Source organism: Aphelocoma coerulescens, unplaced genomic scaffold (assembly GCF_041296385.1).
Source record: "Aphelocoma coerulescens isolate FSJ_1873_10779 unplaced genomic scaffold, UR_Acoe_1.0 HiC_scaffold_244, whole genome shotgun sequence".
Taxonomy (NCBI): Eukaryota; Metazoa; Chordata; class Aves; order Passeriformes; family Corvidae; genus Aphelocoma; species Aphelocoma coerulescens.
In genome coordinates this window covers 1-60493 of record NW_027183589.1, presented here as the reverse complement: position 1 = coordinate 60493, position 60493 = coordinate 1, and the positions used below count along the sequence as shown (strand labels likewise).

At 59.3% G+C, this 60493-nt stretch overlaps 2 protein-coding genes across 2 annotated transcripts; one reads left to right on the top strand and one right to left on the bottom strand.

The window, feature by feature from the left end:
• The first annotated feature begins 12637 nt into the window (after nucleotides 1-12637).
• LOC138101346 (epithelial discoidin domain-containing receptor 1-like) lies at nucleotides 12638-46743 on the top strand. Its single transcript, XM_068999142.1, has 17 exons — nucleotides 12638-12734; nucleotides 12875-12977; nucleotides 17304-17532; nucleotides 20404-20551; nucleotides 21921-22023; nucleotides 23530-23716; nucleotides 23913-24159; nucleotides 25814-25927; nucleotides 26026-26183; nucleotides 31773-31986; nucleotides 33253-33378; nucleotides 33462-33631; nucleotides 33994-34133; nucleotides 35061-35228; nucleotides 38655-38889; nucleotides 44821-44970; nucleotides 46606-46743. Exons 1-17 carry the CDS (start codon nucleotides 12638-12640, stop codon nucleotides 46741-46743), a joined length of 2727 nt encoding a protein of 908 aa, XP_068855243.1.
• A 4053-nt stretch (nucleotides 46744-50796) lies between these two features.
• On the bottom strand, nucleotides 50797-60352 carry PPP1R18 (protein phosphatase 1 regulatory subunit 18). Its single transcript, XM_068999141.1, has 4 exons — nucleotides 58825-60352; nucleotides 57798-58654; nucleotides 52491-52725; nucleotides 50797-51070 (listed from the first exon to the last, which is right to left on the bottom strand). Exons 1-4 carry the CDS (start codon nucleotides 60350-60352, stop codon nucleotides 51051-51053), a joined length of 2640 nt encoding a protein of 879 aa, XP_068855242.1. The 3' UTR covers nucleotides 50797-51050.
• Between the last annotated feature and the right edge of the window lie 141 nt (nucleotides 60353-60493).

Genomic DNA, 60493 nt, shown 5'->3' with positions numbered 1-60493 from the left:
AATTCCTCCAAAACTCCCCCAAAAAATCCCCAAAAAATCCCTAAAAATCCCCAAAATTCCTCCAAAACTCCCCCAAAAAATCCCCAAAAATTCCCTAAAAATCCCCAAAAATCCCCCAAAATTCCCCAAAATCCCCCAAAAATTCCCAAAAAATCCCCAAAATCCCCAAATCCCCCCCAACCCCCCGAAATTCCCGGCTCCCCCCGGATCTGTCGGGAGCCCTTCCCGGCCCTTCGGGGCCCTTCCGCCTTTGGCAATTCCGGCAGCGGCTCCCGGGATTTGCTCCCGAATTTTTCTGCCTCCGGTTCTTCCGTGGGGCGGCCACGGGAGACCCCCACGCCTTTGGGGGAGGGGGAAAAAAACCCCGGAATTCCGGGAATTTGGGGCCTCCAGGGGTTTCCCTGCCCCGATCCCAGGGGGTTGCCCCAAAATTCCGGAGGTTTCCACCAAAATTCCTGAGATTTTCCCCCACAATTCCTGGATTTTCCACCCGAAATTCCAGGATTTTCCTCCCAAAATTCCAAAGATTTTTCCCCCCAAAATTCCAGGACTTACCCCTAAAATTCCAGAGATTTTCCTCCCCAAATTCCAGGATTTTTCCCCAAAATTCCAGAGATTTTCCTCCCCAAATTCCTGAGATTTTTCCCCAAAATTTCCAGGATTTTCCTCCCCAAATTCCAGAGTTTTTTCCCCTTTAAATTCCACCATTTTTCTCCCCAAATTCCAAGATTTTTTCCCCCCAAATTTCCAGGATTTTCCCCCCAAAATTCCAGGATTTCCTCCCAAAATTCCTGAGATTTTTCCCCTCTAAATTCCACCATTTTTCCCCAAAATTCCAGGGTTTTCCCCCAAAATTCCAGGATTTCCTCCCAAAATTCCTGAGATTTTTCCCCCCAAATTCCAGAGATTTTTCCCCAAAATTTCCAGGATTTTTCCCCCCAAAATTCCAGGATTTTTTCCCCCAAAATTTCCAGGATTTTTCCCCCCAAAATTCCAGAGATTTTCCTCCCCAATTTCCAGGATTTTCTCCCCAAAATCCCAGGATTTCCCTCCCAAATCCCCCAAAAATCCCTGGAATTCTTCCCAAAAAATCCCCTGGAAAATCCCCAAAATTCCCCCAAAAAATCCCCCAAAAATTCCCTAAAAATCCCTAAAATTCCCCCAAAACTCCACCAAAAAATCCCCAAAAATTCCCAAAAAATTCCCAAAAATTCCCAAAAAATCCCCAAAATCCCCAAATCCCCCCCAACCCCCCGAAATTCCCGGCTCCCCCCGGATCTGTCGGGAGCCCTTCCCGGCCCTTCGGGGCCCTTCCGCCTTTGGCAATTCCGGCAGCGGCTCCCGGGATTTGCTCCCGAATTTTTCTGCCTCCGGTTCTTCCGTGGGGCGGCCACGGGAGACCCCCACGCCTTTGGGGGAGGGGAAAAAAACCCCGGAATTCCGGGAATTTGGGGCCTCCAGGGGTTTCCCTGCCCCGATCCCAGGGGGTTGCCCCCGAATTCCGGAGATTTCCACCAAAATTCCTGAGATTTTCCCCCACAATTCCTGGATTTTCCACCCCAAATTCCATAATTTCCTCCCAAAATTCCAAAGATTTTCCTCCCCAGAATTCCAGAGATTTCCTCCCTAAAATTCCAGAGATTTTCCTCCCCAATTTCCAGGATTTTTCCCCAAAATTTCCAGGATTTTCCTCCCCAAATTCCAGAGTTTTTTCCCCTTTAAATTCCACCATTTTTCTCCCCAAATTCCAAGATTTTTTCCCCCCAAATTTCCAGGATTTTCCCCCCAAAATTCCAGGATTTCCACCCAAAATTCCAGGATTTTCCCCTCTAAAATCTGCCATTTTCCTGCCCAAATTCCAGGGTTTTCCCCCAAAATTCCAGAGTTTTTTTCCACCCACAATTCCAGAGATTTTCCTCCCCAATTTCCAGGATTTTTCTCCCAAAATTCCAGGGTTTTCCCCTAAAATTCCAGGATTTTCCCCCCAAATTCCAGAGATTTTCCTCCCCAATTTCCAGGATTTTCTCCCCAAAATCCCAGGATTTCCCTCCCAAATCCCCCAAAAATCCCTGGAATTCTTCCCAAAAAATCCCCTGGAAAATCCCCAAAATTCCCCCAAAAATTCCCAAAAAATCCCCCAAAAATTCCCTAAAAATCCCTAAAATTCCTCCAAAACTCCCCCAAAAAATCCCCAAAAATTCCCTAAAAATCCCTAAAATTCCCCCAAAACTCCCCCAAAAAATCCCCAAAAATTCCCTAAAAATCCCCCAAAAATCCCCAAAAATCCCCAAAAAATCCCCAAAATCCCCACATCCCCCCCAACCCCCCGAAATTCCCGGCTCCCCCCGGATCTGTCGGGAGCCCTTCCCGGCCCTTCGGGGCCCTTCCGCCTTTGGCAATTCCGGCAGCGGCTCCCGGGATTTGCTCCCGAATTTTTCTGCCTCCGGTTCTTCCGTGGGGCGGCCACGGGAGACCCCCACGCCTTTGGGGGAGGGGAAAAAAACCCCGGAATTCCGGGAATTTGGGGCCTCCAGGGGTTTCCCTGCCCCGATCCCAGGGGGTTGCCCCCAAATTCCGGAGATTTCCACCAAAATTCCTGAGATTTTCCCCCACAATTCCTGGATTTTCCTCCCAAATTCCATAATTTCCTCCCAAAATTCCAAAGATTTTTCTCCCCAAAATTCCAGGATTTACCCCTAAAATTCCTGAGATTTTCCTCCCCAAATTCCAGGATTTTTCCCCAAAATTTCCAGGATTTTCCTCCCCAAATTCCAGAGTTTTTTCCCCTTTAAATTCCACCATTTTTCTCCCAAAATTCCAAGATTTTTTCCCCCCAAATTTCCAGGATTTTCCCCCCAAAATTCCAGGATTTTCCTCCCAAAATTCCAGAGATTTTCCTCCCCAAATTCCACCATTTTTTCCCCCAAATTCCAGGGTTTTCCCCCAAAATTCCAGAGTTTTTTTTCCCCCCACAATTCCAGAGATTTTCCTCCCCAATTTCCAGGATTTTTCTCCCAAAATTCCTGAGGTTTCCCCCCAAATTCCAGAGATTTTTCCCCAAAATTTCCAGGATTTTTCCCCCCAAAATTCCAGAGATTTTCCTCCCAAATTTCCAGGATTTTCCTCCCAAAAATCCCAGAATTTTCCCCCAAAATCCCTGGAATTCCCCCCAAAATCCGAGGATTTCCCTCCCAAATCCCCCAAAAAATCCCTGGAATTCTTCCCCAAAAAATCCCCTGGAAAATCCCCAAAATTCCCCCAAAAAAATCCCCCAAAATTCCTGGAATTCCCCCCAAAATCCCCCCAAAAAATCCCTAAAAATTCCAAAAAAAACCCTGGAATTCCCCCAAAATCCCCCAAAAATTCCCTAAAATTCCCCCAAAAAATCCCCAAAAAATCCCCCAAAATTCCCAAAAATCCCCAAAACCCCCAAATCCCCCCCAACCCCCCGAAATTCCCGGCTCCCCCCGGATCTGTCGGGAGCCCTTCCCGGCCCTTCGGGGCCCTTCCGCCTTTGGCAATTCCGGCAGCGGCTCCCGGGATTTGCTCCCGAATTTTTCTGCCTCCGGTTCTTACGTGGGGCGGCCACGGGAGACCCCCACGCCTTTGGGGGAGGGGAAAAAAACCCCGGAATTCCGGGAATTTGGGGCCTCCAGGGGTTTCCCTGCCCCGATCCCAGGGGGTTGCCCCCAAATTCCGGAGATTTCCACCAAAATTCCTGAGATTTTCCCCCACAATTCCTGGATTTTCCACCCCAAATTCCATAATTTCCTCCCAAAATTCCAAAGATTTTCCTCCCCAGAATTCCAGAGATTTCCCCCTAAAATTCCAGAGGTTTCCTCCCCAAAATTCCAGAGATTTTCCTCCCCAATTTCCAGGATTTTCCCCCCACATTTCCAGGATTTTTCCCCCCAAAATTCCAGGATTTTTCTCCCCAAAATTCCAGGATTTTTCTCCCCAATTCCAGACATTTTCCTCCCCAATATCCAGGGGTTTTCTCCCCAAAATTCCAAAGATTTCCCCCTAAAATTCCAGAGATTTTCCTCCCCAAATTCCAGGGTTTTTCTCCCCAAAATTCCCGGATTTTTCCCCCAAAATCCCAGGGATTTCCCCCCCCTTACCTGGGCTCCGATCCAGGGCCTTCATCCATAGGGGGCTCGGGATCCCCTATAGGGGATTTGGGATCCTCCACAGGGAATTTCGGATCCTCTATAAGGGCTCAGACCCCCCTATAGGGGATTTAGGGCCCTCCATAGGAGCCCAGACCCCCCTATAGGAGCCCAGACCCCCCTATGGGAGCCCAGACCCCCCTATAGGAGCCCAGACCCCCCTATAAGAGCCCAGACCCCTCTATAGGGGATTCAGACTCCTCTATAGAAGCCCAGACCCCTCTATAGGAGCCCAGACCCCCCTATAGAAGCCCAGACTCCTCTATGGAAGCCCAGACCCCTCTATAGAAGCCCAGACCCCTCTATAGGAGCCCAGACCCCCCTATAGAAGCCCAGACTCCTCTATGGAAGCCCAGACCCCTCTATAGAAGCCCAGACCCCTCTATAAGAGCCCAGACCCCCCTATAGGAGCCCAGACCCCCCTATAAGAGCCCAGACCCCTCTCTAAGAGCCCAGACCCCTCCATAGGGGCCCAGACCCCCCTATAAGAGCCCAGACCCCTCTATAGGAGCCCAAACCCCTCTATAGGAGCCCAGACCCCCCTATAGAAGCCCAAACCTCTCTATAAGAGCCCAGACCCCCCTATAAGAGCCCAGACCCCTCTATAGGGGATTCAGACCTCTCTATAAGAGCCCAGACCCCCCTATAGGAGCCCAGACCCCTCTATAGAAGCCCAGACCCCCCTATAACAGCCCAGACCTCTCTATAGAAGCCCAGACCCCTCTATAAGAGCCCAGACCCCCCTATAGGAGCCCAGACCCCCCTATAAGAGCCCAGACCCCTCTATAAGAGCCCACACCCCCCTATAAGAGCCCAGACCCCCCTATAAGAGCCCAGACCCCTCTATAAGAGCCCACACCCCCCTATAGGAGCCCCGACCCCCCTATAAGAGCCCAGACCCCTCTATAAGAGCCCAGACCCCTCCATAGGAGCCCAGACCCACCTATAGAAACCCAGACCCCTCTATAGGAGCCCAGACCCCCCTATAGAAGCCCAAACCCCTCCATAGGAGCCCAAACCTCTCTATAAGAGCCCAGACCCCCCTATAAGAGCCCAGACCCCTCTACAGGGCCTCAGGCCCCCCTGCAGTCGCCTATAGGATGTGTAGGGGCCGGCGTATGCCGGGGGGGGTCCCGCGGGGGGCGCTGCCCCTCCCCCCCCCCCCGGCCGTAGGGGACCCCGGCGTTGCTGTGGCCTCGGCCCCGGGGGCGGCGCACGGCCAGCGCCCCCCGCTGGGGGGAGAGGGCCCTATGGAGCCCCTATGGAGCACCTATAGAATCCCATATGGACCCCCTATAGAATCCCATATGGACCCCCCCTGTGGAGCCCCCATAGAACCCTCTATGGACCCCCTATAGAATCCCACATGGACCCCCTATAGCACCCTCTATGGGCCCCTATAGAATCCCATATGGAGCCCCTATAGACCCCCCCTATGGGCCCCCATAGAACCCTCTATGGGCCCCCTATAGACCTCTATGGAGCCCCTATAGACCCTTCTATGGGCCCCCTATAGAACCCCCTATGGGCCCCCATAGAACCCTCTATGGACCCCCTATAGAATCCCACATGGACCCCCCATAGCACCCTCTATGGGCCCCTATAGAATCCCATATGGAGCCCCTATAGACCCCCCCTATGGGCCCCCATAGAACCCTCTATGGGCCCCCTATAGACCTCTATGGAGCCCCTATAGACCCTTCTATGGGCCCCCACAGAACCCTCTATGGGCCCCTATAGAACCCCCTATGGGCCCCCTATAGCCCCCCCTATGGGCCCCCATAGAACCCTCTACAGAGCCCCTATAGACCCCCCTATGGAGCCCCCCATGGGTATCCCATAGAACCCCTTATAGAACCCCCATAGAGCCCCTATAGACCCCCCTATGGAGTCCCCCATGGGCCCCCATAGAACCCCTTATAGAACCCCCATGGAGCCCCTATAGAATCCCATATGGACCTCCCCTATAGAACCCCCAACGGGTCCCCATAGAGCCCCTATAGACCCCCCTACAGAGCCCCCCTATGGGCCCCCATCGACCCCCTATGGATCCCCTACAGAACCCCCCATGGGCCCCCATAGAGCCGCCAATGGATCCCCTACAGACCCCCCCTATGGGCCCCTTATAGAGCCCCCCATAGAGCCCCTATGGGCCCCCTACAGACCCCCCCTATGGACCCCCCTATAGAACCCCCCATGGGCCCCCACAGAGCCCCTATAGACCCCCCAATGGAGCCCCCTATAGAGCCCCCCATGGGCCCCCATAGAGCCCCCTATGGACCCCTTATAGAACCCCCAACGGGTCCCCATAGAGCCCCTATAGAACCCCCTTTGGGCCCCCTATAGAACCCCCTTTGGGTCCCCATAGACCCCCCCCATGGGCCCCCATAGAGCCCCTACACAACCCCCTATAGGCTCCCTATAATCCCCTACATACCCCCTATAGATCCTGTATAGAATCCCATATGCCCCCTATAGAACCCCCCATAGACCCCCTATAGAACCCCCCACAGACCCCCTATAGAACCCCCCACAGACCCCCTATAGAACCCCCTATAGAGTCCCCCAGACCCTCCCCCCAGAGCAGCCCAGGGAAGAGCCCGGACGTCACCCAAACCCCCCCCCCCAAATGTCCCCTATAGGGCCCCTAAACCCCCCCTATAGGTGACAGGGACCCTCCCACCCCCCCACATCCCCTATAGGGCCCCAACCCCCCCATAAACCCCTCCAAACCCCCCCTAGAGGGCCCAACCCCCCCCCAAAAGTCCCCTATAGCCCCCATAGGTCCCCCCCAAAACCCTCCCAGACCTCCCCCCCCCACCCTAAAGAGCCCCTATAGGATCAATATAGGGTCCTATACCCCCCCCCAAGGTCCCTTAAAGCCCCTCAGACCCCTCCCCAAAATCCCCTATAGCCCCCATAGGTTTCGGTTATCCCCAGAAACCACTCCGGATTGTTCCCAAAACGCCCCCCTATAGACCCCCTATAGGCGCCCTATAGGTGCCATAAACCCCTTCAGACCCTCCCCCCCCCGCCCCCACCCCTATAGGTGCCATAAACCCTTCCATAGGTTCCGGATATCCCCAGAAACCACTCCGGATATTCCCAAAATCCCCCTAAACCCCGCCCTCCCCCCCCATAGATCCCCTATAGATCCCCTATAGATCCCATACCCCCCCCCCCCCAGGTCCCGTACAGGACCGAAACACCCCCTCAGACCCCCCCCCCCCCCAAACCCCTCCATATGTTCCATAAAACCCCTCCCAAACCCCTCCGGACCCCCCCAAACGGCCCCTATAGGCCCCATATAGGCCCCCTTATACCCCCCAGACCCCTCCCATAGGTCCCATATAGGCCCCACACATCCCCCAAAGAGCCATCAAGCCGCCCCCAGACCCCTTAAACCCGCCCCTACAGCCTCCATATGTGCCGGAAACCCCCTGAGACCCCCCCCAAATACCCCCTATACCCTCCCTATACCGCCCTATACCCTCCCTATACCGCCCTATACCCCCCCACCCCCACGCACGCCATTACCCCGCCATTTTATACCCCCCTCAAACCCCCCTAAACCCCCTCTAGACCCCTTCTAGAAGCCCCCAGCCCCATTTAAAGCCCTCCAGCCCCCCCAAATCGCCCCTATAGAGCCCCTATGGCCTCCATGCGTCCCCCGCCCGCTCGCCCTCAGGCGCCTCTAACATGGCGGCCGCCACCTCCCCCTCACGGCAGCGAGGCCACGCCCCCCTCGCGTTGCGGCCGCTGATTGGTTGCCGCTCCCCCAGAGCCAGCGCTGATTGGCTGAGAGAGGCGGTGGGCGGGGTTTAAGCCCTGAAGCGGGGGAGCGGGCGTGGTTTTGGCGGGAAGGAGCGCCGTCATGGCGGATGATTGACGTGCGTATTATAATTAGGGGGTTGGGTTATGCAAATGAGGTGGGCCACGGAGATAATTGCTAATAACGGGTAAATAATTGCTAATAACGGGGAATTAATTGCTAATAATGGGGGATTAATTGCTAATAGCGGGGAAATAATTGCTAATAACGGGGAATAACAGCAAATAATGGGGAAATAATCGTTAATAACGGGTAAATAATCGCTAATAATGGGGAAATGATCGCTAATAACGGGGAAATAATCGCTAATAATGGAGAAATGATCGTTAATGATTGGGAAATCATTGCTAGTAATGGGGAAATGATCATTAATAACGGGGTAATAACCGCTAATAATGGAAAAATGATCGTTAATAATGGGGCAATAGTCGCTATTAATGGGGAAATGATCGCTAATAATGGGGAATAATCGCTAATAATGGGGAAATAACCACTAATAACGGGGAAATAATCGCTAATAACGGGGAAATAATCGCTAAAAATGGGGAATAACTGCAAAAAATGGGGAATAACCGCTAATAACGGGGAAATAATTGCTAATAACGGGGAAATAATGGCTAATAATGGGTAATAATCGCTAATAAGGGGGAAATAATCGCTAATAACGGGGAAATAGCGGCCAAAAATCGGGGAAAAAAACCCCAAAATCGCCGGAATTCACTCCCTTATCCCCCCCTTTTTTTTTTCCAGCTGTTCTCCCAAAAAACAGCTGGGGTGGGGGAGGGGCGGGGGGGGCAGCAGCTGTCGGGGTCACGTGACTTTCCCAGGGGATCCCAACCCCCCCTTTTCCCAAATATTTTTAGGATCCGGAGCCTTCGGTCACTGCCCAGCCCCGTGGGGGGAGGGGCGGGAGCCCCAAAAAGGGGGGGACCCCCCCCCCAAAAAAATGGGAATTTTGGGAATAAAAGAGTCCCAAAAATTGGGGAAATTGGGAATAAAAGAGTCCCAAAAATGGGGAATTTTGGGAGGAAAAGGGGCCCAAAAATGGGGGAAATGGGGAATAAAAGTGACCCCAAAATTGGGAATTTTGGGAGTAAAAGGGTCCCAAAAATTGGGAAATTTAGAAGGAAAAGAGTCCCAAAAATGGGGATTTTTGGGAGGAAAAGGGTCCCAAAAATGGGAATAAAAGGGTCCCAAAAATGGGGAAAATTGGGAATAAAAGTGACCCAAAAATGGGAAAATTTGGGAAATTTTTAAAGAGTCCCAAAACCTGGGATTTTTGGGAATAAAAGGGTCCCAAAAATGGGGAATTTGGGGGAATAAAAGGGTCCCAAAAATGGGGAAAAAATGGGAGTAAAAGGGTCCCAAAAATTGGGAAATTTAGAAAGAAAAGAGTCCCAAAAATGGGAATTTTGGGAATAAAAGTGACCCCAAAATGGGGAATTTTTGGGAATAAAAGGGTCCCAAAAATGGGAATTTTGGGAATAAAAGGGTCCCAAAAATGGGAATCTTTGGAGCAAAAGCATCCCAAAAATGTGGATTTTGGGGAGGAAAAGGGTCCCAAAAATGGGAATAAAAGAGTCCCAAAAATGGGGATTTTTGGGGAATAAAAGGGTCCCTAAAATGGGGGGAAATGGGAATAAAAGGGTCCCAAAACCGGGAAATTTTTGGGAATAAAGGGTCCCAAAAATGGGGAAAATTGGGAATAAAAGAGTCCCAAAAAAATTGGGAATTTTGGGAATAAAAGGGTCCCCAAAAAATGGGAATTTTGGGAATGAAAAGGTCCCCAAAATTGGGAAATTTAGAAGGAAAAGAGTCCCAAAAATGGGAATTTTGGGAATAAAAATGACCCAAAACCGGGGAATTTTTGGGAATAAAAGGGTCCCAAAAAATGGGGAATTTTGGGAGGAAAAGGGTCCCAAAAATGGGAAAATTGGGAATAAAAGAGTCCCAAAAATGGGAAAAAATGGGAATAAAAAGGTCCCAAAAATGGGAATTTTTGGAGCAAAAGCGTCCCAAAATTGTGGATTTTGGGGAGGAAAAGGGTCCCAAAAATGGGAATAAAAGAGTCCCAAAAATGGGGATTTTTGGGGAATAAAAGGGTCCCTAAAATGGGGGGAAATGGGAATAAAAGGGTCCCAAAACCGGGAAATTTTTGGGAATAAAGGGTCCCAAAAATGGGGAAAATTGGGAATAAAAGAGTCCCAAAAAAATTGGGAATTTTGGGAATAAAAGGGTCCCCAAAAAATGGGAATTTTGGGAATGAAAAGGTCCCCAAAATTGGGAAATTTAGAAGGAAAAGAGTCCCAAAAAAGGGAATTTTGGGAATGAAAGTGACCCCAAAATGGGGAATTTTTGGGAATAAAAGGGTCCCAAAAAATGGGGAATTTTGGGAGGAAAAGGGTCCCAAAAATGGGAAAATTGGGAATTAAAGGGTCCCAAAAATGGGGAAAAATGGGAATAAAAAGGTCCCAAAAATGGGAATTTTTGGAGCAAAAGCGTCCCAAAAATGTGGATTTTGGGGAGGAAAAGGGTCCCAAAAATGGGAATAAAAGAGTCCCAAAAATGGGGATTTTTGGGGAATAAAAGGGTCCCTAAAATGGGGGGAAATGGGAATAAAAGGGTCCGAAAAACGGGAAATTTTTGGGAATAAAGGGTCCCCAAAAAATGGGAATTTTGGGAATGAAAAGGTCCCCAAAATTGGGAAATTTAGAAGGAAAAGAGTCCCAAAAATGGGAATTTTGGGAATAAAAATGACCCAAAAATGGGGAATTTTTGGGAATAAAAGGGTCCCAAAAAAATGGGGAATTTTGGGAACAAAAGAGTCCCAAAATGGGAATTTTGGAGGATTTGGGGCCCTAAAAAATGAGTCGAATGTCCCAAAAATGCGGAATTTGGGGGGGTTCCGCTCCTTTTAAAAAAAAAGTGGAATTTCGGGGCTTTTTCCCACCTCGTTTTTGGGGCGTTTTGGGGGGAATTTGGGTCGGGAATTCCCGCGGGGATCCGGAGGCCGGAGCCCCCCTGGAGCCCCCCTGGAGCCCCCCGAGGGGGGGTGGGGGCAGCTCCCGGGAATTTTGGGATTTGGGAGCGAGGAGAAGGAGCCGAGGAGCCCGGTGGGCACCGGGGGGGCGGAATTTGGGGGGATTTGGGGGAATTTGGGGGATTTTTGGGGAATTTGGGGGATTTTTGGGGAATTTGGGGGGGTCCTGAGGGGATTTCGGGGGCAATTTCGGGGGGAATTTGGGGGATTTGGGGGGCAATTGGGGGGTCCTGAGGGGATTTGAGGCGGTGTTGGGGAAATTTTGGGGCATTTTGGGGGGTTTTGGGGAATTTGGGGGGAATTTGGGGGATTTTGGGGGAATTTTGGGGGGTCCTGAGGGGATTTCGGGGGCAATTTCGGGGGGAATTTGGGGGATTTGGGGGGGAATTGGGGGGTCCTGAGGGGATTTGAGGAGGTGTTGGGGAAATTTTGGGGCATTTTGGGGGGTTTTGGGGAATTTGGGGGGAATTTGGGGGATTTTGGGGGAATTTTGGGGGGTCCTGAGGGGATTTCGGGGGCAATTTCGGGGGGAATTTGGGGGATTTGGGGGGGAATTGGGGGGTCCTGAGGGGATTTGAGGAGGTGTTGGGGAAATTTTGGGGCATTTGGGGGGAATTTGGGGAATTTGGGGGGAATTTGGGGGGATTTGGGGGGAATTTGGGGGATATTTGGGGAATTCGGGGGGGTCCTGAGGGGATTTCGGGGGCAATTTCGGGGGGAATTTGGGGGATTTGGGGGGGAATTGGGGGGTCCTGAGGGGATTTGAGGAGGTGTTGGGGAAATTTTGGGGCATTTTGGGGGGTTTTGGGGAATTTGGGGGGGTCCTGATGGGATTTTTGGGGAATTTGGGGGATTTGGGGGGGAATTGGGGGGTCCTGAGGGGATTTGAGGAGGTGTTGGGGAAAATTTGGGGGAATTTAGGGGGGTTTGGGGAATTTTGGGGAATTTGGGGGGGTTTGGGGGAATTTGGGGGAATTTGGGGGATTTTTGGGGAATTTGGGGGGGTCCTGAGGGGATTTCGGGGGAAATTTTGAGGGGGATTTGGGGGAATATTGGGGATTTTGGGGGGGTCCTGGGGGGATCTCAGGGGGTTTTGGGGAATTTTGGGGGGTCCTGAGGGGATTTCAGGGGGGGTTGGGGGGGATTTGGGGGATTTTAGGGGGGTTTGGGGAATTTGGGGAGAATTTTGGGGATTTTGGGGGGGTCCTGAGAGGATTTCAGGAGGATTTTAGGAAATTTGGGGGAATTTGGGGAATTTGGGGGGTTTGGGGAATTTGGGGGGTCCTGATGGGATTTCGGCGGGAATTTTGGGGGCAATCTGGGGAATTTTGGGGGGATTTGGGTCAGATTTTGGGGGGGGGAGAAAAGGATGTGCCCTAATGAATATTCATCTCTATGCAAATGAGAGGGGCGTGCTCACAACGCGACCCCGCCCCCTCCGCAGCTGTCGGGGGGGAGGGGGAGGGAATTCCAGCAAAGGATTCTGGGAGCAGCTGCTGGAGTGGGGGGTGGGGCTGGGGTGGGGGGGTTTCCCAGCGCTCCCAGTTCATTCCCAGTTCCCTCCCAGTGCTCCCAGTGACCCCCCTGGCCGTGGCCATGGGGGCGCTGCCGCTGCCCCTCCCCCTCCTGCTGCTGGCCGGGGTGGCCGAGGGGACCCCGCGGGCGACAGAGGAGGGGACGCTGCTGGACCTGGGTGAGCGCTCCTGGCCCCAGGTGGCCCCAGGTAGCCCCAGGTAGCCCCAGGTGGCCCCAGGTGGCCCCAGGTAGCCCCAGGCGGCCCCAGGTGGCCCCAGGTGGCCCCAGGTGGCCCCAATGCCCCCTCGCCGTCCCCAGGCCGCTGTCGCTTCGCGCTGGGAATGGAGGACGGGACCATCCCCGACTTTCGCCTCTCGGCCTCCAGCGCTTGGTCCGACTCCACCGCTGCTCGCCACGGCCGGTAGGGACCAGTATAAACCAGTACAGACCAGTACGGAGCGGTATGGGCCAGTATAGAGCGGTATAAACCAGTACAGACCAGTATGGAGCGGTATGGGCCAGTATACAGTGGTATAAACCAGTACAGACCGGTACGGAGCGGTATGGGCCAGTATAGAGCGGTATAAACCAGTACAGGCCAGTACGGAGCGGTATGGGCCAGTATAGAGCGGTATAAACCAGTACAGACCAGTACGGACCAGTATAAACCAGTACAGACCAGTACGGAGCGGTATGGGCCAGTATAGAGCGGTATAAACCAGTACAGACCAGTATGGAGCGGTATGGGCCAGTATAGAGCAGTATAAACCAGTACAGACCAGTAAGGAGCGGTATGGGCCAGTATAGAGCAGTATAAACCAGTATAAACCAGTACGGAGTGGTATGGGCCAGTATAGAGCAGTATAAACCAGTATAAACCAGTATGGAGCGGTATGGGCCAGTATAGAGCAGTATGGAGCACTAAAAACCAGTATAGAGCAGTATAAGCCAGTATAAACCAGTACAGACCACTATGGAGTGGTGTAAACCAGTATAGAGCAGTATAGAGCAGTATGGGCCAGTATACAGTGGTATAAACCAGTACAGACCAGTACAGAGTGGTATAAACCAGTACAGACCAGTATGGAGCAGTATGGGCCAGTATAGAGTGGTATAAACCAGTACAGACCAGTATGGAGCAATATAAGCCAGTACAGACCAGTATGGAGCAGTATGGGCCAGTATAGAGCGGTATAAACCAGTACAGACCAGTACAGAGCGGTATGGGCCAGTATACAGCGGTATAAACCAGTACAGACCAGTATGGAGCAGTATGGGCCAGTATAGAGCGGTATAAACCAGTACAGACCAGTATGGAGCGGTATGGGCCAGTATAGAGCGGTATAAACCAGTATAGACCAGTACGGACTGGTATAAACCAGTACAGACCAATACAGAGCGGTATAAACCAGTACAGACCAGTATAGAGCGGTATAAACCAGTACAGACCAGTACGGAGCGGTATAAACCAGTACAGACCAGTATGGAGCAGTACGGGCCAGTATACAGTGGTATAAACCAGTACAGACCAGTACAGAGCACTATAAGCCAGTATAAACCAGTATGGAGCAGTATAAACCAGTATGGACCAGTATAGAGCAGTACACACCAGTACAGACCAGTACACACCAATACACACCAGTACACACCAATACAAAACCTGTACACACCAGTACACACCAGTATAAACCAGTACACACCACTACAGACCAGTACACACCAGTACACACCACTACAGACCAGTGCAGACCAGTACAGACCAGTATAAACCAGTACACACCACTACAGACCAGTATAAACCACTACACACCAGTATAAACCAGTACACACCAGTCCTCCCCTTCAGGGTCCCTCCCGGTGTCCCCAAGGTGTCCCCAGCCCAGAGCCACCTCTGCCAGCTGGGGCTGAGGAGTCCCAGTATGGCCCAGTATGGCCCAGTATGGCCCAGGGCTCTTCAGGTTCCCCTGGCTGTCCCTGGGTGTCCCCTGATCCCCTGGGTGTCCCCAAATGTCCCCTGGGTGTCCCTGGGTGTCCCTGGGTGTCCCCGGGTGTCCCCTGGGTGTCGCTGGGTGTCCCCTGGGTGTCCCTGAGTGTCCCCTGGGTGTCCCCCGGGTGTCCCCTGGATGTCCCCTGGATGTCCCCTGGCTGTCCCTGGGTGTCCTTTGGGTGTCCCCGAGTGTCCCCAAATGTCCCCTGGGTGTCCCCTGGGTGTCCCCAAATGTCCCCTGGGTGTCCCTGGGTGTCCTTTGGGTGTCCCCGAGTGTCCCCTGATCCCCTGGCTGTCCCCAAATGTCCCCTGGGTGTCCCCCGGGTGTCCCTGGGTGTCCCCTGATCCCCTGGGTGTCCCCTCATCCCCTGGGTGTCCCCTGGGTGTCCCCTCATCCCCTGGGTGCCCCCACATCCCTGAGTGTCCCCAAATGTCCCCTGGGTGTCCCCTGGATGTCCCCTGGGTGTCCCCTGGGTGTCCCCAAATGTCCCCTGGGTGTCCCCTGGGTGTCCCCAAGTGTCCCCTGATCCCCTGGATGTCCCCTGGATGTCCCCTGGGTGTCCCCTCATCTCCTGGGTGCCCCCACATCCCTGAGTGTCCCCAAATGTCCCTGGGTGTCCCCTGGGTGTCCCCGAGTGTCCCCTGGGTGTCCCCTGGGTGTCCCCTGGGTGTCCTTTGGGTGTCCCCGAGTGTCCCCAAATGTCCCCTGGGTGTCCATGGGTGTCCCTGGGTGTCCCCTGGATGTCCCCTGGGTGTTCCTGGGTGTCCTTTGGGTGTCCCCGAGTGTCCCCAAATGTCCCCTGGGTGTCCCCGGGTGTCCCCTGGGTGTCCCCTGGGTGTTCCTGGGTGTCCCCTGGGTGTCCCCAAATGTCCCCTGGGTGTCCCCTGGGTGTCCCCTGGATGTCCCTGGGTGTCCCTGGGTGTCCTTTGGGTGTCCCCGAGTGTCCCCTGATCCCCTGGCTGTCCCCAAATGTCCCCTGGGTGTCCCCGGGTGTCCCTGGGTGTCCCTGGGTGTCCCTGGGTGTCCCCTGATCCCCTGGGTGTCCCCTCATCCCCTGGGTGTCCCCTGGGTGTCCCCTGGATGTCCCTGGGTGTCCCTGGGTGTCCTTTGGGTGTCCCCGAGTGTCCCCTGATCCCCTGGCTGTCCCCAAATGTCCCCTGGGTGTCCCCGGGTGTCCCTGGGTGTCCCTGGGTGTCCCTGGGTGTCCCCTGATCCCCTGGGTGTCCCCTCATCCCCTGGGTGTCCCCTGGGTGTCCCCTCATCCCCTGGGTGCCCCCACATCCCTGAGTGTCCCCAAATGTCCCCTGGGTGTCCCCTGGATGTCCCCGAGTGTCCCCTGGGTGTCCCCAAATGTCCCCTGGGTGTCCCTGGGTGTCCCCGGGTGTCCCCTGATCCCCTGGGTGTCCCCAAATGTCCCCTGGGTGTCCCCTGGATGTCCCCTGGGTGTCCCCTGGGTGTTCCTGGGTGTCCCCTGGGTGTCCCCAAATGTCCCCTGGGTGTTCCTGGGTGTCCTTTGGGTGTCCCCGAGTGTCCCCAAATGTCCCCTGGGTGTCCCCAAATGTCCCCTGGGTGTCCCTGGGTGTCCCCTGGGTGTCCCCTGGGTGTCCCTGGGTGTCCCCTGGCTGTCCCCAAATGTCCCCTGGGTGTCCCCTGGATGTCCCCGAGTGTCCCCTGGGTGTCCCCAAATGTCCCCTGGGTGTCCCTGGGTGTCCCCGGGTGTCCCCTGATCCCCTGGGTGTCCCCAAATGTCCCCTGGGTGTCCCCTGGATGTCCCCTGGGTGTCCCCTGGGTGTTCCTGGGTGTCCCCTGGGTGTCCCCAAATGTCCCCTGGGTGTTCCTGGGTGTCCTTTGGGTGTCCCCGAGTGTCCCCAAATGTCCCCTGGGTGTCCCCAAATGTCCCCTGGGTGTCCCTGGGTGTCCCCTGGGTGTCCCCTGGGTGTCCCTGGGTGTCCCCTGGCTGTCCCCAAATGTCCCCTGGGTGTCCCCTGGGTGTCCCTGGGTGTCCCCTGGGTGTCCCCTCATCCCCTGGGTGCCCCCACATCCCTGAGTGTCCCCAAATGTCCCCTGGGTGTCCCCTGGATGTCCCCTGGGTGTCCCCTGGGTGTCCCCTGGGTGTCCCTGGGTGTCCCCTGATCCCCTGGGTGTCCCCTGGGTGTCCCCTGGGTGTCCCCGAGTGTCCCCTGATCCCCAAGTGTCCCCAAATGTCCCCTGGGTGTCCCCGAGTGTCCCCTGGGTGTCCTCGAGTGTCCCCTGATCCCCTGGGTGTCCCCAAATGTCCCCTGGGTGTCCCCCGGGTGTCCCTGGGTGTCCCCTGATCCCCTGGGTGTCCCCTGATCCCCTGGGTGTCCCCAAATGTCCCCTGGGTGTCCCCTGGGTGTCCCCTGGATGTCCCCTGGGTGTCCCCTGGCTGTCCCTGGGTGTCCTTTGGGTGTCTCCGAGTGTCCCCAAATGTCCCCTGGGTGTCCCCAAGTGTCCCCTGATCCCCTGGATGTCCCCTGGGTGTCCCCCGGGTGTCCCCTGGGTGTCCCCTGGGTGTCCTTTGGGTGTCCCCGAGTGTCCCCAAATGTCCCCTGGGTGTCCCCTGGATGTCCCCTGGATGTCCCCTCATCCCCTGAATGTCCCCAAATGTCCCCCAAGCACCCCCAAGCACCCCCAAGCACCCCCAAGCACCACCGACCACCAGAAAGAAATCGAAGCCACATCCCCGGACCCCCGAGCCCACCCGGCCGTGTGTCCGTTCCCCCCCCCTCCCCCCCAAGGCTGGGCCGCAGCGACGGCGACGGCGCCTGGTGTCCGGCGGGGCCGGTGTTCCCGGCCGAGGAGGAGTTCCTCGAGGTGGACCTGGGCCGGCTGCACGTGGTGACGCTGGTGGGCACCCAGGGCCGCCACGCCGGGGGACACGGCCGCGAGTTCGCCCACCAGTACCGCCTGCGCTACAGCCGCGACCGGCGCCGCTGGCTGCGCTGGAGGGACCGCTGGGGAGCCGAGGTGGCCGGGCCGGGGACGTCGCGGGGATTTGGGGGTGTTGAGGGGGGTTTGGGGACCTTGAGGGTGTTGGGGATGCTGAGGGGGGTTGGGGATGTTGAGAGGGGTTGGGGGTGTTGGGGACACTGAGGGGATTTGGGGGTGTTGAGGGGGGTTTGGGGACGTTGGGAGGGTTTGGGGATGTTGAGGGGATTTTGGGGACGTTGGGAGGGTTTGGGGACGTTGAGGGGATTTGGGGGATGTTGAGAGGGGTTGGGGGTGTTTGGGGGGTTTGGGGACGTTGAGGGGGTTGGGGGTGTTTGGGGGGGTTGAGGGGGTTTGGGGGGATGTTGAGGGGGTTGGGGATGTTGGGGACACTGAGGGGATTTGGGGACGTTGGGGACGTTGAGGGGATTTGGGGACGTTGGGAGGGTTTGGGGATGTTGAGGGGATTTGGGGGATGTTGAGAGGGGTTGGGGGTGTTTGGGGGGTTTGGGGACGTTGAGGGGACTGGGGGTGTTGGGGACACTGAGGGGATTTGGGGACGTTGGGAGGGTTTGGGGACGTCGCGGGGATTTGGGGGACGTTGAAGGGGTTGGGGGTGTTGAGGGGGTTTGGGGATGTTGAGGGGATTTGGGGACGTTGAGGGGGGTTGGGGATGTTGAGGGGGTTGGGGGTGTTGGAGATGCTGAGGGGTTTGGGGACATTGAGGGGATTGGGGGACGTTGAGGGGGATTGGGGGTGTTGGGGACGTTGAGGGGGTTTGGGGACGTTGGGAGGGGTTGGGGGTGTTGGGAACATTGGGAACGTTGGAGGGATTTGGGGACATTGGGGGCATTGAGGGGACGTTGAGGGGATTTGGGGACGTTGAGGAGATTTGGGGACTTTGGGGACGTTGAGGGGGTTTGGGGACGTCGCGGGGATTCGGGGGATGTTGAGGGGGTTGGGGGTGTTGGGGATGTTGAGGGGATTTGGGGTGTTGGGGACACTGAGGGGATTTGGGGACGTTGGGGACGTTGAGGGGATTTGGGGACGTTGGGAGGGTTTGGGGACGTTGAGGGGATTTGGGGGATGTTGAGGGGTTGGAGACGTTGGGGACATTGAGGGGATGTTGAGGGGATTTGGGGACATTGAGGGGGTTGGGGGTGTTGGGGACGTTGAGGGGATTTGGGGGATGTTGAGGGGTTTGGGGGTGTTGGAGGGGTTGGGGATGTTGGGGGTGTTGGGGACACTGGGGACATTGAGGGGACGTCGCAGGGATTTGGGGGATGTTGAGGGGGTTTGGGGGATGTTGAGGGGATTGGGGGTGTTGGGGATGCTGAGGGGGTTTGGGGATGTTGAGGGGGTTGGGGGCGTTGGGGATGGGATGGTTTGGAGACATTGAGGGGGGTGTTGGGGACGTCGCTGGGATTTGGGGGATGTTGAGGGGATTTGGGGACATTGGGAGGGTTTGGGGACGTTGAGGGGATTTGGGGGATGTTGAGAGGGGTTGGGGGTGTTTGGGGGGTTTGGGGACGTTGAGGGGGGTTGGGGGTGTTGGGGATGCTGAGGGGGTTTGGGGATGTTGAGAGGGGTTGGGGGTGTTAGGAACACTGAGGGGATTTGGGGACGTTGGGGACGTTGAGGGGATTTGGGGACGTTGGGAGGGTTTGGGGACGTTGAGGGGGTTGGGGGATGTTGAGGGGGTTGGGGGTGTTGGGGATGTTGAGGGGTTTGGGGACTTTGAGGGGGTTGGAGACGTTGGGGACATTGAGGGGACGTCACGGGGATTTGGGGATTGTTGATAGGGGTTGGGGGTGTTCGGGGGGATGTTGAGGGGATTTGGGGACGTTGAGGGGGTTGGGGGTGTTGGGGATGCTGAGGGGGTCTGGGGACTTTGAGGGGGTTGGAGATGTTGGGGACATTGAGGGGACGTTGAGGGGATTTGGGGACATTGAGGGGGCTTGGGGGATGTTGGGGGGGTTGGGGACATTGAGGGGGATGGGATGGTTTGGAGACATTGAGGGGGTTTGGGGATGTTGAGAGGGGTTGGGGGTGTTGGGGACACTGAGGGGATTTGGGGACTTTGGGAGGGTTTGGGGATGTTGAGGGGGTTTGGGGACGTTGAGGGGGTTGGAGACGTGGGGGACATTGAGGGGATGTTGAGGGGATTTGGGGACGTTGAGGGGATTTGGGGGATGCTGAGGGGGTTTGGGGATGTTGAGGGGGTTGGGGACGTAGAGGGGGGTTGGGGACGTTGAGGGCGTTTGGGGATGTTGAGGGGATTTGGGGATATTGAGGGGGGTTGGGGGTGTTGGGGATGCTGAGGGGGTTTGGGGACATTGAGGGGGGTTGGGGATGTTGAGGGAATTGGGGGCGTTGGGGGGATTTGGGACGTTGGGGGACTGGGGACATTGGGGACATTGAGGGGACATTGAGGGGATTTGGGGTCATGGAGGGGATTTGGGGACGTTGGGGACATTGAGGGGACATTGAAGGGACATTGAGGGGATTTGGGGACATTGAGGGGACATTGAGGGGATCTGGGGACATTGAGGGGACATTGAGGGGACATTGAGGGGATTTGGGGTCATTGGGGGGACATTGAGGGGATCTGGGGTCGTTGGGGGCGTTGAGGGGATGTTGAGGGGATTTGGGGGCGTTGGAGCGGTGGTGAGATCCGGGACCTCGGGGACATCGGGGCCGATGAGGTGATGGGGGACCTTGGGGACATCCTGGGAACATCCTGGGGACCTCAGGGACCTCGGGGTCTTGAGGTGACCTTTGGGGGGCACTGGGGTCTTGAGATGGTTGGGGACGTCTTGGGGACGTTGGGGTGCTGAGGTGACCGAGGACCTCGGGGACGCCGCGGGGAGCTCGGGCTGTGACGAGGATTCCTGGGTGCCACCTCCGCAGGTGATCGGTGGCAACGAGGACCCCGAGGGGGTGGTGCTGAAGGACCTGGCCCCGCCCCCGGTGGCCCGGGCGCTCCGGGTGTACCCCCGGGCCCCGCGGGCCATGAGCGTCTGCCTGCGCCTCGAGCTCTACGGCTGCCCCTGGGAGGGTGAGTGGCACCTCCCTGGCACCCCTGGGTCACCCCCGGGTCACCCCCGAAATCGCCTCTGTCCCAAACCGTCACCCTCCGGTGCCACCGCGCTGTGGATGCCATTGGTGGCCCCAATGGGGGTGGTGGTGGCCCACGGCCACGTCCTTCACTCAACCGTTGGCGGTGGCCTGACGGCACCGGGGTTGGGGGTCTTGTGGCTGTGGGGTCACCGGTTGGGTCATGGGGTCATTCATTGAGTGTTGGGGTCACTGGTTGGGTCATGGGGTCAATGGTTGGGTGTTGGGGTCAATGGTTGGGTGTTGGGGTCAACGGTTGGGTCATGGGGTCACTGGTTGGGTCATGGGGTCAATGGTTGGGTGTTGGGGTCAATGGTTGGGTCATGGGGTCAATGGTTGGGTGTTGGGGTCAATGGTTGGGTGTTGGGGTCAATGGTTGGGTCATGGGGTCAATGGTTGGGTGTTGGTGTCACTGGTTGGGTGTTGGGGTCAGTGGTTGGGTGTTGGGGTCAATGGTTGGGTCATGGGGTCAATGGTTGGGTGTTGGTGTCACTGGTTGGGTGTTGGGGTCAGTGGTTGGGTCGTGGGGTCAACGGTTGGGTTGTGGGGTCACTGGTTGGGTCGTGGGTTCAACGGTTGGGTGTTGGGGTCATTGGTTGGGTTGTGGGGTCAATGGTTGGGTCGTGGGGTCAACGGTTGGGTCGTGGGGTCATTCATTGGGTGTTGGGGTCAGTGGTCAGGTCATGGGGTCAACGGTTGGGTTGTGGGGTCAACGCTTGGGACTTGGGGTCACTGGTTGGGTCATGGGGTCACTGGTTGGGTGTTGGGGTCACTGGTTGGGTCATGGGGTCAACGGTTGGGTTTTGGGGTCACTGGTTGGGTGTTGGGGTCAGGGGTTGGGTCGTGGGGTCAGGGGTTGGGTCATGGGGTCACTGGTTGGGTCATGGGGTCACTGGTTGGGTGTTGGGGTCACTGGTTGGGTGTTGGGGTCAGGGGTTGGGTGTTGGGGTCACTGGTTGGGTGTTGGGGTCACTGGTTGGGTCATGGGGTCACTGGTTGGGTGTTGGGGTCACTGGTTGGGTGTTGGGGTCAGGGGTTGGGTGTTGGGGTCACTGGTTGGGTCATGGGGTCACTGGTTGGGTGTTGGGGTCAACGGTTGGGTCGTGGGGTCAGGGGTTGGGTGTTGGGGTCGCTGGTTGGGTGTTGGGGTCAATGGTTGGGTGTTGAGGTCAACAGTTGGGTCATGGGGTCAACGGTTGGGTGTTGGGGTATCCCCAAAGGGGTGGTGGCCCCCATGGCCACATCCCTTCCCCCAGCAACGCCGGTGGTGGCCCCACGGTGGCCCCTCGGTGACGCGTCCCCGTCCCCAGCCGGGCTCTTGTCCTACACGGCCCCGCGGGGACACATCATGGCCCTGGACCCCGTCCCCATCGTCCTCAACGACTCCACCTACGACGGGTTCAGCGCTGGCCCGTGAGTAGCCGACGGTGTCCCCAAGTGTCCCCAAGTGTCCCCAAGGGCCACCTGCCCCAGCTGTCCCCAAGAATTCCCAAATTTCCTGGCACCAAACCCCCGCCAAATGTCCCCAAACCATCCCCGAGTGGCTCCAAACTGTCCCATGAGCTTCCCAGATGTCCCCAGTGGTCCTCAAACTGTCCCGGAGTGTCCCCAGCCAGCCTTGGCCGGCCCCAGGTGTCCCCAAACTGTCCCAGGTTGTCCCATAAGGGGTTCCCAGGTGGGTGGGATGGGACGATCCTGACACCCAGGATGTTGGGGTCAATGGTTGGGTGTCGGGGTCATTCGTTGGGTGTTGGGGTCATTCATTGGGTGTTGGGGTCAACGGTTGGGTCATGGGGTCATTGGTTGGGTGTTGGGGTCAATGGTTGGGTCATGAGGTCACTGATTGGGTGTTGGGGTCACTGATTGGGTGTTGGGGTCAACGGTTGGGTGTTGGGGTCCCTGGTTGGGTGTTGGGGTCCCTGGTTGGGTGTTGGGGTCATTCATTGGGTGTTGGGGTCACTGGTTGGGTCATGGGGTCACTGGTTGGGTCATGGGGTCAATGATTGGGTGTTGGGGTCATTGGTTGGGTGTTGGGGTCATTCATTGGGTGTTGGGGTCAGTGATTGGGTGTTGGGGTCACTGGTTGGGTCATAGGGTCACTGATTGGGTGTTGGGGTCATTGGTTGGGTCATGAGGTCACTGATTGGGTGATGGGGTCAACAGTTGGGTGTTGGGGACATTTATTGGGTTTTGGGGTCAACGGTTGGGTCATGGGGTCATTTGTTGGGTGTTGGGATCAGTGGTTGGGTGTTGGGGTCAACAGTTGGGTGTTGGGGTCACTGATTGGGTTTTGGGGTCATTCATTGGGTGTTGGGGTCACTGGTTGGGTGTTGGGGTCATTCATTGGGTGTTGGGGTCACTGATTGGGTTTTGGGGTCATTCATTGGGTGTTGGGGTCACTGGTTGGGTGTTGGGGTCACTGATTGGGTTTTGGGGTCATTCATTGGGTGTTGGGGTCACTGATTGGGTTTTGGGGTCATTCATTGGGTGTTGGGGTCACTGGTTGGGTGTTGGGGTCATTCATTGGGTGTTGGGGTCATCCATTGGGTGTTGGGGTCAACGGTTGGGTTTTGGGGTCATTCATTGGGTGTTGGGGTCACTGGTTGGGTGTTGGAGTCATTCATTGGGTGTTGGGGTCATTCATTGGGTGTTGGGGTCAACGGTTGGGTTTTGGGGTCATTCATTGGGTGCTGGGGTCATTGGTTGGGTGTTGGGGTCCCAGGTTGGGTGTTGGGGTCCCAGGTTGGGTGTTGGGGTCCCTGGTTGGGTGTTGTGGTCATTCATTGGGTGTTGGGGTCATTGGTTGGGTGTTGGGGTCATTGGTTGGGTGTTGGGGTCCCTGGTTGGGTGTTGGGCTCTCATTGGGGTCTCCAGGTGGGTGGGGTGGGACCATCCTGGTGTGTCCCACCCCCTACCCAGGCTGCACTTCGGGGGGCTGGGCCAGCTCTCCGACGGGGTCCTGGGCCTCGACGACTTCATGAGGACCCGCGAGCGCCACCTGTGGCCGGGCTACGACTACGTGGGGTGGCCCCGGCCCCCCGGGCCCCGGCCCCACGTGGAGCTGGAGTTCGAGTTCCAGGAGCTCCGGGCCTTCCACGCCATGCAGGTGCCCCATGGAATGCTGGGAGGCCGTGGAATTGTGGGATGGATGGGATGCGTTGGCCACGGATGGACGGAGGAGTGGCCACCACTTCAACCTCAACCTGGGCGCTGGGGGTGTCCCTCTGGAGACCCTTTGGATTGGTCACCCCGCCCCAGGGCATCATGGGACGCGTTGTCACCCCCTCCCTTCCCCCCCCCAGGTCCACTGCAACAACCTCCACACGCGCGGGGTCGGAATTTTCCGGGCGGTCGAGTGTCGCTTCAAGAGGAGCTTGGCCACGGCCTGGGAGCCCACGGCGGCCACCCACAGCCTGGCCGGGGCCATCAAGGACCCCAGCGCCCGCTCGGTCACCGTCCCCTTGGGCGGGCGCCACGCCCGCTTCATCCAGTGCCGGTTCTTCTTCGGCGCCGAGTGGATGCTCTTCAGCGAGGTCTCCTTTGCCTCAGGTTGGGTGTTGGGGTCATTGGTTGGGTGTTGGGGTCAATGGTTGGGTCATGGGGCCATTGGTCGGCTCGTGGGGTTATTCATTGGGTTGTGGGGTCATTGGTTAGGTCTTGGGGTCAATGGTTGGGTCATGGGGTCATTGGTTGGGTCATGGGGTCATTGGTTGGGTCTTGGGGTCATTCATTGGGTGTTGGGGTCACTGGTTGGGTCATGGGGTCATTGGTCGGCTCGTGGGGTTATTCATTGGGTTGTGGGGTCATTGGTTGGGTCTTGGGGTCATTGGTTGGGTGTTGGGGTCAACGGTTGGGTGTTGGGGTCACTGGTTGGGTGCCGGGGTCACTGGTTGGGTGTCGTGGTCACTGGTTGGGTGCTGGGGTCACTGGTTGGGTGCCGGGGTCACTGGTTGGGTGCTGTGGTCACGGTTGGGTGCCGTGGTCACTGGTTGGGTGCTGGGGTCACTGGTTGGGTGTCGTGGTCACTGGTTGGGTGCCGTGGTCACTGGTTGGGTGTCGTGGTCACTGGTTGGGTGCTGGGGTCACTGGTTGGGCATCGTGGTCACTGGTTGGGTGTTGGGGTCATTCATTGGGTGTTGGGGTCACCGGTTGGGTGCCGTGGTCACCGGTTGGGTGCCGTGGTCACTGGTCGGGTGTTGGGGTCACTGGTTGGGTGCCGGGGTCACTGGTTGGGTGCCGTGGTCACTGGTTGGGTGCCGTGGTCACTGGTTGGGTGCCGTGGTCACTGGTTGGGTGCTGTGGTCACTGGTTGGGTGTTGTGGTCACTGGTTGGGTGCTGTGGTCACTGGTTGGGTGCCGGGGTCACTGGTTGGGTGCCGTGGTCACTGGTTGGGTGCCGGGGTCACTGGTTGGGTCATGGGGTCACTGGTTGGGTGCTGTGGTCACTGGTTGGGTGCTGTGGTCACTGGTTGGGTGTTGGGGTCACTGGTTGGGTGCCGTGGCCACTGGTTGGGTGCTGTGGTCACTGGTTGGGTGCCGTGGTCACTGGTTGGGTGTTGGGGTCACTGGTTGGGTGCCGGGGTCACTGGTTGGGTGCCGGGGTCACTGGTTGGGTGCTGGGGTCACTGGTTGGGTGCCGGGGTCACTGGTTGGGTGCCGGGGTCACTGGTTGGGTGCTGGGGTCACCGGTTGGGTGCCGTGGCCACTGGTTGGGTGCCGGGGTCACCGGTTGGGTGCTGTGGTCACTGGTGGGGTGCCGTGGTCACCGGTTGGGTGTTGGGGTCACTGGTTGGGTGCCGTGGTCACTGGTTGGGTGTTGGGGTCACTGGTTGGGTGCCGGGGTCACTGGTTGGGTGCTGGGGTCACTGGTTGGGTGCCGTGGCCACTGGTTGGGTGCTGTGGTCACTGGTTGGGTGCCGTGGTCACTGGTTGGGTGTCGGGGTCATTGGTTGGGTGCCGTGGTCACTGGTCGGGTGTTGTGGTCACTGGTTGGGTGCCGTGGTCACCGGTTGGGTGCCGTGGTCACCGGTTGGGTGCCGTGGCCACTGGTTGGGTGCCGGGGTCACCGGTTGGGTGCCGTGGCCACTGGTTGGGTGCTGGGGTCACTGGTTGGGTGCCGGGCTCGCCGGCTCTTGACCACATCCTCGCTCGGGTGCCGTCCCCGGCCGTTGCCGACGTCACCGGGCGCCGTCCCCGTCCCCAGACGTGGTGGGCGACCCCGCGGGTGCCAGCGGGTGGCCCCCGACCCCCGGCCCCTCGGGAGCCATCTTGGAAACCGCCCACGCCGGGGGCGGAGCCACCAACGCCACCCCCCCAGGTAGGCGGGGCTTAACCCGGGGCGGGGGCTTCTCCAAGCCGGGCCTGGCCGTGACGCCCCCTCCCCCCCCCACACACCCCTCCTCCTGTCCCTCCCAGTAGCCCCCGGCGAGCCCGAACTGGTGCCGCCGGTGGCCAAAGGCGAGGCGGGGCAGTCGCCGGCCCTGCTGGGCTGCCTGGGCGCCATCATCGTCCTGCTGCTGGCCCTCGTCGTCCTCACCCTGCGGCGCCGGCTCTGCGCGGGGGCGCCGGGCAAGGTCGCTGGGGGGCCACTGGGAGGGACTGGGAGGGACTGGGAGGGACTGGGAGGGACTGGGAGGGTGCTGGGGGTGAACTGGGAGGTACTGGGAGGGTGCTGGGGGTGACTGGCAGGGACTGGGAGGGACTGGGAGGGTTCTGGGGGTGACTGGGAGGGACTGGGAGGGACTGGGAGGGTGCTGGGGGTGAACTGGGAGGGACTGGGAGGGTGCTGGGGGTGACTGGGAGGGACTGGGAGGGTGCTCGGGGACACTGGGAGGGACTGGGAGGGTGCTGGGGGTGACTGGGAGGGACTGGGAGGGTGCTGGGGGACACTGGGAGGGACTGGGAGGGTGCTGGGGGTGAACTGAGAGGGACTGGGAGGGTGCTGGGGGTGACTGGGAGGGACTGGGAGGGTGCTCGGGGTGACTGGGAGGGACTGGGAGGGACTGGGAGGGTGCTGGGAGGGACTGGGAGGGACTGGGAGGGTGCTGGGGGTGACTGGGAGGGACTGGGAGGGTGCTCAGGGACACTGGGAGGGACTGCGAGGGTGCTGGGGGTGACTGGGAGGGACTGGGAGGGTGCTGGGGGTGAACTGAGAGGGACTGGGAGGGACTGGGAGGGTTCTGGGGGTGACTGGGAGGGACTGGGAGGGTGCTCGGGGACACTGGGAGGGACTGGGAGGGTGCTGGGGGTGAACTGAGAGGGACTGGGGGTGACTGGGAGGGACTGGGAGGGACTGGGAGGGTGCTGGGGGTGAACTGGGAGGGACTGGGAGGGTGCTGGGGGTGACTGGGAGGGACTGGGAGGGTGCTGGGGGTGAACTGGGAGGGACTGGGAGGGTGCTGGGGGTGACTGGGAGGGACTGGGAGGGACTGGGAGGGTGCTGGGGGTGAACTGGGAGGGACTGGGAGGGACTGGGAGGGTTCTGGGGGTGACTGGGAGGGACTGGGAGGGTGCTGGGGGTGACTGGGAGGGACTGGGAGGGACTGGGAGGGTTCTGGGGGTGAACTGGGAGGGACTGGGAGGGTGCTGGGGGTGACTGGGAGGGACTGGGAGGGTGCTGGGGGTGAACTGGGAGGGACTGGGAGGGTGCTGGGGGTGACTGGGAGGGACTGGGAGGGTGCTGGGGGTGAACTGGGAGGGACTGGGAGGGTGCTGGGGGTGACTGGGAGGGACTGGGAGGGACTGGGAGGGTGCTGGGGGTGAACTGGGAGGGACTGGGAGGGACTGGGAGGGTTCTGGGGGTGACTGGGAGGGACTGGGAGGGTGCTGGGGGTGACTGGGAGGGACTGGGAGGGACTGGGAGGGTTCTGGGGGTGACTGGGAGGGACTGGGAGGGTGCTGGGGGTGAACTGGGAGGGACTGGGAGGGTGCTGGGGGTGACTGGGAGGGACTGGGAGGGTGCTCGGGGACACTGGGAGGGACTGGGAGGGTGCTGGGGGTGACTGGGAGGGACTGGGAGGGTGCTGGGGGACACTGGGAGGGACTGGGAGGGTGCTAGGGGTGAACTGAGAGGGACTGGGAGGGTGCTGGGGGTGACTGGGAGGGACTGGGAGGGTGCTCGGGGTGACTGGGAGGGACTGGGAGGGACTGGGAGGGTGCTGGGTGTGAACTGGGAGGGACTGGGAGGGTGCTGGGGGTGACTGGGAGGGACTGGGAGGGTGCTCAGGGACACTGGGAGGGACTGCGAGGGTGCTGGGGGTGACTGGGAGGGACTGGGAGGGTGCTGGGGGTGAACTGAGAGGGACTGGGCGTGACTGGGAGGGACTGGGAGGGACTGGGAGGGTGCTGGGGGTGAACTGGGAGGGACTGGGAGGGTGCTGGGGGTGACTGGGAGGGACTGGGAGGGTGCTGGGGGTGAACTGAGAGGGACTGGGAGGGTGCTGGGGGTGACTGGGAGGGACTGGGAGGGACTGGGAGGGTGCTGGGGGTGAACTGGGAGGGACTGGGAGGGACTGGGAGGGTTCTGGGGGTGACTGGGAGGGACTGGGAGGGTGCTCGGGGACACTGGGAGGGACTGGGAGGGTGCTGGGGGTGACTGGGAGGGACTGGGAGGGACTGGGAGGGTGCTGGGGGTGAACTGGGAGGGACTGGGAGGGACTGGGAGGGTTCTGGGGGTGACTGGGAGGGACTGGGAGGGTGCTCGGGGACACTGGGAGGGACTGGGAGGGTGCTGGGGGTGACTGGGAGGGACTGGGAGGGACTGGGAGGGTGCTGGGGGTGACTGGGAGGGACTGGGAGGGACTGGGAGGGTTCTGGGGGTGACTGGGAGGGACTGGGAGGGTGCTCGGGGACACTGGGAGGGACTGGGAGGGTGCTGGGGGTGACTGGGAGGGACTGGGAGGGTGCTGGGGGTGACTGGGAGGGACTGGGAGGGACTGGGAGGGTGCTGGGGGTGAACTGAGAGGGACTGGGAGGGACTGGGAGGGACTGGGAGGGTGCTGGGGGTGAACTGGGAGGGACTGGGAGGGACTGGGAGGGTTCTGGGGGTGAACTGGGAGGGACTGGGAGGGGACTGGGGTTGACTGGGAGGGACTGGGAGGGTGCTGGGGGTGACTGGGAGGGACTGGGAGGGACTGGGAGGGTGCTGGGGGTGACTGGGAGGGACTGGGAGGGACTGGGAGGGTGCTGGGGGTGAACTGGGAGGGACTGGGAGGGTGCTGGGGGTGACTGGGAGGGACTGGGAGGGACTGGGAGGGTGCTCGGGGACACTGGGAGGGACTGGGAGGGTGCTGGGGGTGAACTGGGAGGGACTGGGAGGGACTGGGAGGGTGCTGGGGGTGAACTGAGAGGGACTGGGAGGGTGCTGGGGGTGACTGGGAGGGACTGGGAGGGTTCTGGGGGACACTGGGAGGGACTGGGAGGGTGCTGGGGGTGAACTGAGAGGGACTGGGAGGGTGCTGGGGGTGACTGGGAGGGACTGGGAGGGTGCTCGGGGTGACTGGGAGGGACTGGGAGGGACTGGGAGGGTGCTGGGGGTGAACTGGGAGGGACTGGGAGGGTTCTGGGGGTGAACTGAGAGGGACTGGGAGGGACTGGGAGGGTGCTGGGGGTGAACTGAGAGGGACTGGGAGGGTGCTGGGGGTGACTGGGAGGGACTGGGAGGGTGCTCGGGGTGACTGGGAGGGACTGGGAGGGACTGGGAGGGTGCTCGGGGACACTGGGAGGGACTGGGAGGGTGCTGGGAGGGACTGGGAGGGTGCTGGGGGTGAACTGGGAGGGACTGGGAGGGACTGGGGGTGACTGGGAGGGACTGGGAGGGTGCTGGGGGTGACTGGGAGGGACTGGGAGGGACTGGGAGGGTTCTGGGGGTGACTGGGAGGGACTGGGAGGGACTGGGAGGGTGCTGGGGGACACTGGGAGGGACTGGGAGGGACTGGGAGGGTGCTGGGGGTGACTGGGAGGGACTGGGAGGGACTGGGATCTACTGGGATGGATTGGGAGGGGATTGGGGGAGACTGGGATGGACTGGGAAGGACTGGGAGGGGACTGGGAGGGGACTGGGAGGGATTGGGGGAGACTGGGAGGGACTGGGATGGACTGGGAGGGGGTTGGGAGGGACTGGGAGGGGATTGGGATGGACTGGAATGGACTGGGAGGGACTGGGAGAGGGTTCTAATTGGTCTGAACCCATTCTAACTGCTCCAAACCGCTTCTAACCGGTTCTAACCGGTCCGAACCCGTTCTAACTGCTCTGAACCGGTTCTAACTGGTTCTAATTGGTCCGAACCCACTCCAACTGCTCCGAACCGCTTCTAACTGGTCCGAACCCGTTCTAACTGCTCGGAACCGGTTCTAATTGGTCCAAACTGGTTCTAACTGGTTCTAATTGGTCCGAACCCATTCTAACTGCTCCGAACCGCTTCTAACCGGTCCGAACCCGTTCTAACTGCTCGGAACCGGTTCTAATTGGTCCGAACTGGTTCTAACTGGTTCTAATTGGTCCAAACCCACTCCAACTGCTCCGAACCGCTTCTATCCGGTCCAAACCCATTCTAACCAGTTCTAACCGGTCCGAACTGGTTCTAACTGCTCGGAACCGGTTCTAATTGGTCCGAACTGGTTCAAACTGGTTCTAATTGGGCCGAACCCGTTCTAACTGCTCTGAACCGGTTCTAACTGGTTCTAATTGGTCCAAACCCATTCTAACTGCTCTGAACCACTTCCAACCGGTCCGAACCCGTTCTGACTGGTTCTAACTGGTCCGAACCCGTTCTAACTGCTCCAAACTGGTTCTAACTGGTTCTAATTGGTCCGAACCCATTCTAACTGCTCCGAACCACTTCCAACCGGTCCGAACCCGTTCTGCCCGGTTCTAACCGGTCCGAACCCATTCTAACTGCTCCAAACTGGTTCTAATTGGTCCGAACTGGTTCTAACTGGTTCTAATTGGTCCGAACCCATTCCAACTGCTCGGAACCGGTTCTAATTGGTCCGAACTGGTTCTAACTGGTTCTAATTGGTCCGAACCCATTCCAACTGCTCCAAACCGCTTCTAACCGGTCCAAACCCATTCTAACCAGTTCTAACCGGTCCGAACTGGTTCTAACTGCTCGGAACCGGTTCTAATTGGTCCGAACTGGTTCAAACTGGTTCTAATTGGGCCGAACCCGTTCTAACTGCTCTGAACCGGTTCTAACTGGTTCTAATTGGTCCGAACCCATTCCAACTGCTCCAAACCACTTCCAACCGGTCCGAACCCGTTCTGCCCGGTTCTAACCGGTCCAAATCCATTCTAACTGCTCTGAACCGCTTCTAACCGGTCCGAACTGGTTCAAACTGGTTCTAATTGGTCCGAACCCATTCCAACTGCTCCGAACCGCTTCTAACTGGTCCGAACCCGTTCTAACTGCTCCAAACTGGTTCTAATTGGTCCAAACTGGTTCTAACTGGTTCTAATTGGTCCGAACCCATTCTAACTGCTCCGAACCGCTTCTAACTGGTCCGAACCCGTTCTAACTGCTTGGAACCGGTTCTAATTGGTCCGAACTGGTTCTAACTGGTTCTAATTGGTCCGAACCCATTCCAACTGCTCCAAACCGCTTCTATCCGGTCCAAACCCATTCTAACCAGTTCTAACCGGTCCGAACCGGTTCTAATTGGTCCGAACTGGTTCAAACTGGTTCTAATTGGGCCGAACCCGTTCTAACTGCTCTGAACCGGTTCTAACTGGTTCTAATTGGTCCAAACCCATTCTAACTGCTCCGAACCACTTCCAACCGGTCCGAACCCGTTCTGCCCGGTTCTAACCGGTCCGAACCCATTCTAACTGCTCCAAACTGGTTCTAATTGGTCCAAACTGGTTCTAACTGGTTCTAATTGGTCCGAACCCATTCCAACTGCTCGGAACCGGTTCTAATTGGTCCGAACCCGTTCTAACTGGTTCTAATTGGTCCAAACCCACTCCAACTGCTCCGAACCGCTTCTATCCGGTCCAAACCCATTCTAACTGGTTCTAACCGGTCCGAACCCGTTCTAACTGCTCCAAACTGGTTCTAACTGGTTCTAATTGGTCCGAACCCATTCCAACTGCTCCGAACCGCTTCCAACCGGTCCGAACCCCTTCTGCCCGGTTCTAACCGGTCCGAACTGGTTTCCCCCGGCAGTCTCAGCGCCGCGCCGCCGAGGCCGCCCTGCGGGTGCAGCTCTCGGTGCCGGGCGACGCCGTGGTCATCAACAACGCCACGGGGGGCGGGGGAGGGGCGCGGGGGCTGCCCCGCTACGAGCGGATCCCCCCCGGCCCCGGCCCCGGCCCCGGCCCCGGCCCCGGCCCCGGCGAGTACCAGGAACCCACCCGGGCACGGCCCCGACCCCCCCCGCAGCCCCCCGGGGCCGGTGAGAGGGGAGGGGGATGGGGGGCTGGGGGAGGGGTGGGAACACGGGACCCCCTCCCCAAAATTTCCCCCCCCGTTTGGGGTTTTTTTCTTTTTCTTTGCGTTTTTCCCTCATTTTTTCGCGTTTTTTTCCCTCCCTGGTTTGGGTCGTTTTTTTCTCCCCAGGAAAAAACGAAACGGCGGGAAAAAGAAAAGGGAAAAAATTGGTGGGAATTGGGGGGAAAGTGAGAAAATTGAGGCGGGAAAAAGTGGGAGAATAAGGTGGGGAAAGGAGGAAAAAAGGGGGAAGAAATTGGGAGAAATAACGAAAAAAATTGGGAAAAATTGGGGGAGTTGAGGATGAAAAAATGGGGGGAAATAAGGTGGGCAAATGATGAAAAAAACCTGGAAAAAACCGGGAAAAACAACAAAAAAATTGGGAAAAATTGGGGGAATTGAGGATGAAAAAAGGCGGGAAAATTAGGTGGGGAAATGATGGAAAATGTTGGAAGAAATTGGGAAAAACAACAAAAAAATTGGCAAAAATTGGGGGAATTGAGGATGAAAAAATGCGGGAAAATAAGGTGGGAAAACAAGGAAAAAAAACTGGAAAAAACCGGGAAAAACAACAAAAAAATTGGCAAAAATTGGGGGAATTGAGGATGAAAAATGGCGGGAAAATAAGGTGGGAAAACAAGGAAAAAAATTGGAAGAAATTGGGGAAAAATTGAGGAAATTAAGGCAGAAAAATAGCAGGAAAAGCCGGTGGGAAAACGATGAAAAAGGTTGGAAGAAATTGGGAAAAACAACGGAAAAAATTGGGGAAAATTGGGGAAATTGAGGATGAAAAAATGCAGGAAAATTAGGTGGGGAAACAACAAAAAATTGGAAGAAATTGGAAAAAACAACGAAAAAAATTGGCAAAAATTGGGGAAAAAATCGAGAAGATTCAGGCAAATCTTCCCCATTTTTTCCCTGGATTTTTCCATGTTTTCCCCCCACGTTTTTCCTCCTTCTTTTCCCAAAGAAAACGATGAAAAACGGGAAAAAAAAGCACAAAACCGCCGGAAAATCCCCGATTTTTTTTTTCCCCCCCCTTTTTATTTTGGTCCGGAACCTCCCCAAAAACTCCATCCCGGAGTGAGGAAAAGGCTCAAAATCCCCCCAAAAATCCCTGGGGAATGGGGCTGGGAGGGGGGAATCGCTCCAGGGATGGAGGGAGGGAACGCCCCCCCCCCATGACCACGCCCCTCTTTGGCCACGCCCACTCCGACCACGCCCCCCCCCCCTCCAGCCAATCCGGCCTATCGGCTGCTCCTGGCCACCTACGCCCGACCAATGGGAGGCCTCGCCCGGGCCCCGCCCGACGGCGCCAAGCCAATCAACACGGACGGTAAGGGCGGGGCCAGCGGGAGAGGGCCACGCCCACTTTAGCCCCGCCCACCTCCGCCTCACCTGTGCCCCTCCCCCTCCCCCCCACAGGTGAACCCGAGATGGGGGCGGGGGCCTACGCCGAGGCTGACGTCACCGGAGGCTCCGCCTACGCCCTGGCTGGCCCCGCCCCCGGCCCCGCCCCCGGCCCCGCCCTCCCGTCCTTCCCCCGGCGCCGCCTCCGCTTCCGGGAGAAGCTGGGGGAGGGGCAGTTCGGAGAGGTAAGCCACGCCCACCTGCAGCGAGCCACGCCCCCCCGGTGGGTGGCCACGCCCCTTCCACGAGGCCACGCCCACGGTGGTTTGGCCCCGCCCCCCAAGGGTTTGGGCCCGCCCCCAAGGGCTTGGCCCCACCCCTTCTTAAGGCCCCACCCCCCGGAATTTGGCCCCGCCCACCTCACCGGGGCCCCGCCCACCCGAGAGTTTGGCCACGCCCACCCGAGGTTTAACCCCTCCCCTCGTGGAGGCCACGCCCCCAGCTGGGTTGGCCCCGCCCCCCTTCCCGAGGCCACGCCCCTTTCTCTTGGCCACGCCCCTCCCCGGGGGTCTGACCACGCCCCCGCCCCCCTCGGCCCCGCCCCCAGGTGCTGCTGTGTGAGGTCATCGCCCCCCACACCCTGGGGCTGGCCCCGCCCCCCGGCTCAGGCCCCGCCCACCCGGCCCCGGGGCGCCCCCTGCTGGTGGCGGTCAAGGTGCTGCGGCCGGACGCCACCAAGAACGCCCGGTATGGACACTGTGGGGGGGGGACTGGGAGGGACTGGGAGAGACTGGGAGGGTCTGGGAGGGAACTGGGAGGGAGCTGGGAGCTACTGGGATGGATGGGGAGGGGATTGGGAGGGGATTGGGGGAGACTGGGATGGGCTGGGAAGGACTGGGAGGGACTGGGAGGGAACTGGGAGGGGACTGGGAGGGGATTGGGAGGGGATTGGGGGAGACTGGGATGGATTGGGATGGATTGGGATGGACTGGGAGGGGACTGGGAGGGACTGGGATGGACTGGGAGGGGATTGGGAGGGACTGGGAGGGGATTGGGATGGACTGGGCAAGACTGGGCAAGACTGGGATGGACTGGGCAAGACTGGGAAGGACTGGGATGGACTAGGATGGATTGGAATGGACTGGGAGGGAATGGGATGGACTGGGATGGATTGGGATGGACTGGGAAGGACTTGGAAGGACTGGGATGGACTGGGAGGCACTGGGAGAGACTGGGAGGGACTGGGAGAGGATTGGGATGGACTGGGATGAACTGGGCGAGACTGGGATGGACAGGGAGGGACTGGCAAGGACTGGGAAGGACTGGGCTGGACTGGGATGGACTGGGAAGGACCGGGAAGGACTGGGCTGGACTGGCAGGAACTGGGCGAGACTGGGATGGACTGGGAGGAACTGGGAAGTACTGGGAAGGACTGGGCTGGACTGGAATGGACTGGGAAGGACTGGGAAGGACTGGGCTGGACTGGGAAGCACTGGAATCGACTGGTATGGACTAGGATGGACCAAGAGGAACTGGGCGAAACTGGGAAGGACCGGTCTGGACTGGGACAGCCTGGCCTGGACTGGCCGAGACTGGGCGGGGGATCCGGCTGTGTGTGGGCGGGGCTTTGAGCCACGCCCTGTATTTTTGGGGGGGGGTGGGGGCGGGGCCCAGGCGGGATTTCCTGCAGGAGGCGCGGACGCTGGGCCGGCTGCGGGACCCCAACATCGTGCGGCTGCTGGGGGTGTGCGGGGGGCCGGGCCCGCCCTGCATCGTCACCGAGTACATGGAGCACGGCGACCTCCACCAGTTCCTGGGCGGGCCCCGAGGCCACGCCCTCAGGTGGGACACGCCCACAGATGGACACGCCCCCCCCTCGAGCCACGCCCCTTCGAGCCACGCCCAGTCCGAGTCGTTTCCCGCCATCAGTATTTTGGGGGTGCTGGCCCTTTAAGAGTGGCCACGCCCACCTGTGTCAAGCCACACCCATTTGAGCCACGCCCATTCAAGCCACGCCCACTCTGAGTCCTTTCCCACCACCAGTATTTCCAGGGTGCTGGCCCTTTAAGAGAAGCCACGCCCACCAGTGTCAAGCCACTCCCATTTGAGCCACGCCCACTCTGAGTCATTTCTCAGCAGTATTTTGGGGGTGCTGGCCCTTTAAGAGCAGCCATGCCCACCTGTGTTAAGCCACACCCATTTGAGCCACGCCCATTCAAGCCACGTCCACTCCCAGTCATTTCCCGCCATCAGTATTTTGGGGGTGCCGGCCCTTTAAGAGCGGCCACGTTCACCTGTGTTTAGCCACGCCCATTTGAGCCACGCCCAGTCTGAGTCATTTCCCACCATCAGTATTTTGGGGGTGCTGGCCCTTTAAGAGCGGCCACGCCCACCTGTGTCAAGCCACACCCATTTGAGCCACGCCCGTTCAAGCCACGTCCACTCCCAGTCATTTCCCACCATCAGTATTTTGGGGGTGCCGGCCCTTTAAGAGCGACCACACCCACCTGTCTTAAGCCACGCCCATTTCAGCCATGCCCATTCAAGCCACGCCCACTCCGAGTCGTTTCTCACCAGTATTTTGGGGGTGCTGGCCCTTTAAGAGCGGCCACGTTCACCTGTGTTAAACCACACCCATTTTGAGCCACGCCTGTTTTAGCCACGCCCACTCCCAGGAGTTTCCCGCCATCAGTATTTGGGGGTGCTGGCCCTTTAAGAGCGGCCATGCCCACCTGTTTTAGCCACGCCCATTTGAGCCACGCCCACTCTGAGTTATTTCCCACCATCAGCATTTCCGGGGTGCTGGCCCTTTAAGAGCGGCCACGCCCCACCTGTGTTAAGCCACGCCCCCATTCTGGACACGCCCCCAAAATGGCCGCGCCCACTTAAGCCACGCCCCCCGTGGATTTATGGCGGGAAAATGGGGAATTTTGGGGAAAAATGGGGATTTTGGGGGGAAAAATGGGGATTTTTGGGGGGGGAAATTGGGGATTTTTTGGGGGAAAATGGGGATTTTTTTCGGGGGAAAATGGGGATTTTGGGGGGAAAATGGGGATTTTGTGGGGGGAAATTGGGATTTTTTTCGGGGGAAAATGGGGATTTTTTCGGGGGAAAATGGGGATTTTTTGGGGGAAAATGGGGATTTTTTGGGGAAAATGGGGATTTTTGGGGGAAAATGGGGAGTTTTTTGGGGGGGCAAATGGGGATTTTTGGGGAAAAATGGGGATTTTGGGGGGGGAAATTGGGGATTTTTTGGGGGAAAATGGGGATTTTTTTCGGGGGAAAATGGGGATTTTTTTGGGGGTAAAAATGGGGATTTTTTTCGGGGGAAAATGGGGATTTTTTTGGGGGGGAAAATGGGGATTTTGGGGGGAAAATGAGGATTTTTTGGGGGGGAAAAATGGGGAATTTTTGGGGTAAAAATGGGGATTTTTTGGGGGTAAAAATGGGGATTTAGGGATAGAAAACCGGGATTTTTTTGGGAAAAAGGAGGATTTAGGGGTAGAAAACTGGGATTTTTTGGGGGGAAAAAGGGAATTTTTTTGGGGAAAAGAGGGATTTGGGGTGCAGAAAATGGGATATTTTTGGGGGAAAAAGAGGATTTTTTCAGGGAAAAAAGAGGATTTGGGTTATAAAACCGGGATTTTTTCGGGAAAAACGAGGATTTAGGTGCAGAAAATGGGATTTTTTTGGGAAAAAGGGGATTTTTTGGGGAAAAAAGGGATTTAGGGGTAGAAAAATGGGATTTTTGGGGGGGAAAAGGGAATTTTTTGGGGAAAAAAGGGATTTAGGGGTAGAAAAATGGGATTTTTTTTGGGAAAATGGGATTTTTTGGGGAAAAAAGGGATTTAGAGGTAGAAAAATGGGATTTTTGGGGGGAAAAAGAGGATTTAGGGATAGAAAACGGGATTTTTTGGGGGGAAAAAGGGACTTTTTGGGCGTGTATAAAACCGGGGTTTTTTTAGGGAAAAACGCGGATTTAGGTGCAGAAAATGGGATTTTTTTGGGAAAAAGGGGGTTTTTTGGGGAAAAAAGGGATTTAGAGGTAGAAAAATGGGATTTTTTTGGGGAAAAGGGGATTTTTTGGAGGAAAAAGAGGATTTAGAGGTAGAAAAATGGGATTTTTTGGGGGGAAAAAGGGACTTTTTTTGGGAAAAGAGGGATTTGGGGTGCAGAAAATGGGATTTTTGGGGGGAAAAATGGGATTTTTTTGGGAAAAAGGGGATTACTTGGAGGAAAAAGAGGATTTAGAGGTAGAAAAATGGGAATTTTTTTGGGAAAAAGGGGATTTTTTGGGGAAAAAAGGGATTTAGAGGTAGAAAAATGGGATTTTTGGGGGGAAAAAGAGGATTTAGGGATAGAAAACGGGATTTTTTGGGGGGAAAAAGGGACTTTTTGGGCGTGTATAAAACCGGGGTTTTTTTAGGGAAAAACGCGGATTTAGGTGCAGAAAATGGGATTTTTTTGGGAAAAAGGGGGTTTTTTGGGGAAAAAAGGGATTTAGAGGTAGAAAAATGGGATTTTTTTTGGGGAAAAGGGGATTTTTTGGAGGAAAAAGAGGATTTAGAGGTAGAAAAATGGGATTTTTTGGGGGGAAAAAGGGACTTTTTTTGGGAAAAGAGGGATTTGGGGTGCAGAAAATGGGATTTTTGGGGGGAAAAATGGGATTTTTTTGGGAAAAAGGGGATTACTTGGAGGAAAAAGAGGATTTAGAGGTAGAAAAATGGGAATTTTTTTGGGAAAAAGGGGATTTTTTGGGGAAAAAAGGGATTTAGGGGTAGAAAAATGGGATTTTTGGGGGGAAAAAGAGGATTTAGGGATAGAAAATGGGATTTTTTGGGGGGAAAAAGGGACTTTTTGGGGGTGTATAAAACCGGGATTTTTTTGGGAAAAACGAGGATTTATGTGCAGAAAATGGGATTTTTTTGGGAAAAAGGGGATTTTTTGGGGAAAAAAGGGATTTAGGGGTAGAAAAATGGGATTTTTTTGCGGAAAAAGAGGATTTTTTTGGGGAAAAAGAGGATTTAGTGTAGAAAAACGGGATTTTTGGGGGGGAAAAAGGGACTTTTTGGGGGTGTATAAAACCGGGATTTTTTCGGGAAAAACACGGATTTAGGTGCAGAAAATGGGATTTTTTTGGGGAAAAGGGGATTTTTTTCGGGGGAAAAAAAAGAATGGAAGGATCTCAACCCCGGATTTTTCGGGGGGGGGGAAAAAACCGCCGATTTCGGGGTGGGCGAGCCCGGAATTCGCCGCTCGCCCCCGCAGCCTCCCCGCCCTGCTGGGCCTGGGAGCCCAGATCGCCTCCGGGATGCGCTTCCTGGCCCGGCTGAACTTCGTGCACCGGGATTTGGCCACCCGGAACTGCCTGGTGGGCGACCACCTCACGGTCAAGGTGGCCGATTTCGGGATGAGCCGCAACCTCTACGCCGGCGACTACTACAGGGTGCGGGGCCGGGCGCTGCTGCCCATCCGCTGGATGGCCTGGGAGTGCATCCTCATGGTGAGGGGAGGGGGGAAAAATGGGATTTGGGGGGAAAAATGGGGATTTGGGGGGAAAAATGGGGATTTGGGGTCGGGATTTGGGGATTGGGGTTGGGATTTGGGGTGGGATTGGATGGCCTGGGAGTGCATCCTCATGGTGAGGGGAGGGGGGAAAAATGGGATTTGGGGTCGGGAAATGGGGTTTGGGGTTGGGATTTGGGGTGGGAAATGGGATTTGGGGGGAAAAATGGGGATTTGGGGTCGGGAAATGGGGTTTTGGGGTCGGGAAATGGGGTTTGGGGTTGGGATTTGGGGTGGGATTGGATGGCCTGGGAGTGCATCCTCATGGTGAGGGGAGGGGGGAAAATGGGATTTGGGGTCGGGAAATGGGATTTGGGGTCATGATTTGGGGTGGGAAATGGGATTTGGGGGAAAAAATGGGGATTTGGGGCAAAAAATGGGGGTTTGGGGGGAAAAAATGGGGATTTGGGGGGAAAAAATGGGGGTTTGGGGTCAGGAAATGGGATTTGGGGTCGGGATTTGGGGTGGGATTGGATGGCCTGGGAGTGCATCCTCATGGTGAGGGGAGGGGGGAAAAATGGGATTTGGGGGGAAAAATGGGGATTTGGGGGGAAAAATGGGGATTTGGGGTCGGGAAATGGGGTTTGGGGTTGGGATTTGGGGTGGGAAATGGGATTTGTGGGGAAAAAATGGGGATTTGGGGTCGGGATTTGGGGTGGGAAATGGGATTTGGGGGAAAAAATGGGGATTTGGGGTCGGGAAATGGGGTTTGGGGTCGGGATTTGGGGTGGGAAATGGGATTTGGGGGGAAAAAATGGGGATTTGGGGGGAAAAAATGGGGGTTTGGGGTCAGGAAATGGGATTTGGGGTCGGGATTTGGGGTGGGATTGGATGGCCTGGGAGTGCATCCTCATGGTGAGGGGAGGGGGGAAAAATGGGGATTTGGGGTCGGGAAATGGGGTTTGGGGTTGGGATTTGGGGTGGGAAATGGGATTTGGGGGGAAAAATGGGATTTGGGGGGAAAAATGGGGATTTGGGGTCGGGATTTGAGGTGGGATTGGATGGCCTGGGAGTGCATCCTCATGGTGAGGGGAGGGGGGAAAATGGGGGATTTGGGGTCGGGAAATGGGGTTTGGGGTCGGGATTTGGGGGAAAAAATGGGGATTTGGGGTCGGGATTTGGGGGTAAAAAGGGAGATTTGGGGTTATAAATGGGAATTTGGGGTCAGGATTTGGGGTGGGATTGGATGGCCTGGGAGTGCATCCTCATGGTGAGGGGAGGGGGGAAAAATGGGATTTGGGGTCGGGAAATGGGGTTTGGGGTTGGGATTTGGGGTGGGAAATGGGGATTTGGGGGAAAAAATGGGGATTTGGGGTCGAGAAATGGGGTTTGGGGTCGGGATTTGGGGTGGGAAATGGGATTTGGGGGAAAAAATGGGGATTTGGGGGGAAAAAATGGGGATTTGGGAGGAAAAAATGGGGATTTGGGGGGAAAAAATGGGGGTTTGGGGTCAGGAAATGGGATTTGGGGTCGGGATTTGGGGTGGGATTGGATGGCCTGGGAGTGCATCCTCATGGTGAGGGGATTTGGGGGGAAAAATGGGGATTTGGGGTCGGGATTTGGGGTGGGAAATGGGATTTGGGGGGAAAAATGGGGATTTGGGGTCGGGATTTGGGGGTAAAAAGGGAGATTTGGGGTTATAAATGGGATTTGGGGTGGGATTGGATGGCCTGGGAGTGCATCCTCATGGTGAGGGGAGGGGGGAAAAAGGGGGATTTGGGGGGGAAAATGGGGATTTGGGGTCGGGAAATGGGGATTTGGGGTCGGGAAATGGGGATTTGGGGGGAAAAAATGGGGATTTGGGGGGAAAAAATGGGGGTTTGGGGTCAGGAAATGGGATTTGGGGTCGGGATTTGGGGTGGGATTGGATGGCCTGGGAGTGCATCCTCATGGTGAGGGGAGGGGGGAAAAAGGGGGATTTGGGGGAAAAATGGGGATTTGGGGTCGGGAAATGGGGATTGGGGTCGGGATTTGGGGTTTAAAAGGGGGATCTGGGGTGGGGAAATGAGGGATTTGGGATGGGAAATGAGGGGTTTGGGATGGGAAAATGGGATTGGGGGTGGAGAAAATGGGATTTGGGGTTGGAGAAGGGGATTTGAGATGGGAAACGGGGATTTGGGATGGGAAATGAGGGGTTTGAGGTGGAGAAAATGGGATCTGGGGTGGGTAAAGAGGGATTTGGGATGGAGAAAATGGGATTTGGGATAGGAAACAGGGATTTGAGATGGGAAATGAGGGGTTTGGGGGAGAGAAAATGGGATTTGGGGTTGGAAAATGGGATTTGGGGTTTAAAAGGGGGATTTGGGGTGGAGAAAATGGGATTTGGGGTGGAGAAAATGTGATTTGGGATGGGAAACGGGGATTTGGGGTTGGAAAAGGGGATTTGGGGTGGGAAATGAGGGATTTGAGGTGGAGAATATGGGATCTGGGGTGGGTAAAGAGGGATTTGGGATGGAGAAAATGGGATTTGGGATGGAGAAAATGGGATTTGGGGTGGGAAATGAGGGATTTGGGATGGACAAAATGGGATTTGGGATGGAGAAAATGGGATTTGGGGTTGGAATAGGGGATTTGAGATGGGAAATGAGGGATTTGAGATGGGAAACGGGGATTTGGGATGGGAAATGAGGGATTGGGGTGGAGAAAATGGGATTTGGGATGGAGAAAATGGGATTTGGGATGGAGAAAATGGGATTTGGCATTGGAATAGGGGATTTGAGATGGGAAATGAGGGATTTGGGATGGGAAATGAGGGATTTGGGGTGGAGAAAATGGGATTTGGGATGGAGAAAATGGGATTTGGGGTGGGACATGGGGATTTGGGATGGGAAATGAGGGATTTGGGGTGGAGAAAATGGGATTTGGGGTTGGAAAATGGGATTTGGGGTTTAAAAGGGGGATTTGGGGTGGGAAATGAGGGATTTGGGGTGGAGAAAATGGGATTTGGGATGGAGAAAATGGGATTTGGGGTTGGAATAGGGGATTTGAGATGGGAAATGAGGGATTTGGGATGGGAAATGAGGGATTGGGGTGGAGAAAATGGGATTGGGGTGGAGAAAATGGGATTTGGGGTGGGAAACGGGGATTTGAGATGGGAAATGAGGGATTTGGGGTGGGAAATGAGGGGTTTGAGGTGGAGAAAATGGGATTTGGGATGGAGAAAATGGGATTTGGGGTGGGAAACGGGGATTTGGGGTGGGAAAAATCCCCGAAGCCCCAAACCCCAAAAGCCCAGACCCCAAACCCCAAAAGCCCAGACCCCAAACCCCAAAAGCCCCAGACCCCCAAACCCCAAAACCCCAAACCCCAAAAGCCCAGACCCCCAAACCCCAAAAGCCCCAGACCCCAAACCCCAAAACCCCAGACCCCAAAAGCCCCAGAGCCCCAAACCCCAAAACCCCAGAGCCCCAAACCCCAAAAGCCCCAGAGCCCCAAACCCCAAAAGCCCAGACCCCAAACCCCAAAACCCCAGACCCCAAAAGCCCCAGAGCCCCAAACCCCAAAACCCCAGAGCCCCAAACCCCAAAAGCCCCAGACCCCAAACCCCAAAAGCCCAGACCCCCAAACCCCAAAAGCCCAGAGCCCCAAACCCCAAAACCCCAGACCCCAAAACCCCAGACCCCAAACCCCAAAAGCCCCAGAGCCCAAACCCCAAAATCCCCGAAGCCCGAAACCCCAAAACCCCAGACCCCAAACCCCAAAAGCCCAGACCCCAAAACCCCAGACCCCCAAACCCCAAAAGCCCCAGACCCCAAAAGCCCCAGACCCCAAACCCCAAAATCCCCGAAGCCCCAAACCCCAAAAGCCCCAGACCCCAAACCCCAAAAGCCCAGACCCCAAACCCCAAAACCCCAGACCCCAAAAGCCCCAGACCCCAAACCCCAAAACCCCAGACCCCAAAACCCCAGACCCCCAAACCCCAAAAGCCCCAGACCCCCAAACCCCAAAACCCCCAGACCCCAAACCCCAAAAGCCCAGACCCCAAACCCCAAAACCCCAAACCCCAAAAGCCCCAGAGCCCAAACCCCAAAACCCCAGACCCCAAAAGCCCCAGAGCCCAAACCCCAAAACCCCCAGAGCCCAAACCCCCAAAAGCCCAGACCCCCAAACCCCAAAAGCCCCAGACCCCAAACCCCAAAACCCCAGACCCCCAAACCCCAAAAGCCCCAGACCCCAAACCCCAAAACCCCAGACCCCAAACCCCAAAAGCCCCAGACCCCAAACCCCAAAAGCCCAGAGCCCAAACCCCAAAACCCCAGACCCCAAACCCCAAAAGCCCCAGACCCCAAACCCCAAAAGCCCCAGAGCCCCAAACCCCAAAATCCCCGAAGCCCCAAACCCCAAAACCCCAAACCCCAAAAGCCCCAGACCCCAAACCCCAAAAGCCCAGACCCCAAACCCCAAAAGCCCCAGACCCCAAACCCCAAAAGCCCAGACCCCAAACCCCAAAAGCCCAGACCCCCAAACCCCAAAACCCCAAACCCCAAAAGCCCCAGACCCCCAAACCCCAAAAGCCCCAGAGCCCAAACCCCAAAATCCCCGAAGCCCGAAACCCCAAAACCCCAGACCCCAAACCCCAAAACCCCAGACCCCAAACCCCAAAAGCCCCAGACCCCAAACCCCAAAAGCCCAGAGCCCAAACCCCAAAACCCCAAACCCCAAAACCCCAGACCCCAAACCCCAAAAGCCCCAGAGCCCAAACCCCAAAATCCCCGAAGCCCGAAACCCCAAAACCCCAGACCCCAAACCCCAAAAGCCCAGACCCCAAACCCCAAAAGCCCCAGACCCCAAACCCCAAAAGCCCCAGACCCCAAACCCCAAAACCCCAGACCCCAAACCCCAAAAGCCCCAGACCCCAAACCCCAAAAGCCCCAGACCCCAAAAGCCCAGACCCCCAAACCCCAAAAGCCCAGAGCCCAAAACCCCAGACCCCCAAACCCCAAAAGCCCAGACCCCAAACCCCAAAAGCCCAGACCCCAAACCCCAAAACCCCAGACCCCCAAACCCCAAAAGCCCAGACCCCAAAAGCCCCAGACCCCAAACCCCAAAAGCCCCAGACCCCAAACCCCAAAAGCCCCAGAGCCCAAACCCCAAAAGCCCAGACCCCAACCCCCAAAACCCCAAACCCCAAAAGCCCAGACCCCCAAACCCCAAAACCCCAGACCCCAAACCCCAAAACCCCAAACCCCAAAAGCCCCAGACCCCAAACCCCAAAACCCCAGACCCCAACCCCCAAAACCCCAGACCCCAAACCCCAAAAGCCCAGACCCCAAACCCCAAAACCCCAAACCCCAAAAGCCCAGACCCCAAACCCCAAAACCCCAGACCCCCAACCCCAAAACCCCAGACCCCAAAAGCCCAGACCCCAAACCCCAAAAGCCCCAGACCCCAAAAGCCCAGACCCCCAACCCCAAAACCCCAGACCCCAAAACCCCAGACCCCAAACCCCAAAAGCCCCAGACCCCAAACCCCAAAAGCCCCAGAGCCCAAACCCCAAAATCCCTGAAGCCCGAAACCCCAAAACCCCAGACCCCAAACCCCAAAACCCCAGAGCCCCAAACCCCAAAAGCCCAGACCCCAAACCCCAAACCCCAAAACCCCAGACCCCAACCCCCAAAACCCCAGACCCCAAACCCCAAAAGCCCCAGACCCCCAACCCCAAAACCCCAGACCCCAAAAGCCCCAGACCCCAAACCCCAAAACCCCAAACCCCAAAAGCCCCAAACCCCAAACCCCAAAACCCCAAACCCCAAAAGCCCCAGACCCCAAACCCCAAAAGCCCAGACCCCAAACCCCAAAACCCCAAACCCCAAAAGCCCCAGACCCCAAACCCCAAAAGCCCAGACCCCAAAACCCCGCCCGCTCCCAGGGCACGTTCAGCCCGGCCAGCGACGCCTGGGCCTTCGGGGTGACGCTCTGGGAGGTGCTGACGCGCTGCCGCCGGCAGCCCTACGGGAGCCTCAGCGACGAGCAGGTGATCGCCAACGCCGGCCACCACTTCCGCAACCAGGGCCGCCAGGTGGGCGCTGGGAGCCGCTGGGAGGGGGACTGGGAGGGGATTGGGGGGCACTGGGAGGGACTGGGAAGGGATTGGGGGGGATTGGGAGGCACTGGGAGGGGATTGGGGGGGACTGGGAGGGACTGGGAAGGGATTGGGGGGGACTGGGAGGGGATTGGGGGGGATTGGGAGGGGATTGGGGGCTACTGGGAGGCACTGGGAGGGGATTGGGGGGGATTGGGGGGGATTGGGAGGGACTGGGAGGGGATTGGGGGGGACTGGGAGCCACTGGGAGCCGCTGGGAGGGGACTGGGAGGGATTGGGGGGGACTGGGAGAGGATTGGGGGCTACTGGGAGGCACTGGGAGGGGATTGGGGGGGACTGGGAGGGACTGGGAAGGGATTGGGGGGGACTGGGAGGGGATTGGGGGGGACTGGGAGGGACTGGGAGGGGATTGGGAGGGATTGGGAGGCACTGGGAGGGGATTGGGGGGGACTGGGAGGGACTGGGAAGGGATTGGGGGGGACTGGGAGGGGATTGGGGGGGATTGGGAGGGGATTGGGGGGGACTGGGAGCCACTGGGAGCCGCTGGGAGGGGACTGGGGGGGATTGGGAGGGACTGGGAGCCACTGGGAGCCGCTGGGAGGGGATTGGGAGGGGATTGGGGGGGACTGGGAGGCACTGGGAAGGGATTGGGAGCGACTGGGAGGGGATTGGGGGGGACTGGGAGCCACTGGGAGCCGCTGGGAGGGGACTGGGAGGGGATTGGGGGGGACTGGGAGGCACTGGGAAGGGATTGGGAGCGACTGGGAGGCACTGGGAGGGGATTGGGGGGGACTGGGAGGGGATTGGGAGGGACTGGGAGCCACTGGGAGGGGATTGGGGGGGACTGGGAGGGACTGGGAAGGGATTGGGAGCGACTGGGAGGCACTGGGAGGGGATTGGGGGGGGACTGGGAGGGGATTGGGGGGGACTGGGAGCCACTGGGAGCCGCTGGGAGGGGACTGGGGGGGATTGGGAGGGACTGGGAGCCACTGGGAGCCGCTGGGAGGGGACTGGGAGGGGATTGGGGGGGGACTGGGAGGGGATTGGGGGGGACTGGGAGGCACTGGGAGGGGATTGGGGGGGACTGGGAGGGACTGGGAGGGGATTGGGGGGGACTGGGAGGCACTGGGAGGCACTGGGGGGCACTAGGAGGGGATTGGGGGGGACTGGGAGGCACTGGGAGGGGATTGGGAGCCACTGGGAGGGACTGGGAGGCACTAGGAAAGGATTGGGAGCTACTGGGAGGCACTGGGAGCCACTGGGGGGCACTGGGAGGGGATTGGGGGGGACTGGGAGGGGATTGGGGGGGACTGGGAGGCACTGGGAGCTGCTGGGAGGGGACTGGGAGGCACTGGGAGGCACTGGGAGCCGCTGGGGGGCACTGGGAGGGTCATAGGGGGGGACTGGGAAGGGATTGGGAGGGACTGGGAGGGGATTGGGGGGGACTGGGAAGGGACTGGGAGGCACTAGGAGAGGATTGGGAGCTACTGGGAGGCACTGGGAGGGGATTGGGAGGGACTGGGAGCCACTGGGAGGGCACTGGGAGCGGGTTATGGGACCCAGTCCCTCCCAGTGCCCTCCCAGTGCTCCCAGTAAGCCCAGTTTCCCCAGGAGTACCTGCCCTGCCCCCCCGGCTGCCCCCCGGGCCTGCACCGGCTGATGCTGAACTGCTGGGCCCGAGAGGCGGCCGAGCGGCCGAGCTTCGGCCTCCTGCAGCGGGCCCTGAGTGACCGCTCGGCCCTGGAGTGACCATCACCATCATCATCATCATCTTCATCATCATCATCCTCACTGAGCGCCCTTCGGCCTCCTGCAGCGGGCCCTGAGTGACCGCTCGGCCCTGGAGTGACCATCATCATCCTCATCACCTTCATCATCATCATCTTCATCATCATCATCATCATCGTCATCGTCATTGTCATCATCATTATCATCATCATCCTCATCGTCATCCTCATCATCATCATCGTCATCTTCATCACCTTCATCATCATCATCATCCTCACTGAGCGCCCTTCGGCCTCCTGCAGCGGGCCCTGAGTGACCGCTCGGCCCTGGAGTGACCATCATCATCCTCATCATCTTCATCATCCTCATCATCATCATCCTCATCATCATCATCCTCACTGAGCGCCCTTCGGCCTCCTGCAGCGGGCCCTGAGTGACCGCTCGGCCCTGGAGTGACCATCATCATCCTCATCATCTTCATCATCATCATCTTCATCATCTTCATCATCATCATCCTCACTGAGCGCCCTTCGGCCTCCTGCAGCGGGGCCCTGAGTGACCGCTCGGCCCTGGAGTGACCATCATCATCCCCATCACCTTCATCATCGTTATCATCATCATCATCCTCATCATCATCATCATCATCATCATCATCATCATCACCCTCATCATCCTCACTGAGCGCCCTTCGGCCTCCTGCAGCGAGCCCTGAGTGACCGCTCGGCCCTGGAGTGACCATCATCATCATCATCATCATCTTCATCCTCATCATCCTCACTGAGCGCCCTTCGGCCTCCTGCAGCGAGCCCTGAGTGACCGCTCGGCCCTGGACTGACCATCATCATCATCGTCATCTTCATCATCGTTATCATCATCATCATCCTCACTGAGCGCCCTTCGGCCTCCTGCAGCGGGCCCTGAGTGACCGCTCGGCCCTGGAGTGACCATCATCATCATCCTCATCATCATCATCGTCATCTTCATCTTCATCATCGTTATCATCATCATCATCATCGTCATCATCTTCATCATCTTCATCATCATCTTCATCATCATCCTCATCCTCACTGAGCGCCCTTCGGCCTCCTGCAGCGGGCCCTGAGTGACCGCTCGGCCCTGGAGTGACCATCACCATCATCATCGTCATCTTCATCATCGTTATCATCATCGTCATCATCTTCCATCATCCTCATCATCCTCATCATCATCATCCTCATCATCATCATCCTCATCATCATCATCCTCATCTTCATCCTCATCATCCTCACTGAGCGCCCTTCGGCCTCCTGCAGCGGGCCCTGAGCGACCGCTCGGCCCTGGAGTGACCATCATCATCATCATCATCCTCATCATCATCATCGTCATCGTCATCATCATCATCTTCATCATCCTCATCCTCATCCTCACTGAGCGCCCTTCGGCCTCCCGCAGCGGGCCCTGAGTGACCGCTCGGCCCTGGAGTGACCATCATCATCCTCATCACCTTCATCATCATCATCATCATCATCTGCATCATCATCATCCTCATCATCATCCTCTCTGAGCGCCCTTCGGCCTCCTGCAGCGGGCCCTGAGTGACCGCTCGGCCCTGGAGTGACCATCACCATCATCATCGTCATCTTCATCCTCATCATCTTCATCATCATCATCATCCTCACTGAGCGCCCTTCGGCCTCCTGCAGCGAGCCCTGAGCGACCGCTCGGCCCTGGAGTGACCATCACCATCCTCATCATCATCATCGTCATCTTCATCATCATCATCGTCATCATCTTCCATCATCTTCATCATCGTTATCATCATCATCATCCTCATCCTCACTGAGCGCCCTTCGGCCTCCTGCAGCGGGCCCTGAGTGACCGCTCGGCCCTGGAGTGACCATCATCATCATCATCGTCATCTTCATCCTCATCATCATCATCGTTATCATCATCATCATCTTCATCATCATCATCACCCTCATCATCCTCACTGAGCGCCCTTCGGCCTCCTGCAGCGGGCCCTGAGTGACCGCTCGGCCCTGGAGTGACCATCACCATCCTCATCGTCATCTTCATCCTCATCATCATCACCTTCATCATCATCATCATCATCATCGTCATCATCTTCATCCTCATCCTCATCCTCACTGAGCGCCCTTCGGCCTCCTGCAGCGGGGCCCTGAGTGGGGGAGGGGCTCCGGGGCATTTTGGGGCTAAAATGGAGCTTTTTTGTTAACATTTAATATATTTCGAATTTGGGGTTTTTTTCGAGGGGAGTCTTTCGTTGTTGTTGGGTTTTATTTTTTGAGGGGGGGGGGTCCTCAAATCGTTTCTTTTCCCCTCAAAAATTTTCCGGGTTTTGCCTCAAAACGTTGTTTTTGCCTCCAAAAAAAACCCCACCCCAGAAAGCAGCGGTTTTACCCCAAAAATCCGCTTTTTTCCTCCCCAAAAAATAATCCCAAATCCGCCCAAAAAACTCAAATTTTTTTCCTCCTCAGGACACCCCGATTTTAGGCAAATCCGCTCGTTTTCCTCAGAAATGCAACTTTTTTCTCCCAGAACCCCCTTTTTTCCTCAAAAATTCTCTTTTTTCCCAATAAAATCACCCTTTTCCCCCCAGAAAATCCTTTTTTTTTTCTCCCTTCAACCCATCATTTTTCCCCTGAAAATCCCTTTTTTATGAAAAATCCCCATTTTCATGAAAAACCCCCTTTTTTCCCCCTCACAAACTCCTTGGGGTGCCCCGAATCCCGAAGTTTGTGGTCGCCGGGATTGGGACTTTTTGAGGTTTTTTTGGGAGCCTTTTTTAGGCTTTTTTTTTTTTGGAGCTTTTTTGGGCTCTGTTATTGGTTTTTTTGGGTGGATTTTCCACGATTTTCGTGTTCCCCCCCTTCACCCGTCCCCGGTGTCACCAGCCGGGCTCACAACAGCCGACGTCGGCGTTTATTGTCACTGTCGCGATACAGCTCGGCCAAGCAGCAGCACAGGGGGGGCTTCGTTGCCATGGCAACGGGAGCAGGCAGCAGGCTTTAGCAGTACGCAGGCCGCAGGCTTTGTTGCCATGGCGACGGGAGCAGGCCGCAGGCTTTAGCAGTACACAGGCCGCAGGCTTCGTTGCCATGGTTACAGGAGCAGGCCGCAGGCTTTGTTGCCATGGCAACGGGAGCAGGCCGCAGGCTTTAGCAGGCCGCAGGCCGCAGGCTTCGTTGCCATGGCGACAGGAGCAGGCCACAGGCTTTAGCAGTACGCAGGCCGCAGGCTTCGTTGCCACGGCGACAGGAGCAGGCCGCAGGCTTCGTTGCCATGGTGACTGGAGCAGGCCGCACGCTTTAGCAGTACACAGGCCGCAGGCTCCGTTGCCATGGTGACAGGAGCAGGCCACAGGCTTCGTTGCCATGGCGACGAGAGCAGGCCACAGGCTTTAGCAGTACGCAAGCCGCAGGCTTCGTTGCCATGGCGACGGGAGCAGGCTGCAGGCTTTAGGAGTACACAGGCCACAGGCTCCGTTGCCACGGCGACAGGAGCAGGCCTTGGGAGCAGGTAGGCCCCAGGCTCCGTTGCCACGGCAACAGGAGCAGGCCTCAAGCCTCGGGAGTACACAGGCCACAGGCTTTGTTACCATAGCAACAGCAGCAGGCCACAGGCTGCCAACTGTTGCCATGGCGACAGTCGCAGGCCTCAGGAGTACACAGGCTGCAGGCTTCGTTGCCGTGGTGACAGAAGCAGGCCTTGGGAGTAGACAGGCCGCAGGCTTCGTTGCCACGGCAACAAGAACAGGCCGCAGGCTTCGGCCTACTCCATCCTACGCCATTTTTCGCCCTCTCCCCCCCAAATTCGCCCCCTCCCCATCCCCCCAACCCCACCCCTTCAAAGCAGCTTTGCCCCCCCCCCTCCCCCTCCCCCCCCCCCAAAATACTGCCACGGCTTTGGCCCCCCACCCCCGTCCAGTCCAAACTGGGCCTGGCCCAGTCCAAACTGGGACAGCTCCGGTTGACCCAATACTGACAAAATCGCCCTCCCCCCCCCCGGTTATAAAAAGCCCTTAATTAGGCTAAAAAAACCCTCGTTAGGGATAATTAAAAACCCCTCCCCCCCCCGGTACTAAAAAAGCTACAAAATGGGGTGAAAAGACCCCCCCCCAGACCCCGCCAGGGTGGGAAGAATGTCCTGGACCACCCCTCCCCCACCCAAGAGCGGTTTGGGGGGGGGTCTGGGGGTCTCTGTCCGAGTGTCCATCCCTGTCCTGCCCCTCCGGGGGGGGTCCCACGAGGCCGGAGCCCCTCCCCCATCGCCGGCGCTGGGGGGTCCTGGGGGGTCCCGTGGGGGGGTCCCGGGGGGCTGGGCCGGGGTTACCGACGGCAGGACTCGTCTGGGGGAGGGGAGAAATGGGGGGGGGGGGTGAGGGGGGGACAGGGTTAGGGACCCCCGTTTTGCCCTGAAATCCCCCCAAAATCCACCCATAACCCCCTCAAAGCCCTTCCTGAGAGCGCCCCAGGACCCCTAATCCCCCCAAATCCCCCCAAAATCCCCCAAAATCCACCCATAACCCCCTCAAAGCCCTTCCTGAGACCCCCCCAGGACCCCTAATCCCCCCAAATCCCCCCCAAAATCCCCCCAAAATCCCCCCAAAATCCCCCCAAAATTCACCCATAACCCCCTCAAAGCCCTTCCTGAGAGTGCCCCAGGACCCCAAATCCCCCCAAATCACCCCAAAATCCCCAAAATTCCCCAAAATCCACCCATAACTCCCTCAAAGCCCCTTCCTGAGAGCGCCCCAGGACCCCAAAACCCCCAAATCCCCCCAAAATCCATCAATAACCCCCCAAAACCCTCAAAATCCCCCAAAAAATCCCCCCAAAATTCACCCATAACCCCCTCAAAGCCCTTCCTGAGAGTGCCCCAGGACCCCAAATCCCCCCAAATCCCCCCAAAATCCCCCAAAATCCACCCATAACCCCCTCAAAGCCCTTCCTGAGACCCCCCCAGGACCCCAAATCCCCCCAAATCCCCCCCAAAAATCCCCCAAAATTCACCCATAACCCCCTCAAAGCCCTTCCTGAGAGTGCCCCAGGACCCCAAATCCCCCCAAATCCCCCCAAAATCCACCATTAACCCCCCAAAACCCCTTCCTGAGACCCCCCAGGACCCCAAAACCTCCCCAAATCACCCCAATATCCCCCTCAAACCCCTTCCCAAGACCCTCCAGGACCCCAAATCCCCCCTAAACCACCCCAAATCCCTCCAAAACCCCTCCTCAAAACCCCCAGGACCCCAAAATCTTCCCAAGACCCCCCAGGACCCCAAATCCCCCCCAAACCACCCCAAATCCCGCCAAAACCCCTCCAAAACCCCTTCCCAAGACCCCCCAGGACCCCAAAATCCCCAAAATCCCCCCAAAACCCCTTCCCAAGACCCCCTAGGACCCCAAAAACCCCCAAATCCCTCCAAATATCCCCCTCAAACCCCTTCCCAAGGCCCCCCAGGACCCCAAATCCCCCCCCAAACCACCCCAAATCCTGCCAAAACCCCCCCAAAACCCCTTCCCAAGACCCCTCAGGACCCCAAATTCCCGCAAGACCCCCCAAACCACCCCAAATTCCCCCAAAATCCCCCCAAAACCCCTTCCCAAGACCCCCTAGGACCCCCACAACCCCCAAAATCCCCCCAAAACCCCTTCCCAAGACCCCTCAGGCCCCCAAACCACCCCAAATCCCCCCAAAACCCCTTCCCAAGACCCCTCAGGCCCCCAAATCCCCCCCCAAACCCCCTCCCCAAACCCCAAAACCCACCGACGAGGAGGGCGCGGCCCCGCAGCCCCCCCGGCAGCCCCCGCACGGGGGGAGGGGGCTCCTCTTCCTCCTCCTCCTCCTCCTCCTCCTCCTCAGGGGGGTCCTGGCGGCGCTCGGGGGGTCCCGGGGGGGTCCCGGGGGGGTCCTCGGGGGGTCCCCAGGCCGCCAGCGCCGCCCCCTCGGACGGGTACGAGAAGGTTCTCTCGAGGTCCCGCTCGCTGAACCAGATCTTCAGCTGGGGGGGCACAGGGGGGCATTGGGGGGGCTTGGGGGGCACAGGGGGCATTGGGGGGGCTTGGGGGGCTTGGGGGGCATTGGGGGGTTTGGGGGGCTTGGGGGGCATTGGGGGGTACAGGGGGCATTGGGGGGGCTTGGGGGGCACAGGGGGCATTGGGGGGGCTTGGGGGGTTTGGGGGGCTTGGGGGGCTTGGGGAGCTTGGGGGGCACAGGGGGCATTGGGGGGGCTTGGGGACATTTGGGAGCACAGGGGGTTTGGGGGGCTTGGGGGCTTGGGGGACATTTGGGGGTACAGGGGGCATTGGGGGGCATTGGGGACATTGGGGGTCTTGGGGGGCTTGGGGACATTGGGGGGGCTTGGGGGACATTGGGGGGCACAGGGGGCATTGGGGGGGCTTGGGGGGCTTGGGGACATTGTGGGACTTGGGGGGACATTGGGGGCTTGGGGGGTTCAGGGGGCATTGGGGGGCACAGGGGGCACAGGGGGCATTGGGGGGCATTGGGGACATTGGGGGGCTTGGGGGGCTTGGGGACATTGGGGGGGCTTGGGGGACATTGGGGGGCACAGGGGGCATTGGGGGGGCTTGGGGGGCATTGGGGGACATTGGGGGGGCTTGGGGGGCTTGGGGGCTTGGGGGACATTTGGGGGTACAGGGGGCATTGGGGGGCTTGGGGGGCATTGGGGGACTTGGGGGGTTTGGGGGGCTTGGGGACATTTGGGGGCATTGGGGGGCACAGGGGGCATTGGGGGGGCTTGGGGACATTTGGGGGCACAGGGGGTTTGGGGGGCACAGGGGGCTTGGGGGGCATTGGGGGGGCTTGGGGGGCTTGGGGGGCACAGGGGGCATTGGGGGGCATTGGGGACATTGGGGGGCATTGGGGGCATTGGGGGGACATTGGGGGGCTTGGGGGGCACAGGGGGCATTGGGGGGCGTGGGGGGTTTGGGGGGCTTGGGGGGTTTGGGGGGCACAGGGGGCACAGGGGGCATTGGGGAGCTTGGGGGGCTTGGGGGGGCTTGGGGGGCATTGGGGGCTTTGGGGGACATTGGGGGGCTTGGGGGGACATTGGGGGGCTTGGGAGGCACAGGGGACATTGGGGGCTTGGGGGGTTTGGGGGCATTGGGGGCTTGGGGACATTGGGGGGCTTGGGGGGCACAGGGCGCATTGGGGGCACAGGGGGCATTGGGGGGGCTTAGGGGACATTGGGGGGCTTGGGGGGTTTGGGGGGCTTGGGGGGCTTGGGGGGCATTGGGGGGGCTTGGGGACATTTGGGAGCACAGGGGGTTTGGGGGGGACAGGGGGGAACAGGGGGCTTGGGGGGCACAGGGGGCTTGGGGGGCATTGGGGGGCACAGGGGGCTTGGGGGGCATTGGGGGGGCTTGGGGGGCTTCGGGGCTTGGGGGACATTTGGGGGTACAGGGGGCATTGGGGGGCATTGGGGACATTGGGGGGCACAGGGGGCATTGGGGGGCTTGGGGGGCATTGGGGGGCGTGGGGGGTTTGGGGGGCTTGGGGGGCTTGGGGGGCATTGGGGGGTACAGGGGGCATTGGGGAGCTTGGGGGGCACAGGGGGCATTGGGGGGGCTTGGGGGGCACAGGGGGCTTGGGGGACATTTGGGGGTACAGGGGGCATTGGGGGGCATTGGGGGCTTGGGGGGCACAGGGGGCATTGGGGGACTTGGGGGGCTTGGGGAGCATTGGGGGGTACAGGGGGCATTGGGGGGCACAGGGGGCATTGGGGGCATTGGGGGGGCTTGGGGGGCTTGGGGACATTGGGGGGCTTGGGGGCATTTGGGGGCTTGGGGGGCTTGGGGGGCACAGGGGGCACAGGGGGCATTGGGGAGCTTGGGGGGCTTGGGGGGCTTTGGGGGCTTTGGGGGACATTGGGGGGCATTGGGGGGCTTGGGGGGTTTGGGGACATTGGGGGGCTTGGGGGGACATTGGGGGGCTTGGGGGGCACAGGGGGCATTGGGGGCTTGGGGGGCATTGGGGGGCGTGGGGGGTTTGGGGGGCTTGGGGGGGCACAGGGGGCATTGGGGGGGCACTGGGGACATTGGGGGGACATTGGGGGGACATTGGGGGGACACTGGGGGGACATTGGGGACATTGGGGACATTGGGGGGACATTGGGGACATTGGGGGGACACTGGGGGGACATTGGGGGGACATTGGGGGGACATTGGGGGACATTGGGGACATTGGGGGGACACTGGGGGGACACTGGGGGGACATTGGGGGGACATTGGGGACATTGGGGGGACATTGGGGGGGGACATTGGGGGGACATTGGGGGGACACTGGGGGGACACTGGGGACATTGGGAGGACACGGGGGGACATTGGGGGGACATTGGGGGGACACTGGGGACACGGGGGGGACATTGGGGGGACATTGGGGGGACACTGGGGGGACATTGGGGGACATTGGGGGGACATTGAGGGGATTTTTGGGGGGACATTGGGGGGATTTTGGGGACTTCGGGGGTGTTGGGGACACCCTGGGGGCACCCTATGTCCCCTCCCCCCCCTCCCCACGGTAATTAACGGTAATTAACGGTAATTAATCCCTGCCCCCACCCTCGGCTTGAATTGTAATTAATGGGGTGGGGGGGGGAGGGGAATTGGGGAATTTCGTGGGAATTTTGAGGGGAGGGAGTTTTGGTGGGGGGGGAGAGGGGGATGGGAATTTGAGGAGGGGGGGGATGGGGAGGGTGGGGGAGGGGCCCCTCGCGGCCACCGCGGGAGCCACTTCCTGCCCCTCCCCCACCCGCGGTTCCTGTTTTTTTTGGGGGGGGGCCCGGAGGATTCTGGGTAACGCCCGAGGTGGGGGGAGGGGTGGGGGGAGGGGTGGGGTGACCCCCCCCCCTTGTCCCTGTCCCCAAATCGGGGGGGGAGGGGAGGGGACAGGAGGGGGGGGCCTTGGGGACACTGAGGGGAGCCGAGAGGACAAGGGGGGGAGGGGACACAGGGGGACAAAAAGGGACGGGGGGGGGACGGGGGGGGACAGAGGGGACCCAGGGGGGGACAGAGGGGACCCCCAGGTGACCCTTGGGGACAGGGAGGGGACCCAGGTGACCCTTGGGGACCCAGGACACCCAGGTGACCTTTGGGGACCCTTGGGGACAGGGAGGGGACCCCCAGGTGACCCTCGGGGGCCCAGGGGACACCCAGGTGACCCCTCAGGGACCCAGGGGACAGGGAGGGGACCCAGATGACCCTTGGGGACCCAGGGGGACAGAGGTGACCCCCAGGTGACCCTTGGGGACCCAGGGGGACAGAGGGGACCCAGATGACCCTTGGGGACCCTTGGGGACAGAGGGGACACCCAGGTGACCCTCGGGGACCCTTGGGGACAGGGAGGGGACCCAGGTGACCCTTGGGGGCCCAGGGGACACCCAGGTGACCCTCGGGGACCCTTGGGGACAGAGGGGACACCCAGGTGACCCCAGGGGACAGGGAGGTGACCCAGGTGACCCTTGGGGACCCTTGGGGACAGGGAGGGGACCCAGATGACCCTTGGGGACAGGGAGGTGACCCTTGGGGACACAGGGGACAGGGAGGTGACCCTGGTGACCCTTGGGGACAGGGAGGTGACCCTTGGGGACCCAGGGGGACAGAGGGGACACCCAGGTGACCCCAGGGGACAGGGAGGGGACCCAGGTGACCCTTGGGGACCCTTGGGGACAGGGAGGGGACACCCAGGTGACCATTGGGGACAGGGAGGGGACCCAGATGACCCTTGGGGACCCAGGGGGACAGAGGGGACCCCCAGGTGACCCCAGGGGACAGGGAGGTGACCCCCAGGTGACCCTTGGGGACCCAGGGGGGACAGGGAGGGGACCCAGGTGACCCTCGGGGACCCAGGGGACAGAGGGGACACCCAGGTGACCCTCGGGGACAGGGAGGTGACCCTGGTGACCCTCGGGGACCCAGGGGGGACAGGGAGGTGGCCCAGGGACAGGGAGGTGGCCCAGGTGACCCAGGGACCCTTGGGGACAGGGAGGGGACCCTGGTGACCCCTCGGGGACCCAGGGGACAGAGGGGACACCCAGGTGACCCTCGGGGACCCTTGGGGACAGGGAGGGGACCCAGGTGACCCTCAGGGACCCAGGGGACAGAGGGGACCCCCAGGTGACCCTTGGGGACAGGGAGGGGACCCAGGTGACCCTTGGGGACCCAGGGGGACAGAGGGGACCCCCAGGTGACCCTCGGGGACCCAGGGGGACAGGGAGGGGACACCCAGGTGACCCTTGGGGACCCAGGGGGACAGTGGGGACCCCCAGGTGACCCTCGGGGACCCAGGGGGACAGGGAGGGGACACCCAGGTGACCCTTGGGGACCCAGGGGGGACAGGGAGGGGACCCTGGTGACCCTTGGGGACCCAGGGGGGACAGGGAGGTGGCCCAGGTGACCCAGGGACCCTTGGGGACAGGGAGGGGACCCAGGTGACCCTTGGGGGCCCAGGACACCCAGGTGACCCCTCGGGGACCCTTGGGGACAGGGAGGGGACACCCAGGTGACCCTCGGGGACAGGGAGGGGACCCAGATGACCCTTGGGGACCCAGGGGACAGAGGGGACCCCCAGGTGACTCTCAGGGACAGGGAGGGGACCCTGGTGACCCTCGGGGACCCAGGGGGGACAGGGAGGGGACCCTTGGGGACCCAGGGGGACAGAGGGGACACCCAGGTGACCCCAGGGGACAGGGAGGGGACCCAGATGACCCTTGGGGACCCAGGGGACAGAGGGGACCCTGGTGACCCTTGGGGACCCAGGGGACGGGGAGGTGACCCAGGTGACCCCAGGTGACCCCAGGTGACCCCAGGTGACCCCAGGGGGACAGGGAGGTGACCCAGAGAGGACCCTCGGGGACACAAAAGAGACCCTCGAGGACCAAAAGCGCGGGGACACGAGGACGGGGGAGGGGGGGACAGAGGTGACAGGGAGGTGACACAGGTGAGACACAGGTGAGACACAGGTGACACAGGTGACACAGGTGACACACAGGTGACACAGGTGACACACAAGCGACACAGGTGACACACAGGTGACACACAAGCGACACACGGGTACCTTCTTGCGGTGGGGGTCACTCTTGGCCAGGCAGGAGCGGGGCAGGGCCAGGTAGCCCCCGATCACCTGGATCTGCTCGGCCGTGGGGTAGCGCTTCTTGGGGGGGTCCCGGGGGGGGCTCGGGGGGTGCCACCGGCGCGGCGACACCGCCACCGACCTCGGCGACAGCGCCGGCGACAGCGCCGGTCCCGCGGCGGGGCCGCACCGTGATGGTGTTGCCGCTGCGACGCTGCAGGGCAGGGTGGGGACACGGGGGGGGACACGGAGGGTCCCGGCGGGGCGACCCCCCCCGCATGGACACGGGGACAGAGCCGCTGGACAGAGGGACGGAGGCTCCGGACACGGGGACAGAGGCTCCGGACAGAGGGACAGAGCTGCTGGACACGGGGACAGAGCCGCTGGACAGAGGGACGGAGGCTCCGGACACGGGGACAGAGCTGCTGGACACGGGGACAGAGGCTCCGGACAGGGGGACAGAGCTGCTGGACACGGGGACAGAGGCTCCGGACACGGGGACAGAGGCTCCGGACAGAGGGACAGAGGTTCCGGACACGGGGACAGAGCTGCTGGACAGAGGGACAGAGGCTCCGGACACGGGGACAGAGGCTCCGGACAGGGGGACAGAGCTGCTGGACACGGGGACAGAGCTGCTGGACAGGGGGACAGAGGCTCCGGACACGGGGACAGCGGCTCCGGACAGGGGGACAGAGGCTCCGGACAGAGGGACAGAGGCTCCGGACAGAGGGACAGCCACCGCCCCCGCCCCCCCCGGCGGCGACACCGCGGCCCCGCCCTCGGAGCGCGGAGGTGGCACCGAAGGGGGAGGGGGAGGCGACAGCGGCGACGAGGGAGGGGCGCTGGTGGTCAGCGAGGGGGTCCCGGGGGTCTTGGGTGGCCCCCGCGGGCTCGTGGCCGTTCACCGTCCCTCGCCCCGCCCCCGTTGTCGCCGGTCCTCCCCGTCCTTCGGCCGCCTCCCAGGTCTTGACCATCCCCTTGACCGGCCCGAGGGCCTCCAATGACCCCACACCAGTGGTCACTCCCTGTCCCTTGACCGGCCCGAGGGCCTCCACTGGCCCCACACCAGTGGTCACTCCCTGTCCCTTGACCGGCCCGAGGGCCTCCACTGGCCCCACACCAGTGGTCACTCCCTGTCCCTTGACCGGCCCGAGGGCCTCCACTGGCCCCACACCAGTGGTCACTCCCTGTCCCTTGACCGGCCCCTGGCCCTCCACTGGCCCCACACCAGTGGTCACTCCCTGTCCCTTGACTGGCCCCTGGCCCTCCACTGGCCCCACACCAGTGGTCACTCCCTGTCCCTTGACCGGCCCGAGGGCCTCCAATGACCCCACACCAGTGGTCACTCCCTGTCCCTTGACCGGCCCGAGGGCCTCCACTGGCCCCACACCAGTGGTCACTCCCTGTCCCTTGACTGGCCCGAGGGTCTCGGCCACCCCCTGGCCCTCAGCTGGCCCCACACCAGTGGTCGCCACGTGGCCTCCGGCCGTCCCTTGTCCCTCCGCTGGCCCCACACCCTTGACCACCCCACGGGTCACCGCCGTCCCCACGCCCTTGGCTGACCCCTGACCCTCCGCTGGCCCCGCGGTGGCCACCGAGCCCCGACCCTCGTCCCCTCCCCGGGGACCCTCGGCGCTCCCGGGGCCGAAGCGGCTCCGCAGGCGGCTGACCCGGCCCCGGGGGGGATTTTCGGGGTCCCGGGGGGGATTTTCGGGGTCCCGGGGGGGATTTTCGGCATCTCCGAGGTGATTTTGGGAGTCCCGGGCGGGATTTTGGGGATCTCGGAGATCTCGGGGGCCGTTTCCGGGATCTCGCGGAGAATTTTGGGGAGCCCGGGGAGGATTTTTGGCATCTCCAGGGGGAGTTTGGGGGTCCTGGGGGGCATTTTTGGGGTCCCGGGGGGCATTTTCGGGGTCCTGGGGTGAATTTTTGGGGTCCCGGGGGGGATTTTTGAGGTCCCGGGGTGGATTTTTGGCATCCCAGGGGGGATTTTTGGGGTCCCAGGGGGAATTTTCGGGCTCCCGGGGGGCATTTTTGGGGTCCCGGGGGGCATTTTTGGGGTCCTGGGATGGATTTTTGAGGTCCCGGGGATGATTTTTGGCATCCCGGGGGGCATTTTCGGGATCCCAGGGGGAATTTTCAGGCTCCCGGGGTGGATTTTTGAGGTCCCGGGGGGCATTTTCGGGCTCCCGGGGATGATTTCTGGGGTCCCCAGGTGGATTTTTGGCATCCCGGGGCTGATTTTTGCCATCCCGAGGGGCATTCTGAGGATCCCGGGCGGGGTTTTCGGCACGGCCGCACTCCTCCGGCCCCGGCGCCAGCGCCGGGGACCCCCCAGGGACCCCAGGCCCGGACGGGACCCCCGGAAAGGTGCTGGGGACCCCCGGGCCGGCTCGGGCTCGGCGCCGTTCCAGCAGCTCCCGCTTCCAGGGGGGCACCTGGGCCGCCCGGTCCCGCTGCTCCCGCTCCCGGCGCCGCGCGGCCTCCTCGTCCCGGCGCCGGCGCTCCAGCAGCTGCAGCTTCCAGCCCGGAACCGCCATCCCTGGGGAGAGGGGGGGTTTGGGGGAGATGGGATGGGGGTTGGGGGGTCAGGGAGGGAGTTTGGGGGAGCTGGGATGGGGGTTGGGGGGTCAGGGAGGGAGTTTGGGGGAGATGGGATGGGGGTTGGGGGGTCAGGGATG

Excerpts from the sequence above, each read along its gene's own strand:
- LOC138101346 (XM_068999142.1), top strand. The coding sequence starts at position 12,638 with ATGGGGGCGCTGCCGCTGCCCCTCCCCCTCCTGCTGCTGGCCGGGGTG. Across the intron at positions 22,024-23,529 it reads GACGGGTTCAGCGCTGGCCC|GCTGCACTTCGGGGGGCTGG; the intron begins GTGAGTAGCCGA and ends CCCCCTACCCAG. Across the intron at positions 34,134-35,060 it reads GACGCCACCAAGAACGCCCG|GCGGGATTTCCTGCAGGAGG; the intron begins GTATGGACACTG and ends GGCGGGGCCCAG.
- PPP1R18 (XM_068999141.1), bottom strand. The coding sequence starts at position 60,352 with ATGGCGGTTCCGGGCTGGAAGCTGCAGCTGCTGGAGCGCCGGCGCCGG. Across the intron at positions 58,655-58,824 it reads GGGACAGGGAGTGACCACTG|CGCCCCTCCCTCGTCGCCGC; the intron begins GTGTGGGGTCAT and ends GCTGACCACCAG. Across the intron at positions 52,726-57,797 it reads GTGACCCCCACCGCAAGAAG|CTGAAGATCTGGTTCAGCGA; the intron begins GTACCCGTGTGT and ends GTGCCCCCCCAG.